The sequence below is a fragment of the Juglans regia genome, chromosome 7, assembly GCF_001411555.2.
Source record: "Juglans regia cultivar Chandler chromosome 7, Walnut 2.0, whole genome shotgun sequence".
Classification (NCBI taxonomy): Eukaryota; Viridiplantae; Streptophyta; class Magnoliopsida; order Fagales; family Juglandaceae; genus Juglans; species Juglans regia.
The window spans coordinates 52,061,930-52,132,996 of record NC_049907.1 but is presented as its reverse complement, the minus strand read 5'-3'; the positions used below and the strand labels follow the sequence as shown (position 1 = coordinate 52,132,996).

Sequence of the window (71,067 nt, the reverse complement as noted above, 5' to 3'; positions counted from 1 at the left end):
CAAAAAAATAAAAATAAAAATAAAAATAAAATAAACTAAACTACAAATTTATGGTACAATCGATTTGATTAGATTCTAATAAGTTTAGATTTTATGCATAGCTATAATAAGTTTTGTTTTTGTGCATAGTTCCTGTTCTCATAAACAGAATGTTACTTTGTGGTGTCTTTTAAGGTTCCTGCACATGTTTGGGATCCTGAAAACTATGGACAAAACTAATATACAAGCAGGAGGTTAGGTTGAGGAACATGTACATTTTTTGTATATGAAAAACTAATATATTGCACAAGCAGGAAACTATTAAAATTAATATACATGCAGAGGTAAGGTTCCTGCACATGTGCAGTGCAGGAGGAACATGTATATTTTTGTGCAATGCACATTTTTTCATGTACATATACATTTTTTTGTATATTAGTTTGCACAAGTAGGAGGTAAGGTTCTTGCACATTTTTTGTAGATGAAAAATAATAGGTTGAAGAAAAATAATAGTTGATAAACAAATAATTTAAGTAAAAATTAAATTATTAATTAACATATAGTCAGTGTATTTGTTAAATATGATCAAAAAAGTTAAAAAAATTATTATTAAAAAAATAATATTATATTATTATTATTTTAACTAATTCAATATAGAGTTATATCTTGAATGATTTTAATTTTAATGAAATCAATATCAGTACTCTTGCTTTTTTAACATTCACAATAATGAAATAGTTAAGTACAATCCATGTCCTTCGGTACAAGAGAAGCAACAAAGTTAGGTGCTTCTTCCATCCAAATAGTTTCTCCATTCATTTGAACACACTGTCCTGCTAAGGAATGAGCTGCCACATTGTTTTTCCTATATATAAACGATTATTAAAATAATATAATCTATAAATAAAAGATTGGTCGAGTGGTGATAGAACTTTTTTTTAATGTACAACGAGCCGAGGGGCACGCCGCTTCGGACTCAAATATCAGTATAAAAAATACGTCATTGGTTAAGGTGAAAGCAATAAGCATCCAACTCTCACATAATTTACATAACAGCTTTGTTATTTATCAACCAAATGCATCATATACCATATTTTCTTTCAATTTTTTTTATTCTTCTTAAATTTATTAAATTATTTAACTCATCATCCATATACCACACATTTAATAAATAAATAAAAATATATATGATATATAGCGTGTAAAGATGATGAGTAAATTTTTTTTTATATTATACCTAGTTGGCTCTTATTTGAGGTCTAGAAGTCAAATCCCCTTGCCAACTACAAAAAGATTAAGGTTCAGTTAACTCTTAGTCCGAATTTGAGGTTTTTTAAGTGAAAAAAAAAAGACATATTAGGACTTATTTGGATAAAGAAATGATATATCTCATCTCATTCCATTTTATCTCATTTTATCATTATAATTTTTTTAAATTTTTATATAAAATATAATAAATAATTTAATTTTTTTTAATTAAAAAATAATAATAATATTAAAAAATAATATTCTAATAATATTTAAACAAGTCAAAAAATAAATTTTTGCTTATTTATTGTTTGAAATATTTATACGAACAATAATAAATATTATAAAATTCACTTTATTATGATCTCTCCCCGCTTTGAAGTCCTCGAGTTCAAATAATAAAATTAAGAATGTATTTTTCGATCCAAATGCTTCATATAGATGGGTTTGCTTGCCTACATTGTCATCACAATAATAGAAAATAGACCAAATTAGGAACAACCAATAATAGATAGATATTTTTCATAATTAACATTTGTTTTCTGGGTGACACAATGTTACCAAAAAATCACATTTTTTATCTTAAATGTAGACATATGAAATTATTAAATTTTTTCATATCAATAAATATGATTAGAAATTAACAAATTTAAGATAAAAAGTAATATTACGCATAATAAATTATTTCTACTATACATAATAAATTAAAATTATTATCTTAACTAACAAGTGGTAGGATAACTTAACCCAACCGGATTGTGCAATAGTTGTATAAAAGTTATGCCAATATTATTACTTTCTATCAGATATAAAATGAGATTGAAGTTAGTTAATGGTGAGATAAAAAAATTAAAAATTTGAAATTGAAAAATATTACGTAGTTGAGTAATATTTAAAAAGAAAATATATAAGAATATCTGAAAATAATTTTGTTGTTGAACTAGCCAATGCATGCACCACTACTCAATAATATTATGGAAAATGATATTTGGCTTCATAAGTTTGCTCCTTTAAAGTTATTGTTTAGATATTTTATTTTATTTTATGATTAAAGAAATGATTGTTAATAAAGTGAAATATTTTTTATTTTTTAAAAATATTTAAAAAATAATTGAAATAAAAAGAAAAAGAAAATATAATTACACTAACGATAAGTTTACCGTTTGAGGGACAAACTCATAGTACTGAATAATTAGTATTATATTCTGACGTGTTATTTATTTTATTATAATTTGAAATAAGTAATATTAGGTAGAAGTCTTAAATAAATAAATTTTATATAAATCATTTATGAAGAAGTAGATCTCATTAATAAAAAATTAATTTTTTTACATTTTTTTTAAAAGTAAAATACACTTTTTTACGAGGATGTATATATAACTCGTGTAATTGGATATTCTAAAAATAATTTCTCGTTTGAAATTCGGTACAAAAGAAGTTACTATGCCAGATAAGTGGAAAGGAAAAGGTGCCGTCAGACCTGTGTCATAAGAGAAACGTCAGCATAGCTTTGTAAGCATCTGGGTGGAATTTTCTTCCCTGCATTCACATCAAGCGTCTTTCCTCTCATCTTCCATTAAATTACTTCACCCTTTCCTCGTCTCTTTCTTAAAGCCAGTATAAAATCTGAACCCTTCTTTCTCCTCCCCTAGCCAATCTGATAGGTAGCTCTGGAAAAATAAAACAAAAATTATTTGCAAAAACAAAACCCAGTAGATAAACATAATGGGAACTCCTAATTGGCCGGAGAAACTGTCAACCACCCGGAAAAAGGTGATCAGAGAGCTGGTTGAAGGTCAGGATTATGCAACCCAGCTTAAGAGCCTCCTCCACAGACCCACTGAAGATCACGAGTCTCTCTCGACTGAGGAGCTTGTCTCGAAAATTTTAAGATCTTTCTCCGAGACTCTTTCGGTACTGAGTTCTTGTGAGCCGGGCGAGGTTAGTCAGAGTCAGGCGGTTTCCCATGCTGATTCACATTGCGATGTCCGAAGGTCTGAAGACTCCGGCGAGAGTAGAAAGAGGCTCGCTGCCAAAGATCGGAGAGGTTGTTACAAGAGAAGGTAAAATCATCTACGATCTGCTAGAAATTTAGGGGAAAAAAAAAATTGTCTTCTACGGTGTCATAACTCTTTCAAGTACTTTTGAGTGAGAATATAAATGCTTATCCTGTCAAATCTTGGTCTGTAGGTCACATATATAAAATTTAAGGTAATAGAGGCATATTCATCCTTTAATTGACTTGTATATCCCTCACTTTAGCTGAATATGGTGCATTATATTGATCAATTTCAAGGATTTGGATTCAGTCGCATATAAATATATAAATAGTTCAATTTATATGTGCTTCATGTATTACGAGACATATAAAATTATAAATAGTTGATAAGATTGAGAAACTTCACTCTGAAAGTGGCATTTTCTTGTCAGCAGGAAGACTTCTCACACATGGGCAATAGTCTCTCACACAACAGATGATGATCACGAATGGAGGAAGTATGGCCAAAAGGAGATCCTCAACGCTAAATACCCAAGGTCTTTAGTTATGATCTTTTGCTAGCCAGCTCGTAGTTAATTATTTTAATTTTGTTTAGAATACTATATATATATATTAATTGTAACAGAACGATCAATTAAGCGATCATCATATTAGTTTGAAGCGATCATCATATTAGTTTGAAGAGAGCTGATTGGATTAATGGTGAATTGTGATGAACAGAAGCTACTTCAGATGTACACGCAAGTACGACCAGGGTTGCGGAGCAACCAAGCAGGTCCAGAGAATGGAGGACGATCCACAAATGTTCCAGACAACATACATTGGCCATCACACATGCAGAGATATACTAAAGGCACCGCAAATCATCACAGACTCTGACCCTTGGGAAACTTTCTTGGTCAATTCCGACACGATGATGATGAATATCCCTGCAGGTAAACAAGATCGTGCCCTCAGCTCCTCGACCACAACTATAAAACAGGAATCTTTAGAGTCACTGAGTGACCTGACCGATAGCATTTCCTCGTTCGGTACTAATTTGTGGTCGGAATTGAAGGCTTTCGAATTTTTGGAGCCTGCGGTCATGTCTCCGAAGACGGGGTCCGATAACGGAGATGTGGGATCTACCATGTACTCCTGTACGGATACCTGTTCTCTTAGTTTGGACATGGATTTTGAGGGTGGTTTCGATTTTGATGGTAGTGAGTTCCTATAGCTAGCTAAAACGCGTCAATTGCAAAAGGTTAAAGACTATTTTTCCGTGTACCACGTGACGTAAGAGATTCCCACTTGCTCAAAGAAATTAATAATGCGATGTTTTATATGTATATATATATATATATATATGTATATATATGTATACGTGGTTGCTTTTGATGCGGTAGAGGCCGGGCCCAGGAAGATGATCGAATTTCCAAAGATGAATGGAAAATCTGCAGAAACGGTTAAATTTGTGGGTTCACATTACAGGTAGCAAAGGGCTGAATCGATCGAATGGAAAAGCTTTGTATGTTTGATCCTGATATATTCTCTTGAAATGGCCTGAAACATACGCTGCATACACACGTTTGATCTCTAAATTAAATTCTAAAAATAAGACGAAAGGTGACCAAGCGAGTGGGACCGTGATGTCGAAGTGCAGTTCGAGGACGATGCGTATTAAATTAGGGGGAATTGGATACAGGGTGGAAAGTTGTAGATTGGTGGAAGAATGAAAGAACAGTTCTTTCACGTACAAGCGTTTTTTATGACATGGCGTGCTGCCATTTTAGGACTTTTTTTTTTTAACAAAAAAAAAGAAGAAGAAAGAAAAATACGAAGAGAAGAAGAACCAGTCTCCTTCGTCTCCCCTGTTCTGAACAGCTTATCATCCATATCGTTTGGAGTTGTTTTACTTCGTCTTCCGATTACAGAATAGAATAATGTTCTTCCAATGCCTTAATTTTATACCTATGATGCATTAAATTAAATATCTGGCAAGCCTCGTCAAGGAGTCCAGCTTGATCACAGATAGACAGAATCACTCTAAAAGTGAAATCGTTTGTAGTAGAATCGCCCGATCTCATCTCATCAAAAAGATCCATTGCATCTCGAAACCGATCATTATGTGCATCAGTGCATGTGCCTCTATAATTGCAGTCCATAGCATCGAACCCTTAACAGGGATTGTATTGAAAGCCAACTTTGCACTATCAATTTCTCCACAACAGCCATACATTTTCACAACCGCAGCAGAAACCAAATGGACAGACTCAAAGTTCTTCTTTACGACTTGCCCATGAGCCTCCTTACCAAGCTTCAACGTTTTTGCTTCTCCGCAAACACTCAAGATCTTTGCCATTGTAACTGAATCTGGCTTGTGCTTTGACAACTAAATTGACCGAAACACACCAAGTGCTTCATTTAGATACCCATGTTCTCTATATGTATCAATCATGGCTATCCACAAGATCACATTCCTCCGTTTCTTGCCATCGAACAATTTTGCAGAATATTCCAAGATACCACACTTCAAGTAGAAGAAACAATAGCCACATTAGGTAGGAACCAATTCTTCAGAGCAAAAGCATGAACCTCCTTCCCTTTTTTCAGAGCCCTCAACTCTGCACAAATTGGAAGAACAGTGGCAATCATCACAACATCAAGCCTAAACCCTTCCTGCTGCATCCAAACAATTGATCTCACAGCCTGCTTAAGCCTCCCATTCGTGGCATAACCTAACATTAAAGCGGTCCAACAAATAGTATTCCTCCCTGTTGAGCCATAAAAGACCCGTCTCCCAGACCCCAAGTCCCTAGAATTCAATTTTGGGGAGACGAAAGAGTGTATTTTTTTCCTGTCCAAAACTCAATTCACCCCCCCAAAAAAAAAAAAAAAAAAGGCACCATTTCATTAAGGAAAATTTTATACACCATACTACCATCCCACTTTTATCCCAATATGTAAGATGTGACACATTTATCACTATTAAATAATCATTTATTGCATGCTTCTTTTTTATCTAATAGTGATGAATGTGTCACATACTACTTAGTATGATCAAAATAAGATGAGAGTGTGGTATATATCATTATTCAAAATTATATTAAAAAATTATATTTTAACAATATTTTAAATTTATAATATTTTTATTCAACTTGCTCCCTCTCATTTCACAAAATTCCATAAACGATAAAACATTTTAATCCAAACTATTTATAATTATTCATCTCATCTCAACTCAAATATCTCACTAATATTCATAAACCATCTCAATTAATCTCATCTCAACTCCCAAACTAGGCCTAAATTATATGTGAATCATGTCCATGAGATTATATATGAGTTAAGTAAGGCCTCGTTTGGATTTTAACATTCTCAGTTAAGTAATACAATTAAGTTTCCGTTTGGATGTTGAAATCAGATGAAAAATTTATGAATTGTAACGAAATAATTTGTGAATAGTAGTGAAATAGTTTGAATTAAGATATTTTATGGAGTTTTGAGAAAGTAAAGAAAAAATGTTGAATAAAAATATTATAAAGTTAAAATATTGTACTTAGAATATAAATTTTTAATGTTACTTTTGTTTTAAAGTTTGAAAATATTAAATTGTTTTTTGTGTTTTATTTGAAAGTTTGAAAAAATTGTAATGATTAAGTAATAATTAGATTAAAAAATTTAATATTTAAAATTAAAAAATATTTGTATTTGAGTAATATACATGCATGCATGCTCTTCCAATCTCCTGTGTATCGCGTACCGGTGTCCTTGAGGTCGACAAACATGTACATGCTGCATGTGAAAGCGCCCTTGGCTATTTTAATTAGACTAGCTTGCCTTAATTTATTTACAGCCATATTAGATAAGAAGAACTGGATTAATGTATACAGTTTATAATGTGAAAGAATTTACGTTTGGTTGCTCGAAAAAGAAAAAATACAAATGTGCAAGTGTGTGTGTGTGTGTTTATATATATATATATATATATATATATATTTACTTGAAATTGCCACAAGAGTAATCATGCATGCTTATTTATAATTTGAATGAAGATCAAGTGCTCACGGTGCAAATTATAGGCTAAGTTTGGATGTTCATAAAGTGATCTTAGATTATTTATGAATAGTAGGAAAAAAGTGACAAAAAAATAATAAATGATAGTAAAACAATAATGAATAATAATAACTAATGATGAGGCAGTATGAGATAACCTTATTAACTAAACACACCCTTAAACTTAGCAGTACCCGATAATTACATTATCATCAAGAAGAAGTTGCCGCGACCCTCCTGGCAGGTGTTGCATATATGAAGCATACCGTTTCCACGTCTTCCTATCAATTAGGTGCGAATCACCTCACCAAGTACGATATTTAACAAATACACTTACAACTTACAAAATTTGATCGGCACATGCATAAATTAATGAAATTGACAATTAATGGCCGATGATGTTTCAAAATTATTATATCTCTGTCTCTTTTTTACAAAAAAACACGTCCCGTCAGTCGACTGTGTTATTTCCATTGTCCCCTTGCTGCCCTCTGTTTAATTCGTTGGAATGGAAGAGAAAATCGATGCTGTTGCTGCTACTACTGCCAGAATTAAACATTGCATCGGCAAGATCTGTAACCGGGTATTCAACGGCAACTAATTCTTTACCACTTCGCGTGGTAGATGGACCCGCACCACCACCTACAATCGTCCCTCCTCCGGTTCTTAGGCTGAAGTACTCCGTTGAGAGCCATGATCTGCTTGAAGGAACTGAACTGGAATCTTGAGGAGGTTGGATATTTATAATTTGGGCCATCTCATGATCATTATGATCAGTAATGTCAACCGGTGGTGGTGGTGGAAGTGATGGCGCGGTGGACGACATGTGGCAAGTGTGATCACCTCGGTATATAACTTCATACGTGTAGGGATCATCATCGAACCTCTGGACTTGCTTCTTCGCTGGACACTGGTATAGCTTTTGGTGGGTGCACCTATAGTAACTCCTGATGAAGATTGTCTTTGTTAGAGATTATAAGATATATATATATATATATATAAAATTAACGATCGCATCGGTTAAAAAATTAATATATATATATATATGGAAAATAAGATTTTACTCAAATATCAAGTAGTCGATCAAATCCTTAAACAAAAAACTAGGTTTTTTACCTTTAAAATTTCCTGTTAAAAAAAAAAAAAAAAACTTGAGGTGTCGACATAATATCAACGTACATATTATAAGTATGTCGCTAATTATAATTAAAAGGCAATATGCATGATGTGATCAGATCAGGAAATTAACAAAAACATATATAGGAATTAATTAACTCGTATATATATTTAACAATATGCAAGAGTAGTACATTAATTATATAACTAACAAAATATATAATATATTAGGAAATTAATGACGCGACTTTGATATTTTGCGGATCATTTCATAGATCATACGGTACGTTTGCCAATATTGAATCAAAATATATCGTTTTCACTACGTACACAGACCTCGTCAATGTTTTGTTGCAATCGCATTAATTATACGTTCGATTAAAGTCTAAAAGACTAGTAATACAAGTAAGAGTTTGAACAATTTTAGGGACAGTTACGGATTTTGATCAGAAGACCTTTGATTTCTATGACATTGCAGACCGATCGTGTGCTTAATTGCTTTGAATTGAAAGTCTCAAATAACTTATATTACTTATCATACGCATTCTAGGGTATGCGTTGATCTGGTCAAAGTCCGAGAGAGAGAGAGAGAGAGAGAGATTGATACATGAAGATCGAGAAGTCTTATAATCAAAGAGAGAGAAATAATTAAAAGCTACCAAGAAATTAAGAATTGACTCTGTACGTAGTAATCTTGATCAAATCGACAGATTAGCTAGGCAACGAACCAATTAAGGGTGTATAATTAACTAAGTACGTACTGATGAAAAACTGTCAAATAAGACTATATAATATAAATATATATATATATATATATATTCTTGAATCTGGCTAGCTAGTTAATTAACCTGATTTTCCTGTCACTTGCTTAGAGTGGGAGAAGTCATGATTTCAGACATACCTTGGGAATCTTGACCCAAGTATCTCTTTCTGGCCGTATTTTCTCCAAGTGAAGTCATCCTCAGGTGGAATCTCGGTATTTCCAACCCGAGGTGCAGCCACCTTGATCACCGTCCGTCTCTCCCCATCATCCTTCCTGGTTATTAACAAACAAATATAGCTTCAATGGACGAGATCAACAAAACATAATTAACAGTACTGGACATGATCCGGCGGTTCAGGCCGGGCTAGGAGAATGATGATTCCGAGCTAGTGAATTAAACACAAGTCACCCACAAATTAAGTTCAAAAGGAAATGTAACATTACTGACCTAGCTAGCTACGTTTCAATACTGTATATGAGTGAAATCAAATAATTCGTCAAATACGCGGTAAACTCTACCGAATTTAAATTTCTCAGTACCTCCTCCGCTGTCTTTGCGAGGATGAAGCGATGCCAGACTCTGAAGCGTGAAGGGGGTGAAGCTCCCCTCCTATGCTCCTAGATGGTGCAGAGCCTTCGACCCGATCTGATCCTCCAGTACACAAACCAGCAACATTAATGACTTTGGAACCGGAGTCCTGCATATCGACGCTGGGGCTTATCCTTTGATGATCAGCTTGAAGTAGTTGCATCTGAATAATATTGTCCATTGCTTGGGTGCAACTAGACCTTAGCCATTGCTGCAAACTTGCAAATTCGATCCTCGGCTGCTGTACTAGTGAATCCTGTGGCTCATGGAATAACGTCATCATGTGCCCGGGATGTGCAGAAGTACTAGTACTGCCTTGTGTCTTGTATAGGCGCTCCTTTGCGGTTCGGAAAACCTTTATGACCTCATCACAGGACTTTGAGAGCAGGTTGGGCTGGTCGGCCAAGTTTGGTAGGTTTGATTCAAGTTCTCTAGCCAGCTTACACCCAAGAAGGATTAGAGATACTATCTCCTCCATGGACGTTTCTCGATTTGCAGCTAATTTTAGTTAGCTAAATTTGCCTCTAATTAGGATATTTGGACACACAGAAGCACATACATAAATATATATATATATATGTATGTGGTCTTTGGAAATTTAATTAATTAAAAGCATGCATGGAGTACTTGATGTAGCCTTTTGGTGGGCCGGCTTCTATGCTAGCTAGTTAGCTGGTCCTTCTACACGGTAGAAAGGAAGGTTTGGTAAAGATCGATGACCTAGTCATGGTCAGCATGCACAGGATTTCAAACTATTCCCCTCGAGTCCAAAGGAAGACCGCGCTCCCATTGAATCCAAATTACTTTCCTAGCAGCTCAATCCTGGAAGAATTTTCTGTGGTTGAATAATTAAATTAATTACCAGATCATGATCATTGATGCATGACAACTTGTAGGCGAGGACGTACGTTCCATTGAAGGATTATAAGTCAGATTATTTCCATGTATATTACCACAGCAAACATGTTAATCAACCCTTTACCCTACGTCATGGGTCATGACCAGTCCTTTGGACACAAGAAAGATTATACCGGCTATGGTCACGATTCAAAGGATCCCACGCCCGGGGCACGTAAACCGTACGTCTTGCACTTAATTTGTAGGACTAGTTGTATGATCGCTATGATCTGTTTTTACTGGAGATACCAATTTTGCCAACTTTGTCTTGCATGTCTTACCAAGAATTTCTACAGAGCGCGCGTGATCTTTATATGTAAAAAATATATACAGATCAATGTAATTAACCATGCATTTTTATGAAGTTAATTATATAATTTGAAGATATCAAACAACTTGGTCATGAATTTTTTGTTGTGAAAATTAATAGCACGGGTCAAACGAGTTGACCCGTTAAGATATGATTGCGTAACAGGTTGATAATGGGTTAACCCGTCATGATCCGTTAATAAAATTAAAATTATATTAATACCCTTATACCTAAAAACTAAAAAAATACCTAACACTAAAAACTCATGCCGCACTCTCAGTCACTTAACTCACTCCCTCACATTCATCTCATAAATTTTTTATCTCATCTCGCTTTTTAAGCTTGTCAAATAATCCTAAATGGTCCACTCATACCCAAATGACCCAATTCATTCACTTTAATTTAAGATAGAAACTTCAAAACTCATATTCGAACGCAGTGTGTTTGAAATAAGACGACCAATTCAAGCCCAAAACAGAAACATCACAAATTTTGCGTATAGGCCATTGGTCATTACCCGTGTGTAGCAGGCCTTAAAAGGAGTCCCGAACGAAGGATATCCATCAGAAATTTGCACCATTGGACGTTGGGGCTTCACTGAGCAAGGCAAGTCCAATATCAGTGAAAGGGTCCAAAACATGAACTAGAGATGTGATTACGGAAATACATGCAGTTATTTCGAAAAATATTTATTATTTATTAAGTAATCATGATTAGGGCTAAAAGTTAGTAGGTCTGGACCGAAGAAACCGATCGGACCGAATTGAGATTGAGACCGGTCAGTCTCAATCCATGAAATAGAAGACCGAACGCTTTCGGTCCAATCCCAGGGTGGGATTTTTCCATCCCAGACCGACCAAATAGTAAAATAAAAAATATATATTTTATATATATATTATTTATAGAATAATTGTATAATTAATTATGTAACTTTTATCTAACCTATCACTATTTATAATATAAAATTTTAAATATGTAAATTATAATTACAAATTAATATTAATGTAATTAACTAATCCACATTAATAATTCACTTAATTTTAATTTAGTAATTTAAATAATTTTTTTATTATTAATTAATCTAAAAAAAAAGATAAAGATAAAAGATAAAAAAAAAAAAACTAGGCCGGACTAACAGAAATGGAGCGGATCGATAGCTACCAGTCCGATCTGTTCCCTATGAGTGTTTGATTTGGTCCGGTTCAAGGAAAATGATGGACCGAACACCCCCCCAGATCGGACCGACCAATTTACACCCCTAACCATGATCTATCCTTCACAGTCAGTCCCCTCTTATCGAGCAAGGCCTGTCATTAAAAAGTGTATGTTTGTTCGATGTTTTAGTTTTCGATTTACTATAGTGTTAGAGTTTGTGTGGAGTAACCTACGCAAAGCGATTAGAAGGCCCGTCGACCCCCTGGGTCCATCTTATGTGGTTGCCAATCCCTTCGGCCCGTTCCCAAAGGTAACCCGCGCAAGGCGGTTTTAGAGCTCAGAGGCTCGTTAACTCCGAAGGCTTGTTCCCAGAGGTAACTTGCTGACAGCAGTTATGCATTGTGGCAAGTCTAAAGACTCGGCTTGTAACACGAAAGTCGACAAATCAATGGACTTGTGTCCAACTAGCTGTCGATGGGGTAGAGCTTGGAAGGCCCTAGCCCTAGCCAATGCATCATAGCAAATCCACAGACTCGGCTTGTAGCACGAAGGTCAGAAATTCAAGGGACTTGTGTCTGACTGACTGTCGATGGGGTAGAGTTCGGAAGGCCCTGGCCTTAGTCAATGCATCGTGGCAAGTCCAGAGACTCGACTTGTAACACGAAGGTCGGCAAGTCAAGGGACTTGTGTTCGACTGGCTGTTGATCGGGTAGAGCTCGGAATGCCCTGGCTCTAGCCAATGCATCGTGGTGAATCCAGAGACTCGGCTTGTAGCACGAAAATCGGTAAGTCAAGGACTTGTGTCCAACTGGCTGTCGATGGGCAGAGCTCGAAAGGCCCTGACCCTAGCTAATGCATCGTGGCGAATCTAGAGACTAGCCTTGTAGCGCGAGGGTCGACAAGTCGAGGGACTTGTTTTTGACCGTTGTGTTTACAGCGAGTCTAGGGACTCAGCTTTGCTGGCGCGAGGGTCGACAAATCTAAGGATTTGTGTTCGACCTTTGTATCACAGAGAGTCTAGGGACTTGGCCTTGCTAATGTGTGGCACTTGTCCTTGCTGAATTGTTTTGCCGGAGTGCGGCGAAGGTTGGAGATGTGCCATTGTTAAGCCTTACGGGTTGACATGTTTCAGTGATGAATATTTGGGTGCTTGTGATGCCAGGCAACTTGTCCGGGGAGTAAGGTTGCTATAGTCGATTATTACTTGACTGAAATCGGTCGAACAGACTTGGGCCAGCAAGTTGGTGGAGCACATTGCATGGGCCATGCAACGTGCAGTAAGGGCAGCGTTGTTCCTTGTTCTCCACTATGTGTACCGTGCATGGCTCATGCATGGTGCACGTTCCACATGTATGGCACACGCTTAAAGCACTGGTTGTTAGTTGTAGGGAAGTCGCTTGTCGAGTGAGGTGATCATGCCCGCATGCGCGTTAGTGCCAAACAATTTGTCACAGTGGATTTATAACGGATGTTTGGGCCGCACCCTTGCCTGGCTATGTGGTTGGTGTTTCACATCACAGGAAGCAGTTTTGTCAGTAAAAATAAATTCACACAAATTTTAAGAGAGACAAACCAGAGAGTTTTTCTTCACTTTAGTCAATTTTTGCTTGACCGAAAATTCCCCACAGCTAGTTGCAATTTCTTGGCCTTATTCTCTCTTTATTTTTTTTAAATTGTGCAGCGTGGTATAACTGAGTAGAGAAGAGCCCCCCCTTGGCGTGCTTTTGAGGTGTTGCTTGCCATGGGGTAGCCGAGGAGGGTTGTGAGCAAAGGAGGGCCCCGTGGCGCTTCTCGGGTGCACGTTGTCGTGCACTCGTTAGGCACACCATGCTCAATCCCTGGTGGCAGGGATGAGCAAGTCCGAGATAGAAACTGCCGGCAGACCACATGGTGGTCGTCGGTAGGTTCGCTGGACCCGCGATTGCTCTCTAAGCACCTTAGCTCTCGTGTTGCGGCTAGCACAACACATCATTGTGCTCGACATGCTCCATGTTCACAAGAGATGTCCGGTAGGGAACAAAAACCTCTAGTGGCCCAAGTGGTGGCCTCTTGAGGGTCAGACGGGCTCACGACTATTCGTTGTGAGCCTCTCGGTTACTTTGGGCAACGTCCAGCCGCTACCTACTGTGCATGATGTGCATGGACTTCATTGTCAATGACCATTGCGGTTGTGGCAAAGAATGTTGGTGGCCCAAGTGGTGGCCGCCGGCTAGGACTCCGGGCTAGTGGTGGCCAGCGGAGAGCCTCTCGTTTCCAGTCGAGTTGAGCACATCGTAATACCGTGCTCGGAGTGCTCCTCCTTTATGGGGATGTCCCGTTGGGAACAGAAACCTCTGACGGCACAAGTGGTGGCCGCCGAAAGGTCAGACGGGCTCACGGTTGGCCGCTGTGAGCCTCTCGGGGTGCACGTGGCGTGCACCAGTTTAGGCGCATCACGCTTGATTCCCGATGGCAGGGTGACCTAGTCAGAGGCAAAACCACCCGATGACCCAAGTGGTGGCTGCGGTGGGTTCTTGGGCTCGAGGCGGCGTGCCGCGAGCCTTCAGTGTTCACCACGTGACGTCCCATTCTATGCATGGCATTGTGTACACCATGCACAGTTAGGACGTGCATGGGCAGCTGGTACTGTGCACGTGTCTTGTACTGTGCTTGTAAGTGTATGGATATTGTGTACTTAAGTACACAATGTTCTCCTTCCTATTTGTGCCCGCGCACTATGTATTTTGTTGGTCATTGGCATTGTGCACTTAAGTAGTGCACAATGCTCGCCTTCTTATTTGGGCCCGTGTACTAGAAATGCATGAGCCAGTGTGCACATACAATTCGAGTGTCTCAGGATTTTGGATTCTCGGGCCTTCACACTAACGGTAATATTTTTAATAAAAATAAAAGTCGAAAGTTCAAGAACGCTTATCTGGGATAAATTTTCTCTGTTCGCTTGGCGATTACTTAGCATATCGGGAAATCTTCATTCTCCCACCTCTGATTTAAAAAGTGAAGCGAATCTCACATACGACATCACTGTTGATGTGAGAAAAAATGCATAACAGACCGAAAGGAAATAAAGAGTCATTTCCAGCCCACTGGTCGACCTTGACCTTGATGGATGTTGTTTTGAACCCCTGATAGTGTTCTGGTGCGGCTATACAGTGTTATTGCGCACACCCATGACGGTAAATGAAAAACAAGTGCAGAGAAAATAAGAGAAATGAACACACAAATTTACGTGGTTCGGCATGTTGTCTACGTCCATGGGCGTTTGGGAGAGAAAATCCACTATAATATATTTGTTTGCAGTCTTTCATTGCCTCTCATTTCTCATTGGACAAAGAAAGTTTGAGTTCTTCCTCCAAAGGTTGAATAAGAAGAAGAAGAGAGAGTTCGTTGGTCCTCTGGCCCTTTGCTTTTATCTGACCCTCCATTGTGCGTGCTTGCCTATCAAGAGGTGACTGGTCCCTTTGCGTGTCTAAGCAAGCCTCCTTTTTCCCATTTTTTTCTGACACTCTTCTCTTACACTCCTGACCCATGGTCCTCTCTTATCTCTCACTCTCCTCCTCCACTTAAGAATTAGGCTTATTTAGAACTCATCCCAAAATTCTTATCTCATCCCATCTCCTTCCCAAACATCACTCAAATACAAATATTTTTAAACTAATCATTACAATTTTTTCAAACTAACTATTACAACTTTCTCAAACTTTCAAAAAAATAAACATCAACTTTTTCAAATTACCAAACAAAAATAATATTAAAAAAATATATTTTAATAATATTTTAATTTATAATATTTTTTATTCAATTTTTTTTCTTTCATTTCCCAAAATTTTATAAAATATCTGTTTGGATAGTGAAATAAGATGTAATGGTTTTAGATAAAAGTTAAAAGTTGAATAAAATATTTATATAATAATATTTTTTAATATTATTATTATTTTAAGATTTGAAAAAGTTGAATTATTTATTTTATTTTTTGTGAGAAATTGTGAAAGTTGTAATGATGAAATAAGATAAGATGAGATCAAACCGTTTCTATATCCAAACGGGGTAACCCAAACTATCTCACTATTATTCACAAACTTTATTATTATTATTCACAAACTATCTTATTATTATTCATAATAATTTTATCTCATATTACTCTCAAGCTTGTCGGGGTAATTCCTAAATGGTCCACTCAAATCCAAATGATCCAATTCATGAAATTTAATTTAAGATAGAAACTTCAAAACTTATATTGGAATGCAGTGTGTTTGAAATAAGACGACCGATTGAAGCCCAAAACAAAAACATCATAAATTTTGCGTATAGGCCATTGGTCATTACCAATTTACCCGTGTGTAGCAGGCCTTAAAAGGAGTCCCGAACGAAGGATATCCATCAGAAATTTGCACCATTGGATGTTGGTGCTTCACTGATCATGGCAAGTCCAATATCAATGAAAGGGTCCAAAACATGGACTAGAGATGTGATTATGGAAAGAAAAATTCTATTCATTATTTTTATACATCTTATATTGTATATTTTTTTAATTTCTTTCTCTTACTAAATGATAGTATATATATTATAGATAATGAGTAAAATAATTTAATAAATTTAAAAAGAATAAAATAAAAAAAAATCTTAAAAAATTTAAAAATAAAGAATAAAAAAAATAAAATATATGATACATGAAAATGATAAATAGTAAAATTTTTACAGAAATACATGCAGTTATTTCGAAAAGTATTATTATTTATTAAGAAACCATGATCTATCCGTCCCAGTCAGTCCCCACTTATCCGGTAGTGTAAAGAAGAGAATTTGGGCGAAACTGTGCAAATGCTCGATCTCGGGCGCAACACGGCTAAAAACAAAGCACGCATGGAAGGCCGTGTCGTTTTATTGTCTGTATTTATTCCACCTTCGGGAGTAGAGAACAAAAGTAAACCAAACAATTGTTTTTATTTTTTATTTTTAAATGAGTGAATATTAGAATTTGGGAGCCAATAGTCGCACCTGTCTGTCTGTCAGGGATTCCCTTTCCCTTTCTTTCTTTGGAATTCGCAACTGTTTAACCAACATATGCGTATCAAATATTTTATACTATATATTATGATCGTATTTTTATCTTATTAAATAAGATGTAATATATTTATTATTAATAAATAATTATTTATTAAATAATTTATTATTATTAAGTAATAATGATAAATATGACATATTTATATAATAAAATAAAACTAAAATGAGAATATAAAATATAGCATTACTATGTGCCCCTACCTATACTTTTGAGTCTTTGACGACTTTGAGCTCCTCGGCTTCACAACGTACGTACAGTGCTAATTTGACTTCCAGTCGGGCAGTTTCGGTACTTTGCTGTTAGCCTTAGGCCCTTAATATGCCACTGTTTGTTGGCTGTAAAACTCGAGTTTGATTGATTTACAAACCGTTTAATTAATATAAGAGTCCGTTATACATCAGTCAGCACTTTTTATATACTGTAATATATATATATATATATTTTTTAACTTAACATACTAAATGTGTTGAGATGTAACAAACAGTAAATTGATATAATTAATTTCTCTTGATATAAAGTCCTAGAGTTGAGTTGACCTAAACTCAAATATTTGTATTAATTAGCTTGCCTTCAGGTGGCAGGTGATATATATATATATATATATATATATAATACAAACTTGATCGTACGTCCAAAATGCTGTAATTAAGAAAGATTCCTCTGGATGTGCAGTAAGTCCCAAATTTGCCATAAAATGTCAAACCATGCAGCACCATTAATTAAGACAAAAAAGAATATTTTATTTACGGGCTCCGGCCAGTCCCGCATGCAGCCATATTATTAATAACTGGGTATCTATAAACATGCAGGTTTTGCTAAATTCTTATATATGGTATGTCGATCAGAAAACCAAAACGAGTTGGCTTATAATAAATAATATTCATTGTCTTAGTCGTTCTATATATATGAACTATGGAAGGGCACGCACTCGAACTCGCACTCGCACTGGCACTCGTCGGATGGAAAATTTAACTTTAACAAAACTTGATTCATTATGAAACAAGAAGATAGGAACACATTGTTTTGTTTGTGTACCGGCTGCTCAGTAACGCTGTTTAACGGGCAAGAATTTGAAGGTAGTGTTTTTAGAAATGGAAGCTCGACTCTATATATTCACATTCCACAGCTCCTGCTGTAAGTGTTGAGTGTATATATATATATATATATATATATATATATATGACAAAATGGAGAGAGAGAGAGAGAGAATTAATTACAGACAGCCCGCCCAGGTTGGAGAATGTAAAAGGGTCTAATTATATGAGAAGCAAGCATTTAAGAAAGAAAGCGTTGAGTGAATGGGCGAGAATTCAGATCCTACAAAGGAATTTAAGAAAGAAAAGGTATAGCTAATAAGAGCAAAAGGTCTGAGTTATGCCAAGTGCCCACACCCTCTGGCATTCTGCACCGTCGATCATATATGGCATTCATCCATCCATCACCTGCGCCCTCTTGACCTTTACTTTTATTACACTTACCTACCCTGCAGCTAGCCTGCCCACCTACTTTCCATCCTTTATTACTTTTGCTTTTAGATCTCTTCCTTTATCAACACTAACATATAGAGAGTATCCATCCCAACCACCTTCACTCTGCTTGCCATTCCTAATTCCCATTCCTTCTTCATAATCTTGCTTATTCAACCAGCAACCAGTTTTCTTTACAACGTCATTGAGCTACTTACGCTTTAATTCGCTGCTTGGGATACTTTTTTCCAAAACATTCCTATTTCCTGGCCCTGCCTCGGAACAAATCTCGATGAACCTTTTTCCTTCTTTTATATATTTCTTACTGTAGTAAATGTCATAATCGCAATTTCCAGCGATATCAAAGTTCGCTACACTGTCACGTGGATTACCAAAAAGCAGGGCACCAGCTATAGCTAGGCCTAGACCATGCCATCCACCTAAACTAAAGAAATTACTTCTTAAAAGCAATTATACATTTATAATTATACTATGTTTTAAAAATAAAGTTATAAATTATAAATTAATTATAAATATATATTTTGAAAAAAATTACTATGCCGGTTAAAACAATTCGTTCTATTTGATCGTTCAGTAATTTTGCTTTTTCTTACTTAATGATAAATAAAATAATTTTAAATATATTAATATATATTTTTATTTTTTAAAAATATTTAAAAATATTAAAAAAATATGAATAAAAAATAAAAATAAAAAATTACGAAAACAACTAACTATATAAACAAACAACACAAATCAAACGATAGAATAGTACCGCTCATATATTTTTTAAAAAGAGCTTTCATCGGTAACAACCACAGCCCACGACTTAGGGCTCGTTTGTTTTTATAGATGAGATGAAATGAGTTGAGATTAAAATTAAAAAGTTAAAAAAAATATTATTATAATATATTTTTTAATATTATTTTTATTTTTAGATTTGAAAAAGTTGAATTGTTTATTTTATTTTATGTAAAAATTTAAAAAAATTGTAATGATGAGGTGATATGAGATAATATGAGATGAAATATTTTTTAAAAATAAACGAGACCTTAATAACTTCATTACATGCCACGAGTTTCATTATTGCGTTGTATTGTTTTAAAGTGATATTTTATATTAATTTTTAAATTTATTTATTTTAAAAAAATTAATAACTAATGAATATTATTAAATTAATATAAAATAATAAAAATGAGATGAAAGCTTGTATCTTAAAGTTGCTGTATGAGCTAACACTGTTAATTATACTAATGATTTTTTTATTTAAACGAACAAATATAAATGATTCGAGAGAAAAATACATTACTTTACTGTATCATAAACAGCTTATTACAGCCACTCGGGCTCAGCTTCATTCAAAAAAAAAAAAACAGAGAGGGAGAGCCACTCAGCTACCTCCGGACCTCCAGGCTCCCTCGCTGCGCTTTCGCCTTTAATCGAAGACCAACTATTAACTCTCTCTCCTCTCCCTGCTCGCACTCAATACACTGCACGAAAGACCAACTCTCCCTTCCCCTTGAACAGTCGACACCCAGGTACCTGTTTCGCCCCCAGGTAAGTGTTCGTCGGTACACCATTTCCCGACGGATTTACCATAGAATCTTCACTCCATCTTCACTCAAGTCCCTGTCCGAGTTTTCGCCCAACCTCTCCATTCTCCGGCCCAACTTTGCAGTGGGTTCTCATATTGAAACCTCCCGGCGTCTCTGTTTGATTAAATCTCTGTTTTTTCAAAGCTCAAGAATTCTTGCTTTGAGAACAAATTTCTAGGGTTTTGCACTCTACCTTCTCAGCTATCTTGCCTATTATTTCGGTTACTTTTGCGTCATAGGTATTTCCCATTTTGCCAATGCCGCTGGTTTCTGGTATCTCTTTGTTTATTCTTGATCCTTCTTGTTTTTCCTGAGCGCTAAATCTAGCCGTTGGAAAGTGTTGATCTTTCTGTCTTATTCTTTTTCTGTTTGTTCCGAGTATATATGAGGGTTTGAAAGCTCGCTGTCAACGATTTCTGGCTCTTCCGCGTCAGTGTTCTGCGGCGTCGGCACCAGTTTCACCTGGCTTTCTTGGGTCTCCGAGTATGCTAAAGTAGCGGGCACAATGCGAGCTTTATTGAAAATGAAAAGCCAGCTAATCGGAATGTTTGTGTTGGTGCTGGTGACTATCGGCCCAGTTCGCGTGAGATCCCTTAATCCGTCTCTGAACGACGATGTGCTGGGGCTGATTGTGTTCAAGGCCGATATCCTAGACCCAAAGGGAAAGCTTGTATCTTGGAACGAAGATGACGATAGCCCTTGTAACTGGTTTGGCATCAAATGCAACCCCAGATCCAACAGGGTCTCCGAGCTCAACCTCGATGGCTTCTCCCTTTCGGGTCGGATGGGCCGAGGTCTTCTCCAGCTGCAATTTCTCCGCAAGCTATCGTTGGCGAGGAACAATCTAACCGGAAGCATAAGCTCCAGTATTGCACGGGTTGACAACCTTCGAGTGCTCGACTTAAGTGACAACAGTCTCTCAGGAGCTATACCAGAGGATTTCTTTCGGCAATGTGGGTCTCTGAGAGTAATATCTTTGGCCAAGAACAAGTTTTCAGGGAAGATATCGGATAGTTTGAGCTCATGTTCCACTCTTGCGTCGGTTAATTTGTCGTCTAATCAGTTTTCGGGGTCGTTACCGCCCGGGATTTGGTCTTTAAATGGGCTTCGATCCCTTGATTTGTCGGATAATTCTCTTGTAGGTGAGATCCCAGAGGTGATCCAAGGCTTGAATAACTTGAGAGCCATTAACTTGAGCAAGAATCGGTTTTCTGGGATGCTCCCAACTGGCATTGGAAGTTGTTTGCTGCTGAGGTCCATTGATCTTAGCGAAAATTTGCTTTCTGGGGGCCTTCCAGATACATTGCGGAAGCTTTCTTTGTGTAACTATCTTAATCTGTGCAAGAACTCATTTGCTGGTGAGGTTCCGGACAGTATTGGTGAAATGAAAAGCCTTGAAATTTTGGACCTTTCTGCCAATGGATTTTCTGGCCAACTTCCAAGTTCAATAGGAAACCTCCAGTCATTGAAAGTCTTGAACTTGTCGGCTAATCGATTTACCGGAAGCTTGCCAGGGTCAATGGCTGATTGTGCAAACCTTGTGGCGTTAGATCTCAGCCGTAATTCGTTGACGGGTGATCTTCCCGCGTGGATCTTCAAATCGGAGTTGCAAGAAGTTTCGATTTCAAAGAACGAATTAGGTGGGAGCATGAGCAGTCATTTATCTTCTTCATTGGGGAGCTCACCTGGACGGCTTGAAATCTTGGATTTGTCCCACAATGCTTTTTCTGGGGGAATAGCGTCTTCATTAGGCGTTTTGAGCCGCTTGCAGTTCCTGAACCTATCTAAGAACCTTCTTGTTGGTCCTATTCCAGCGACGATTGGGGAGTTGAAGACCCTGGATGTTCTCGATTTGAGCAATAATCGGCTGAATGGAAGCATCCCTCTGGAAATTGGAGGAGTTGTTTCTTTGTATGAACTAAGACTGGACAAGAACTTTATATCGGGGAAAATTCCAGCTTCAATCGAGAACTGTTCTTCTCTTACAACCTTGTAAGTTGTCTTTGCGGTTTTCTGCGTTTCATTTATGATTTCTCCTTGTTCTTTTTGTGGGTGTGGTTATGACATGGACTTTGCTTGTATAAGAGTTTAGATATATATCCGATTATTCTTAGAAAGAAGTTGTAATTGCAAGTGCCATACTTTAGATTCAGTAACCCTTTTGCAGTGGAAAATGGTGTCCTCAGTGATAGCTGAACTAGCTTTCTGTTCTGCTTTTAAACCTTCAATGGTGTCCTCCCACTCCTGTTCAGTTTATTCTAATGTTTTAAGAGTATTTGTGATACACTTGAACCCCTATGGCGTAGTCAGATTTTGATGCTGTTTTCTGAAACATCAGAGCGAAGATTATGAAAGTTATTTATTTTTTTAGAGTTCCTCAGATAGTGGCATACGCCAAAATTTTTAAGGCAATCCTCTATTTGGAGGGGCCTTCGCCTTTAAATCCGAAAAAAATGTCCGTGGGCTGATATAGATAATGCTTATTTCGTAATGATTTTTTATATCATTCTATTTCTAATTTCTTGTTTATGTTCTTCCATTTTGGTTGAATCGTGCAGCATTGTATCTTATAACAGACTCAGTGGCCTTATACCTGCAGCGATAGCCCAACTTACCAACCTAAGAAACGTGGACTTGTCTTTTAACAACCTTTCTGGAGGCCTGCCCAGGCAGTTGGCCAATCTTCCTCACCTTCTTTCCTTCAATATTTCTCACAATAATCTCCAAGGTGAACTACCTGCTGGTGGCTTTTTCAACACCATCTCCCCTTTGTCTGTCACTGGAAATCCATCTCTTTGTGGATCTGTGGCGAATAAGTCTTGCCCTACAGTCCTTCCAAAACCCATTGTCCTCAATCCTAACTCTTCTTCTGATTCTTCTTCTGGTTCATTGCCTCCAACTCTTCGTCACAAAAGAATTATCCTCAGTGTTTCTGCACTCATAGCCATTGGAGCTGCTGCAGTCATCATCATTGGTGTTATTTCAATCACTGTACTTAATCTTCATGTTAGGTCATCCACATCTAGATCTGCAGCAGCCCTCACATTATCTGCTGGTGATGATTTCAGCCATTCTCCCACTACAGATGCCAATTCTGGCAAGCTTGTCATGTTTTCTGGTGACCCGGACTTCAGCACTGGAGCACATGCTTTGCTCAACAAGGACTGTGAGCTTGGTCGTGGTGGGTTTGGAGCAGTCTACCGGACTGTTATTCGAGATGGGCACGCAGTTGCAATCAAGAAGCTCACTGTCTCAAGTCTTGTCAAGTCTCAAGACGACTTTGAACGAGAGGTTAAGAAACTGGGGAAAGTGCGGCACCCTAATCTTGTTGCACTTGAAGGTTATTACTGGACTCCATCATTACAGCTCCTCATATATGAATTCATCTCTGGTGGTAATTTATATAAACATCTCCATGAAGGAGTAGGTGGAAACTTCCTCTCATGGAACGAGAGGTTCAACATTATACTTGGGACAGCGAAAAGCTTGGCTTACTTGCACCAATTGAACATAATTCATTACAACATAAAATCAAGCAATGTCCTTATTGACAGCACAGGTGAACCTAAAGTCGGTGATTTTGGCCTGGCAAGATTGTTACCAATGCTTGACCGTTATGTTTTGAGCAGCAAGATTCAGAGTGCTCTAGGGTACATGGCACCAGAATTTGCCTGTAGAACTGTAAAGATAACTGAAAAGTGTGATGTGTATGGGTTTGGAGTTTTAGTTCTAGAGGTGGTAACTGGCAAGAGGCCTGTGGAGTACATGGAAGATGATGTTGTGGTGCTCTGTGACATGGTCAGAGGAGCATTGGAAGAAGGCAGAGTGGAGGAATGTGTTGATGAGAGGCTCCGGGGTAACTTCCCAGCTGAGGAGGCAATTCCTGTAATGAAGCTAGCATTGATATGCACATCGCAAGTGCCATCAAACCGGCCAGACATGGCCGAGGTAGTGAATATATTGGAGTTGATCATATGCCCTTCAGAAGGTCAAGAGGAGTTGGAATGAGTTTGGCTGATCTTGGGAGAGATGATTGGAAGAAGAGATTAAAAAATGGGTTATCTGGCGAAGAAGAATCCGGTTTTGTTCATTTAACAGAGAAGAAATATTTGAGTAGTGAAGATTTCTTTCTCCCCCACCTTTTTTTTTATTATTTGGATTTCATGTTTGTCTCCTGTTAATGTTTTGGTAGTTTATCGTCAATGTAATAGCCAGGTTACCGGATTCCTTTTCACCGGGCCCCGATTTGGTTTCCTAATGAATGTTGTAGCCCCGTTATTAATCTTTTGTCATCTTGAATGCTTGTCGATTAGTTATGAGCACTGATTTTAGCAGCAGGGCATTAGTGTTTCAATTCAGTTTTATTAGGCAGAGAAAGAATGGAACTCATAATTCATAATGGGTGCGGCTACAATGCCGCCCCATTTTATTTCTTAATTACGAAATAAAATAAAGAAAATATTTTTTAATAATATTATGATTTTTTTTAAATATTTAAAATGGACATGCTACAGTCTTGCTGTGGCTTCCGTTGGGTTTAATATGTATTTTTTTATGTATATTTTTTTAATTTATTTTTTATATAGATTTTTTTTACACTTTTAAAAAATAAAATAAATTTAAAATATTATTAAAAAATACTTCGAAAGTAAAAAAATATTAAAAAATACTTCTTTAATCACAAAGTAGAATAAATATTATTTTTTATTCTATTTTGTGATTAAAAAAATATTTTTTAATAATATTATAATTTTTATTTTATTTTTTAAAATATTTAAAATTATTAAAAAATATTTATATAAAAAAAATGAAAAAAATATAGATAAAAAAATGCTACATGCCCAGCGGGGCATGTAGCATTTTCCAACCATATATTGTTGGCGGATATGTCGATCATTGGGGCTGCGAGTGGTGCGCGGACTGATGTGACAATTTTACGAGGAAATTGAACATTTGGTTGAGGAACAATACTCATACAAGTTACAACCCTTGTGCTGCGGTTATGGTTTGCTGGATTAAATCGAGAACGGTGCTGAGCGCAGTTTCACTGGTAATGGGCTTCATGATAAGGGTCAAATAAAGAATGAAGAATGGTCCGACACACTACCTAAGTTATAGTATTTCCAATGTTATATAGCAAATGATGATGTTTTAAAACAAGTCAAAAAGTGACTTATGAGGACTTGAAGATTCATGGCACCCACTTTGAAGCAAATGATCTATAAAGTACCAATAGAATAATGAAGAAGGGCACGATGGGAAAAGAGAAAGGCAAATAAAGAGCCAATGCCCCAAATAGTGATGGTGAAGTCATGGAGAACGAATATATGACATGCCATTATGCTGTCGGAATAGAAGTAGTCTCCGTCTTCCTTCTATATATTTGGTGAGCCGCGTCCTCACTTGTTCTAAATCTCAAACTTTCTTTTGAAGTGCGTTCTTTGTTTATTTCCTTTTTAATGTATTGGATTACTCTCATTTTGTCATTTTTGTTAGTTCTGCTGCTATATACAGTTATTTTTTTATATTTATTATCCATTTAACTAATGTGATTGGTCAAAAAAAATTATTTTATATTAAAAAAATAATACAATCGATCACAATAAAAAAAAAATATACAAAAAATATATAAAAATAATTACACATCAAATTTTTTATTTTTTATTTTTAATGTGTTGGCGTAGTCTGATTTTGTCCTGCTTGTGGCGCACCTCGAGAGAAAACAAAACTTCTCTATGCATTAAAAACACCCTTTTTATGACAAGGTGATGTGGGGGAAATCGAAGAATAAAAATTATGGTAGCCATGTGCATAAGATTATTATAAGCAATGAGTTGTCCGTAGGGCAGTTAGCTATTTAGTCACATAAATGGTGTTGGGCCCCAATGGAACCTAATAGATTGGAATTGCAATCATCATCAACCAGCACATGGTTCCTTTGATATTAATACACAAAGAAATACCTACTCTTTTGTATTGTTTGTCAAGTGCTGCAATATACTAATCTTATTATGTCGATCACAGTGCCTAGAAGTAGAAGAGGCATGGTGTAGCACCCAGCCCAACAAACTTATGACAGTTTATTGTTATTAATTTGGACTATTCAGCTACTGCATAAAGTGCCATGATGCTGTTATTAAAAAGAAAGAAAAAAAAAAGGGGCGTATTGGGCATTGAAGACTCGAACTTTGAAAGCGAAAATATGTGCTTTACATTTGAACTAATTTAGAAAAAAAGGTATTGAAGGGTGTGTGTGTGTGTGTGGGTTCATTGAGATTATCATAAGAGAGAGAAAGAAAGTAAGTATGGGAGACAAAAGGGAAAGTGATGGGAATTATGTAGTGGACAGCAGATTGTTTATGTGTTGGGTGGTTGCTTTTATGATACCTCCATGACTTTTTTTTTTTTTTTTTTATGCGCATTGGCGATTCGAGATCTGAGAGCAATATATATTTTATTTTTGTTAAGAGTTGAAATGCAAATTAACTTCAACTTCTTCACTTACTCATCTGATCTAATTATACTATCAACTATGTATGTTTAATTTTTATCTATTAATTTCTTACCCTAATCATTCCAATCATTTTCCTCTCTCTCTTTTTAGATCGTATGCGTGTTCCTGTCCGTGTCCCGTGTCCGTCCTATAATGGTAGTAGTTTTCCTAATAATAAGAGCAATAATAATAAAATAAAGAGAAACTCGAGAGGTTCCCTTTTGAGTTGGGTTGGGGTTATGCTTCGGGCCGCAACATTGTCTCTTTTTTAGTTGATTGGGGTTTTGTTTGGGCCGCAGCATACTTTCAAACTGAACACCCAGAAGCCCATACAAAACTTTCTTTCATTTTATATTTTCTTCGATCAAAAATCAAATCAAATAACATATAAAAATTTATGTTCGGAGCCATCCGATTCCAATCAATCTCCAAACAAACAAGTCAATCTTATAATAACATAGGCATGTTTTTTTTTTTATTTTTTAAATCGGCATGCTTTTCAAACAAACTGAAACAGTATGTAATCCCAAGGAATAGAATGTAAGATGGGATCAAATCCCGCCCGCATGATGCAAAATGTAAAAACCCCAGGAGGAGGAGGAGGACCCTTTACCCTCGCAAATGCCCATATTTCCATTTCCAATTCCCCAAATCAGCAAACGGTTTTTCATTACAATTTCATCGCAAATGTCCTCTGAAGATATAGGGATGGGCCCCTCCCACCCTCACCACCTGGTCTTCCAAGACGAAGCTTTGCCCCTGCGCTTCAAGACACAAAACCTCACCGGCTTCGTCGACGACAAGCTTTTCTTTTCGCCTAACCAAGGTGCCCACTTCCGCCGCAGCGACTGGAATGCCAATGGCACCGCCACCACGCCCAGCACCGACGAATCCGACGACGAAGACGAAGAAGATGGCAACGTTGAACTTGAAAGACTTGTCGGTGGTCACGAAGAAAGCGGCACCAACAACAACAGCACTGGCAAAAATATCGATAGAAATATCCATGCGAATACCTCCAATGGCCGTGGCAGTGTGCACGGTGGAACGGACAAGATGGAAAATGGGAAAGCCAAGAACCACCATTCCACTTTTGGTAATATTTCTCGGAAATTCAATCTTTTTCTTTCCAAATTCGGAACCTTTCTTTTTCTTTTTTCGTCGGGTTTGTTTTCAGACTGTAATTTGGGTTTCCTAGTAGGGTCGACTAGTAGTAGAGCGGTGTTGTTGAAGGACGGTAGCGTGAGTCAGTCGGTTAATGACGCGACGAGCGAGGATCATCACCATCAGCTGGGAAGCCTCAGGCTCGGGGGTTACCAGGACGCGGTAACGATTGCGGAACCTGATCATGGGGAGTTATATTACTCTCAGTATTTGCAGGCTACGGAGGGGTCTACTGCTGTTGCTGCTGGGCACAAGGACACAGTTGTAGTTGTGGACAACAGTGGCGGGTTTAGTGGGAGAAAGGATGTTTTCATGTCAACCGAGTCCGGAGAGTCTCTAAGGGAAATCCTCTCGGATCCCATAACGTAAGCTCGTTTGTTTGAGCAATCATGTGCTGCTTTTTGGTGCTTCTCTATATTTTATCTTATAGGCTATTTTCTGGAATGTCAGTTTTAGCTGATATTCGATTAGTGTTTATGAATGTGGTGGAGCAATGGCATTCATGATTCTTGACTTAAGGTACTGCTTAACCATCAGTTAATGTGGCTCACGCCTAGAGATGTTGGCTTTCTTTGTGACTTGACTGTCAAGCTAAATTGTCTTCATATGGAAAAATCTTTTGTAAATGTTATTTTGCGTTCATCCGTAGGAAATGCCATTATGTATGATTTTAAACAAGAGATTATTTTGGTGGTAGCTGGTGTTGAACACTGGTGTATCAATCATCTATTGAGGCATGTTCAATTGGGTACTCAAAACTATTCCCAGGGATTAAATTATTGTCATTATATGCTCAAAAGTGTAATGGTAGGCACATGGCTAAATAGTAAATTCTATGCGCATTTGAATTCAGCTATGTCCCTGTGTGTGAGAGTGTGCATGCGTTTTTCTTTTTCTTTTTTCGTCAACATATCTTTTGCCCAGTTTTGAAGTGACCTGTAAAGGATTGTAATTGTAACTGATACTTCAAACTTACTTTTTCACACTCAGAGGAGCTCTCATGGATGATGCAATGATATTACCTTGTGGACATTCCTTTGGTGGTGGTGGAATGAAGCATGTTACCAGAACGGTGAGTTCTTAGAAAATTCCTTTTGGAATTATCATTTCTATAACATTATTGAAAGTTTACATAATTTCTGGCATTAATTAAAATTCACCTGAACGGTAGTTTTGGCTCTGAAATTCATTTGAGTGTGACTGCACATCATGTTAGTGTTTCATTAATCGCTTATTTGCTTGCAAAATCATTGAGCTGAGAGATCTACACGTGAGAAAATGCATATTACTTCCTCAGAGCATACTATGATACCGTGCAAGGTTGGCTTATTTTATTATCCAATCATTTATCCACTTTGCATCTTGACCACTTCGAGCCATGTTTCCTGGGTACTTTTTCTTATGGTGTTTCTGAAAAAGAAATAAATATCTTCATATTCTACCTATCAAGGTACAGGCTAGTGGTCAAAGGGCGGACTTGGGATGAGCTGTAAGTAGGGGTGATCTCGGTCTGGTCCGGTCCGGTCCAGTTTTGGGCCATTTTATGGACCGGACCAGACCTATTCGGTCTAAGCATTCTCCACCCTGGACCGGACCGAGTCACATATAGGTCTGGTCTGGTCCGGTCCCGTCCGGTCCAGGGTCGGTCCAGTCGGTCTGGACATGCCTAAGATGGGTCATTCAACCCATCTAAATTTGAATTTTTTTTTGCCCAATTTCAATTATTTTCAGCTCATTTCAAATTTTGTACATTTTTTTAACTAAAACTACTAAAAAAACTTGATCTTGAAAAATACAATGATAAAAAAAAAACTAATCTATATAAAAAAAAAAAAATAATAATAATAATAATAATACAAAAGTTATTACAAATTACAAATTATAATCTAAAACTTAACAACTCAAGTACTTAACATATAACGGGACCAAAATTCTACTTGCTACATCCAACTTAGTAATCTTCAACTCAGTTAGTCAGGATTGGCCCATAATTTTCTGTCTGAAATTAAGACACTGCAGTATATCAAGTAGGGCTGTGACAAAAAAAAAGAAAAAAAAAAGTATCAAGTAGGGACCAAAATTCTAATTGCTACATCCAAACTAGCATAATCAATGACATCGGTAGAATTTAGATATTATAATATTCTCACATCTTGAGTCTTTAATCATCATTGGGTGTAGGGCCAGTAGGCATTGAATTTGACCCCTCCACAGAATCAACAAAGTTCGGGTCCCCAACAAGTTCTATCCATAAAAATTTAAAACAAAACAAATTAAATAAAGTTACATAACATAGAAGATAAAACAAAATAAAACACAAAATATATCAAAGGTAATTTATTACATACCCATATCCAACTGCTTTTCAAATTCCTCCACTTCATCCATTAAAGTCCTAAGGCTTATTGGAGTAGAAGAAGAACAAAGCCAGTTTTGTGCACATATGAGACCCTCAACACTCATTGGATTTAAACTACTTCGGAAAGGGTCAAGTACACGATCCACAGTGTTAAATGTAGATTCAGAGGCCACAGTAGATACCGGTATTGCAAGAACATTGCGTGCAACCTTTGAAAGTACGTGATATCTAACTGAATTCACATTCCACCAAATTAGAAGGTCAAAACTATCATTTTCATCCTCACATCTTTCAGCTAGATATCTATCAACCTCTGACTTATTTTTCAAACTATCTTCTGACTGCAACTGTTATTTAAATTCAGCCATCATTTTTGCCTTTCTACTAGCCACCTTGTCAGCTGAAGGAGCTACATCTTCACGTTGGGAACTTGTGCGCTGAGGAGAATGCCCTTCTTCATTTTCCATGTATGCCTCATATATGCGGATAAATGCATTTTTCACCTTCCAACTGAAATCAAGTTTTTTTGCATGATCATGTGCGTACATTTTTCCCAATCCAACCCAATCCAAAATCAAGATATCACATCTTGTAGCGAAGATCAAGAAGAACACCAACATAGAGCAACATATTCTGATTTTTTAAGTTTTCCCAATACTTGCCAAACTTTCTCTTCATATTTGTGACCATTAATCCCACCACGGGGTTTCGTTCTTCACACTCCATATTAATGGCATTTTTAATAATAACCAATTCTGAAAAAAAAAAACATTACAAGTTATATATTCACTCCCCGAGAATTTTAAAGTTACATCATGAAATAATGCAAGGAACCTCACAAACAACTATACCTTTGCCCAATCGGATGCATTGGGAGGCCCTAACTTCTTTGACTTTCTTGTGTTCACCATATGGTCTACATTTTCATCATTGAAATCGTTGTCATCATCATCTCTAATACTACTAAGGAAGCACGAATCTTCTTCCTCCAACCGATCAAAAGCCATTTTAAATTTTGAAGTCCTCTCCAACATAAGATAGATGGAGTTCCACCTAGTCGGTACATCTAGGCAAACTTGACTTTTAAATTGAATATCTTCCAACCCCACACATTTCTGAAATGTACTTCACCTTTGAGTGGAGGATTTAACATACTTCACAACACCCCTCACATTTGCAATAGACTCATCATATTCTTTTAACCCCTCACGAACAATTAAGTTTAAAATGTGGGCACAACATCGAACATGCAAGAATTCATGTTCCAAGATCGTGTTTCTCCTATACTTTATTTTTTTTTTTTTCAAATAAGAAACAACCGCATTATTAGAACTTGCATTATCAAGTGTGAGTGTAAGTATTTTTGGTCGCCCCCAATCATACAAACACATCTCTATACCCTTACCAAGGGTATCACCCTTGTGATTTTCAACCAAATAAAAGGAAAGAATCCTCGTGTAACTTCCAGTCATCATCAATAAGGTGTTGTGAGACACATATAGTTTAGGTTTTGCACGGATGTCCATGTATCCGTGGTGAGAGAAACTCGCTGCGCTCGAAGAGCATTTTTCAACTTTTGTTTTTCTTTTAAAAACAAATTAAAGCAATCATTGGCCACCGTCATACGGGATGGAATCCCTACCCACTTAGGACAAACTACAAACATAAACTTCTTGAAATTCTCCCCTTCAGCATGCCTAAAGGGCAACTCATCAAGAATAATCATATCTGCTAAGGCTTGTTGGCAACCCTCAACACTAAATGCAATAGGCACAAGTCCCCCACTACCACTACCACTTCCTCCCTCCACCTTCCAACCTAGAGTCGTCTGAGATTTGTCCGTCTTCTTAAACGGACATTTCTTATATTAGTGCTCAATGTGATACTTCATGTTTTTCGTACCATTAGTCTTCGTATCACGTGCATACAAAGCACCACAATAATTACATGCAGCCCTAGGTTTACTTGAATCACCTTTTGAAATTTTTGTAAAGTGATCCCAAACAAAAGACCTAACTCTACCTCTTTATGATCCACCAACTGATTGATCACTTACATTAGGTGGGGGTGGGGGTGGGGGTGGAGGCATATTTGGTGTTGACTCTTGCACATCATTTGTAGTAGACTCCATCTATAAAAAGGAGTCAGGACAAACAAGACAAAAAGACAAAAGAACAAAAGAATTAGAAAACAAACATTAATATATAGTGTTAAAGCGTTGTAAATTCACAGCAAGACCATAATGATTAATGACTAGACAAATTCATCTGGGTTTTTTTATTTTCTACAAATTAATGCATCTCAACTATATATATATATATATAATATTATATATAATATATATGAGCATATATATATGTATGTATATATATATGAGTTATATTTTCTATGTGTGTAAAAAATATACCGTGTGTTTGTGTATAAAAAATTAAACTATCGATTCTCAATACATACGCATCTAAACATCAAAAAATATCCCTTAATTTTGGGTGAGTGGCAAAGTGCTTAGATAAACCAATTCAAATTAAGATTTTGTCAGATTCATTCCAAGAAAGCCTAAAATCCAAGAGTGCCAAAGCAAAACTAGGTTTTGACAAATGAAGCTTTACGAAATAAAACAAATGAGACCTGAATAATTTCTTCAATCCCTCCCAAGCCATTACTTTTTCAGACAAAGACCACTACTTCTATTGTGCTTCGACCAACAAAAAAAAAATGTAGGTGACTCGTAAGTTTTCTGCAGGGTTGTTGGTCTTCCATTGTGCTTCTAAATTTCTAATGCTACTTCTGTAAATTACTTATAAAAAAAAAATGCTACTTCTGTAAATTTATTTTTTGCCACACAAGTTCACAACAAGACTTAAGACTCAAGATTATACAATATCACCGAATTACACTGGGCCACATCCCAATTTCAAAATACATCAGAAACCAGTAAGTAACTAAGTTAGTAACCACAAACTGAGTCACTGACAAATTGACAATCGGCGATAAAAACCAAAATCAACACTCAACAAGTCAACACCATTAAAATTGAAAAGATTAAATACCAGAGAGAGAGAGAGAGAGAGAGAGAGAGTACCAAAATACGCGACGGAGCGAGGAGTCCGAGGGGCTGGAGGAGGGGGGGATGCGACGGAGAGGGGCTAGGGTTTTCCGTTTTGCAAAATTCCCTTTCGGGGGAGAGGGGAGGCGAACTGGGGAAGGGGGGGGAACTAATGTTGAAACGGCGCTGTTTGGATTGAAATTGGACGCCGTTTCAACAGACGGTTTATTAAAAAAAAATTGAGTTGCATGAAACGACGCAAATTCTGCCCCTCCTGGACTTAAACGGCGCTGTTTAGGTCTTGTTTTATACTAAACGGCGCCGTTTTGGCTTATTGGCAGATGAGGTATCGCCCCCTCATTAATAATTTAATACACTAATATTAATAATACTAATTTAATACTATAGACTTGTACATTAATATTAATAATACATTAATAATACTCAAGATTCATACTAATACATTAATATTAATAATACATTAATAATTTAATACTATAGACTTATAGTGATTAGTTATTATCAATCATGATTAATATAAGTTATAACTATATAATAGATTAATAGTATTAGTATTAGACTATTAGTATATATATTTTTTAATACCATATTAGAATCTATTAGTATACTATTACTATATAGACTTATAGTGTGTGTATATAATATATATATATATTATAAATATAATGATATAGTGATACTAATACTATATATTATATAATACTATATTAATACTATAGAAGTATTAGTATTAGACTATTAGTAATATAGTATAGCTATATGTTAGTAATATACTAATATTAGTTATAGTGATTTAGTATAAGTTATAACTATATTACTATAACTATTAACTATAGTCTTAGTCTATATTAGACTTAGTATATATTTTTTTTTAATACCATATTAGAGTCTAGAAGTAGAGTCTAGACTATTAATATAATACTTGTATTAGTATAAATATTAGTATTACTATAAAATTATAAATATTACTATTAGTATAAAATTATAAATATTACTATTAGTTAATAATTACTTAATGGTGAGTTAGTGATAGGATTAGGTTAATTGGTCAAATGAAAATTATATACTTAATATATATAAATTATTAAATTATATATATTTAATTCGGTTCAGTCCGGTCCGGAAAACCATTGGACCGTGGACCGGACTGAATTCATTCGGTCCTTTGAATTTCGGACCAGACCGGACCTGAACCACTCCTGGTCCAGTCAGTTTTTCCGGTCTAGACCGACTGCCCGATTCTCACCCCTAGCTGTAAGCTCGGATATCTGTTGTTCAATCTGCGCTAGGAGTTTCCTAGGGTTACTTGGTACATGGTACTGGTTGGTGGGGCCGTGTATTTGGGGTTTATTCCCCAGGGGTGAGTCTACCTTGGTGAGATTCCACGTCAATAAAGAAAAAAAAAAAAAGAACTGCTTCATCTTTGGTATATGTGATGTTCAAGCATCCTTTTTTGTTTGCTGTTTCATACTTTATTTTTGTGGTTAATTAATTTTGGGGGTTCGTAATTTGCAATTGTTCGATAAGGCTTTGTTGGGGAAATAGTTGTGGAGATATCAATCGGAAGGGGAGTCGTTATGGAGGGAGGTGATTGATCGAAAATATGGGTGTGACTGGGGGGGTTGGTGCTCTAAGGAGGTTAGGGGGGCTTATGGTGTGGGGAACTTGATGATGTTTCAGATTTTTTCTGTTTCTTATATTCCCTGGGAACAAGGGGTATTGAGAGAGATAAGATGTTGTGGAAGCCTATGGGAAGTAAAAAGTTCATGGTTCATTCATATTATAAGGTGTTGACTGTTCTGCATAGCCCCTCTTTTCCTTGGAAGTGCATTTGGAAGACTCACTTGTCTTCCAAAGTCGCTTTTTTTTTTATAGGCACCCTCACTTGAGAGCCTTTTGATGATGGATAATTTGAGGAAGCGTGGCCTTATTGTTATGGAGTGGTTTTTCATGTGCAAGAAGCAGGAATCTGTGGATCACTTACTGTTGCATTGTGAGGTCACTAAGGCCTCGTGGGATGGAGTTTTTAGCAGAGTTGGGTTGGCTTGGGTGATGCCTTTGAGAGTGGTTGATCTTCTTGCGTGTTGGAACGGGTTATATGGTAGCTCTCAAGTGGTTGCAGTGTGGAAGATGGTTCCTTTGTATCTTATGTGGTGCATTTGGTTGGAAAAGATCGAGAGATGTTTTAATGATAAGGAGCGCACCTTTGTGGAAATCTGGAATTTTTTTGTGTACTCTTTACTGCAATGGTTTTCTGCTTTAGAGCTTAATGGAGCTTCCACTCACGACTTTTTGTTGTCATTTTCTGTTTTCTAGAATGTGTTTAGGTGTTTTCTTTTGTATACGTCCTGTGTACATGGGCTTCGCCTATTTCGTTCGTATTAATAAAATTTTCTTCTTTCTTATAAAAAAAAAATAAAAATTGGGCAACTAGTTCCTTGATTTGGATTTTTTTTCACTAGTATTAAGGGCCATTTCTTCTAGTTATGGTTATCAAATAGTATTTTGATTATTTCTTATGATGTATCTTCAGAAGGCTTGCTCCACTTGTTCTCAGTCAATTTCAGGAGACTCAATAGCTCCAAATCTTTGTGAGTATAAATTCCATCATAGAAGATTACACAATCTATTTCTTAAGATTTTTTAGTGATCTGTAGCTATTTGTCTTGTGCGTGAACTTGAAGCATTGTTACAAACCCTCAAACAGAGCATTTTTCGTGCTGTTGGGACTTAATTATGCATGTCTGACTTAAATGCAAGGGCAACATCTGTTTCATGCTTCCAAGGTTATCATGCTGGACACCTTTATCTGCCCAACAAGAACAACTATCTTTGTCGTGGTACAACGTGCAAATTTTGTTGTAGATGTCACTTTAGATGTCTGGACTTGCTGCTAGAACCTCCAGAGGAGAGGTGCTTGATGTTTCTGGAATTTTTTTTTTTTTTATATGTAAGAGTTTCTGGAATTTACAATGTAATATGAAATATGACAGAAGATGATGTATGATGAACTGAAAAGGAAGGAAAAAAGGATTCCAAACTCAGGAGGCCACCATCTCCTAATGAATTGGATATTGACAGGCTTACTGTTTGTAGGGTACAAAAATGGAGATTTGGAGCAGTAACAGTTACAGCTCAAACCAAGGATATAAAAAGAACAATATTTTAAGCCAAGTTCTGAGTGCTAATATCTTTCCTTTTCTGATTATTTTTATTCCTTTGTTTGCATTGGCTTTACATGTTCAGCTCTGCGAGCTGCTGTGCAGGCATTCCTTCAGGAAGAAGAATTGCAGTTTTATCGCTCATCGAAAAGAAGAAGAGAAAGTTTTGACCAGGTTAGTTTTTTTAAGCCTCAAGCTTTGTAACATCCCATGCTTCTTGAAGACATTAGTGATAGTGTATGTGTGATTTTGAGAGAGAGAGAGGGAGAGTGTGTGTGTGTGTACGGCCTGGCCACTTACAATTTGAAATATCCTTTCAAGCCTGTGTTATTTCTTTATTTATTGTAGGACAAGGGTGGTTATGGTGATTCAACTCTCAAGTATACTCCAAGGGGTAGAGGTGTTCAGTTTCCATTTGCAGTGACAGACAGGGTCATCATAAAGGTGATTTCTTATGAAAAGAAAAGGATGAAGCTTTTCTGTAATTCTTGTTCAATAATTTCGTGAAACTAATAATTGGAGGGAAGATGGATCAGGGGAACAAGAGGACGCCTCTGCGGTTTGTTGGATGTGAGGCTATTGTAACAACACAATGCTTGAATGGATGGTTAGGCATTTTTCTACTTCTCTGTCACTTTCCTTCGTTGCATTTTTTAGGGCTTGAAATATTAGTTAAAATATATATGTTGGTGCAACATTTGTATGAATCTTAATACCAAGGGTTTGAAACGGAGGGGGAGGGGGGGTTGTTACGGCTCTATATAGAGCCATATAACAGGAAAGAATCATGTATTGACCTCAAGTAGTTGGGATTGATACATTGCTCAGCTGTGAGTTTGATTCTTCATTATTTACTTGGACTGGTCACTATTAAGCTGATACATACTCTGATAATGCATTCTTGGAATGCGGGAAGAATGTTGAGTTGGTATCACAGCAGTTCTAGTTAGAGGCTCTGACTGATGTGCTATAGGCATTTTAATGTTGGAGATAATTTGGTTCAGATTAATAGCTTCGATATGATATCTTTCATTACATAGGATATCCTTCTTTTTACCTGTCAAGGAATCCTCGGTACATTCAGTAGCTTCGATCATAAAGGCTTTAGTGAACACAGGCAAAGATGCATCATTAATGTCATTTGATTGATATATTCTAAGATAGAAACAAGAGCGGGACAAAGTGTACTTACTAGAAGACTGCTTGTGTTGTACTTCTTTGTCGGGATAAAAAATACAGAGACTAGTTTCCTTTTATTGCTGACGCAAAACTCATCCATAGGTATGTTGTGAAGACATTGGACAATGCAGAGAGTGTAAAATTGCAGTATCGTTCACTTGCCAAGGTTTCAGATGATGCATCCTCGAAGTCAATGCCAAGCAAGATGGCACCAAACTGGCTCTAGAACTGCAGCATGCCAAATGGCCAAAGTTGGACTGTAAAACATGGTTACTAATATGCGACTTTGAAATAATTTCACTCTATCCTGGAAGTGGGTTCTTGTTTGTTTACAGGCGACTCACTCGTGATATTTTGGCCTTGTAAGTTAGGGTGCCTTGTCATTGCTGGTTGGAGAAAACCCGAATGAGAGTTGAGTTGGGAACACAATATGTAATAGTCATCTTCGCTTTACTCATGCGAACAGATGTCTCTATATTTAAGTAAAGCCCGTCTTTGAAAGGAAAATGAATGTTATGGAATCTTTTTATAGTATCCAATAGTCATCTTCGCTTTACTAATATGAACTGTTGTCTCTGTATTTAAGTAAAAGCGGCAAAGCCCGTCTTTGAAAGGAAAATGAATGTTGTGGAATCGATTTCTTATTTGTTATAATATCCAGTGGCTGCTTGAGTTTGTTGGTCTGCGTGCTCGCACATATACACACTCTCTCTCTCTCTCCCTCCCCAAAACATTGTTTTGATCAGTTTGCGACCCCTAAAATAAGATTTGCTTTCACCAAACACTCAATTTTTACCGGGGATAGAGTTACTAGTCGGGTCCTAAGACTTCAATAAAGGAGAGATTGAAGACTTTGGACGGAGGGACCGTACCTGACCAGGGACAACCTTTTTTATCACAATCCTAAAAGGTCTAGTTTTAGTCAGCTGGCCGAATGAATCCGGGGGGCAAGTTACCTGTTCGATCATTTGCATTAATGACCATGAAAAGGACATAAAATTCAACTAGGAACCATGCATCAAAGGAATCTCTCCTTCTGATTGTTTGCAAGACTGTGTTGGCTGCCCCGATAGTGTTATCCTACAGATTTTAATGTGGTCTATTCGATTTGCCAAGGATTTCCTCGCTCAAGTTATTATTTTGGCGACAGCTACTTTGAGGAGCTCAAATTTGCTGCACGGGGTGACATGGAGCCTACATGTAACATAATGCCATCATCAACATAAGTAACTTGAACTTTGATAAGATGGTTGTTTGCCACCCAGGCCTAGAGTCAAGTACCGATATTTTTGTTTTCCAGCATATTTTTCAAGGAACACTCTGCAATGGTGAATTAAAATGTTTGCCACCAAACAAACCGATAAAAAGCTAGCAAGGGCCAAGGATCAAGTGAAATCCTCGTAACAGAAACCCATTATCATGAGGAGGAATTTACAATACAAAAAGATTGCCAAGAGAAAGGGCATCAAAAACCCGAGATTCACCAACTCACTGCTGTCCTATGTCTAGAACTGAGGGAGAAAAAAATATTCTCACAACCGTTTTAATTCATCAATTAGAGTTGAACAAGTATCAGATACATAAGGTATAGCAAGTAAGTAGTCTGTCCAAAAAGATTAAAAAAAGAAAAGAAAATGGATGTCCGCTTATAACGTTACAGGTTAATAACTCAGCAGAACTGAGTGCCCCCAATCACTACTTAAATGCACATGGAGGTTTATCAAGGCCAGGGGGAGAAGGGACTAGTTAAAATCAGAAACAGGATACATTCTCTGACAACAGGAAATTGGATGTCGAGTAAATGGAAGCTGCAGCAGCCATAACAGCTAGTTCCCTGTCTGAGCCATCCAGTTGTCTTGATCTACAAAGGACAAGAAAACTAATTATTGTAATCTCAGAGGGGCTAAAAAGCTTCACAACCAGACACGAACCAGATCCACCTGTTTTATTTATTTGTTTTTCCTTTTTGCTTGGCAAAAAATCACTCACAACTGTTGTGATCTCAGGGCATTAAGTTTAGTATGTTAGTGGGGTCTCTGAGGCCAATATCTCTTCCAATGCTTGTTCTTAGAAATCATATAATAGAAGGATACGAGCAAGCAATTGTATGGGGGATCTACGCGAGACCGGGGTGGGTTCCATGAGAGGTCCACATGCATGAATGCTCGAAACTTATTAACTTTGAGAAACCAATGCAGGGAATTTGTAGACATTCAGAAAAAAGTAGTAGCCTGGAGTAGTGTACCAGGAGGCACACCTTTGCCAGGACTCAGGAGCTATGACTGAAAAGTGGGATGCATACCTAATTTCCCTTGTTATATCAATCCCTATTTTTGCTAAATGTGCACTTCTTTATGAAACCATAGCTTTTATACCTAAAAGGACGTCAAAATGCAAGAGTTGATCATGCACAAAGTTTTAGTAATTCTCACACATCCATACAGTAAATTAATCCATTGACAGTATAATTTACATCTTGACGCACTAACACCTTCTAGATGCACAAATCACTATTATGCCAATATGCTGTCCATGGACAACAATCGAAGGCACGAAAAACCTGCTAGAGAGAAAGCTTACAGCATCCTGATGACAAATATGTGGAAACCCTGTCTAGAATGTTACTAGAGATAACAATAAAGAGATCTTGTTCATTGAAGCAAAAGAAAAAATGCAATTGACTAAAGAATTTCAACAATGTTTTTACCTGAGGGCCTTTCAAAAGCTCAGACAAATTGTAGTAATAATATTTGAAGGGAGCTCTTATGCAAAACCAAAATTGCATCAGGACAAGAAAGCCATAACTACACTTTTTAACACCAATTGGAAACATATTTTGACTGGCATAGCGTAAGGTGAACTCTTACTCCTTAGGTTTGGTTTAATTAGCGACTCAAAATGTTTTCAGTGAAAAAAGAAATTTGAAATCCCACCGGACACTGGAACCATGGGGTTCAAAGTGAAATTTGCAGGAAACAATGTGAAGGTAAACTGATAATAAGTGGATCTCATAATCTTGACTTTCACAGGCAAGTAAAGCGCCATCTACTCTTTCTCCAGGCAAAAAAACAAAAACAATTTTTTCTCAATTGCCCCGCTCTTACTGTTTGAAATGCAACTTCATAATTTATGCGATGGCAGAAAACAAAATTTGCTGAGTCTAAATTTACAGATCCATCTAAAGGTGCATGTTTCTTCCAACTGGTGTAGGAATATTATGTTTGTCACCTTTCTAACTTCAGAACATAAAGGTATTACAAACCCAGATAATTTCTTTCGTAGACTGGATTCTCTTTCTCCTTTTCCCTCGTTCCCAAAAATGCTCATGAGAATAAGTAACCTAACTGAATTAGAACAGCTACTTTTCTTAGAGAACACATGGCAGTAGCACACATTGACTGTAATTATAAATAATATGACAACCTGTTTACCGCCAGGATTTATCCATGATTATAGTAGGTTGATGATGGCAGCAGCAACTACGACAAGTTTTTACCTGGAGTCATTTTCTGATGTTCCCAACTGTTTTAGACCAAATGCTGCATTCCAGTTGACATGTTGCAGCCCCTGTTCACAATGCAGCTGCATTTCTTTTACTTGGTTCAACCAACTTTCCTGAAATTCATGATCGATCCCATAACTCCAAGCCTTATAGAACCTTCTACAGAGAAATTTAAATGTAATAAACGAGACAAGTTTCTAGTCTATCACGAAGTCCAGATGAATTATAAGCACTTAATAAGCCAGAAATCTAGTTTTTAATTTTTGCTTAACGGTGCACACGCACCCAAGTGCAAAATAAATCGTGATGAAGGACACAATAGGTAAAAATATGCTAAAGTATTCCTTATCGTTAATTGGGGAAAAGAATCACTTTGGTCAGGTTTTGTGTCTCGTGTTTGTTGGCAGTGCATATGCACCATGTCTACATCACACATAATAGGGCCAGGATTTTCATCATTTCACATACAGTCAGAATATCTTTAAATTGCAAGTGCAACGGAAAAATTTCTTTGATGTACTCACAAGCTGTTTCTCTTCTTCAGAAAGAGCTTTATCCATCTGATCAAAAAGCGTGTTCCATCTTGCTCGATGCATGTCTGCAGTTGCACTATTCGAAAATTCATCAATGGAATTTCTCATTACATAAGGAGTAACCACCTGACTAGATGAGAATTCTTTTGATATCAAAAATGGCAACTCTGTACTAATTACAGCTCGAACTCTCTTCCTACTACGTCGCAATGCTGCATGTACAGAACAACATACATTACCAAATAAATGTGCGGAAAACGGCCAACAACCTCGCTAAATAACGTAAATGAAATAGCATACCCGAAAGACGTCCTTGAATGTCTTGATGAAGAAGTTCCAACCATTGGGAAGCAACACTAGCAGCTGAAAAAAAAAAAAAAATTCATATAAGCTCAGGTTCTCTTTCTTTCTCGTTGTTCTATTAAACCCATTTTAATGATGCTTATTTGTGAGTGTATCACCTTGTCTTCAGTCCTACTTCCAGAACTATCACCATTTTCTTCTTCTACAATGTGCTAAGAATGTAAATTCTCTTACCTCCATCAGACAACTACCATGCGCCCAACAACATACAAGGTTTTTTTTCTTGACCGTTCTACCTTTTCCAATAAAATTGTGTGATAACGGAATAAAGAGGGTAGTAAACATTTGAAGCAACCAAAGAAGCAAAAGGAATCAAAGAAATAGTATGATAACCTTTTACAGTGCTGGCAAAGTTTGCCGAATCCTCGTTAGATGAGGAGCTAGCATTCTCAGATGCCTGAGATGAAGATGACACTTTAAGCTCTGGTGTATTATCTTCACTGAGAGGGGTGAAGTGTGAGATATGACTTTTACCACACACCCTCTCTACCATGCTTAGCTCATTACGTCCACATTTACCCTCTACAATCGACTGAGAATATTTATTCATTGGCATGGTGTATACTCCTGTCTGCCTGATCCCAGATAAAGTATTTAAATGTCCATCTTTATGAGAAAAAGTGACTGGATGTATTCTTGAATCATTAATGTTTTCTGGGTCCATTCTGTTGCCAGATTCTGTAGTGCCACTTCTCTGATGAGCTGTTTGTTTGCTTCTAATGTTTCCATTTTCGAGTTGCTCAGACCTTACGAGGGCCTCTATAATTGAGTGGACCTGTTTTCTGTTTCTCACGTGGTTTATAATCCCAGGGTTCAATTCGTTGAGCAGCCCACTTGGCGCGGCAATCTTAGTAAACCGGTCAACTTGTTCTCTCTTTGCAAGCTCCATCCTTTTCTTGATCATGTCATTTTTACTTTTCTTCACACGTTGCTTTGGCATTGGTATGCCTCCGTAAGAAGATGAGAGAAAACCATTTTGCTTCATCTCCTCCCAACGTCGCTTTGGATCTTTCTCTCTCAACTGTCCCAAAGAACTCTCACACTCAGAAACATCTCTCGACTTCAACTGGCCATGAATTTTGGAAGGATAACATGATGTCTCCGGACTCACTGAACTAGAGACATCTTCTGCATTAAGATCGAACCCAATGCCCCTTGAGGTTAGGCATTTACCATCGTGCACTCTCTCACGCTTCCTGTACAAAGACGGTGGATTAGAATTCTCAGCACATTGACCATCACCACAGGCCGAATCTTCAGCAACACAAACTTCAGTATTGAGATCCAGTGGTCTAGGAGCAAGATTAACCGCTAATGGAAATGAGTTCCTTCCAGTTTTCTCCGCCTGAGAAGCATCCAAATCCAAAGTTACAGGCACCTCGGTAACTTGAGACATCTCTTCTTCACCAAATTGAAATTGATCACTGGATTCTTTGTTTTTCAATGATTTCTTATAATGGGTTTTGATTCCTGTGGCATAAATGTAGATATTAACAACTATTGAAGTTAAAACCAGTTTCAAATGGGAGGTTTTTACTTAAAAGGGGAAAAAAAGAAGCTTTCACAAAGTTTGAGAGAGATAAATTGACGGGTACATGCATTGAGAAATTATAATGCGTTCAAAAACCAGACCAAGTGTGCAACCCTTGTGAGGTGCCTAAATTATTATCTGCGATTTATTCTCGTTTTTTATTTCAACTCCATTGTAGTTACATGATGCTTAGTTGGACGAGTGCTTCATCAGGACTCCATGACAATAAGTATTAATGCATAATCAGAAGAAAAGAAAACGATAAAGCATTAGCCAAAAATGGAGCCAGAGGAAATTGTCAATGAACCAACCGCGATCAAAATTACACGCCATACTCAATCCTAACCATTCAAAACCTCAGTTTCTCCTTTAACATCCAACAGCAACGATAAAACTCAAAGGCTTTAATGATACCTCGCCTTCAGATTACCAATAAAAAAAAATGCCTCACCTTCAGACCGACACACGGATTCAAGATCTCGCATTTTGACCCGCCCACGAGAAGAATCATCTTTATCTCTCAATCCAGCACTACTCCGCTTCTCACCCATAATCTTAAAATAAAAAAATAAATTTAAAGAAAAAAAACCCAGACGCGCACACAATATATAGAGTATAGAAATATGTATAGATAAGGACAAATTGCTTTCAAAAGAAACCAAGAGAAATGCAGCCAACCTTTGAATCCGATCTGGGTATCAAAAACGAATGGCGTTGGTCCTCCATTGTATCTTTGGATATGAGATGTATGGCGCTTACCCTTTTACCAGAACCAACAAATGTAACTCATGGGTCTGAGAATTCGACAAGAAATGTCAAATTAATAAAGAGAAACTGTGAATCTTTGGCGTTGTTGTACTGGGGTACGAGCATGAACTGAAAGAATTTAATTGGTGTATTAGGGTTTTTAAGGGGTAGGAGAATAGATCTCCTTTGGGATTTTGAGAGTTAAGTCTAAACAATAGGATTTGAATTTGCAGAGGGAGTGGATCGCGCGTGCAAGTTTTGCTAAGGCAAAGGAACAAGGTTCTCTCTTTTGGGTATAGGAAAGCTGTCTTGCTACAAGGTTCTCGCATCGCATGTAAAGACTATCGAATGTACCATTAACAACGTTGACGCGTTTTCAAATTCAAATACCAGGGTTTTGGAGGGACTTCCCACACATGCCGCACGTATGCATTCTCTTGCTCTTTTTTTTTTCTTTGAAACATCTTGCTCTTTAGTATAGTTTGAAAAAAAAAAAATCTGCACAACCTCTTATCCTCCACACACTATATATTTTTTAAATTTTATTATTTTTTTCTTTCATCAAATTTTTAATATATGAATAATGAATAAAAAAAAAATTATTTTAAAAAGAATAAACTCAAAAAAAAAAAAATTAAATATTAAAAAATATAAAGATTTAAAAAAAAGGTAGTGTGTGGAGGTTGGAGAGGTTGTGTAGCATTGCTTTTTAATTTTTGCTTTTATTTCGATTTGACGATTTAAATTAGGAGTGACAATATGTGATACGACCTATTGACTCAATACGAATACAACATGAAATTAACAAATTTGTATTTGATGTTAACTCGTTCAAATTAAAATGGGTTGACTCGTTAAAACACGATTCATTAACGGATCACTAATGAGTCAACCCGCTTAAAATCCACTTAACCTGTTAGTGACCCGTTAAATTTTTTACTCAAATTTCAATTATATCATTTTTAACATAAAAATAAAAATACATTAATCATATTTCATATTTCCCAACTCTCTTGTAGACCCTCACTATCTCAGTTCTCAGTTGAATCAATTATCACGAGTTACGACCATCTCTCACACTTCCTATAGATCGTAATTTTGGTGTTTTTATTATTTGAATTGTAATTTTAGACTTATGTAGTTAGCTTTATATTTTTTGAAAATATTGTGATTTTAACTTTTATATAAAAATATTTTAATCAGGTCAAGTGAATTATTTGGGTCAATTCAATCCATTTACATTAAAAAAAGTATTGAAACAAGTTGAAATGCGGGTCAATATATTTTTAATTAATTTATAATGGGTCGTATGCATGAAACATGTTGACAAGATACCACCCATTATTTTAATGGGTTGTGTTAAGATTTGAAAATCTGACATGTTAAACTTAATGGGTCGTATTTGAATTGACCCATATTATATAATATACATAATTTGACACGACATGAACACGATCCGTTAATACAATTTACTTCCACTTTTAAGTATTATTAGTAAGAATCGTAAACATACTGTAATTCGGTTGCAATGCTATCACTGCTCGTATGTTTATGGCATGCTCCAAAGAAACGATGTTTACCTCAAAATTCCGCCGCCTATTTTCCTACTGCCTTACAAACTTGCAATTGTTTTTATTGAGAAACGAAAGAAATATGAATAATGTTATTTTCTCATCTAAAATTTATCATATAGATTGTCCACTTAACGTGGTATAGCAGAACTGACAATTGTGTTGAGAGGGTTAATTTTTTTATATTTATGTAAAAAGTAATGTTGGATACAGTTTTAATGTATGTAAGTTTTACGCATTCTTTTTAAAAAAAAGTAAGATTCACTATTAAAAATTAATTTTTCATGCGAGCCTTAGATTTACTTACTTTTTCAAAGGAAGTGAACGGAATTTGCATATCCTAAAACTACAAACGTCATTTATCTAATGTAAAATAAAAAGAATTCTAAAAACACAATTTAATATATGTTTTAGATTTATGAGGATAATATTCATGGAATAATATTCATCTATTATTATTTTTGTAATGAAATATTTAGAATTTATTTTTTTCATATAAACTATCGAGGGATTTTTTAGAATGTCATATTTTATTCTAGTATATAAGCTACTTTATTAGATTTCATGTAAAATCTAGATGTTTTCTTGTCATGTTAAATATATAATGCTATAATTGAGAGTTTAAATAATTTTTTTCTTGCTCGATGAAGTTTAGATGATAAAATCTCTCAATTATTTTTCATAAAAATCATCGACCTTAAATGATTTTTCTTATATTTTCATTTTGAATTCCATATTAAAAAACTAAATGTTGTATAACAAAAAACTTTGGAATCCATATTAATAATTTTATTATTTCTCCTAAACTTAAGTTGCGTTTGGATGTTAAATTGAGTTGAGTTGAGATGATAAAATATTGTTAGAATATTATTTTTGAATATTATTATTATTTTAGAATTTGAAAAAGTTAAATTATTTATTATATTTTATGTTGAGATTTGAAAAAATTATAATGATAAGTTGAGAGAGGTTTAGTAACTAAACGATGCCTTAGTTTTAATTTTAATTTTGGAGAGGCAACATCCTTGAAAATAGATCATATATAGAAATTAAACAATATTTTGAGATTATAAGAAAAAAAACTAGAGAGAGACATTTTTATGTATATTAAAATTTTAAAAAGATTTAAGTGAGCATATAGAAATTATAAATTTTTTAGGATGATCATTTTCTATATTTATAGAATTATGTATAATATCTAAGGGATATTTTGTGTTTTCAAAAAGTTTTGGGGAGTCATGCCCCCCTAAATTCAATGTGGGTCCGCCATTGGCACCACCATTTTTTACCGTATAGATGCTACGTGTTTTATTATAAAGAATTCAAACTACAAATACAAAGGAATTTAGAGTTTTAATTTTATTCTTTTATATTTTTGGATATCCTTTTTATTTGAATATAATTTTTTTAATAAATCAGTTGGCCACGTCAAAGGGACCATTTGAGCGATAAGTTTCAGATAGCTCAATAGCAATACTATATAATCTTTTTTACTATTTTGTTTAAAATGGATAATGATTTTATAAAAAATATTTTATAAATACTTTATAAGTTGTTTTATAAAAATAATTTATATTTGAAACAAAGTTGAAAAAATGATTGTCTCTTTATAATTCTTCACTTTTATTAGTTATTCGTAGATGAATGTTCAGAAATATTTGAAGTTCTTCATAACTGGATGGGTGCATATTATATTAGCAAGAAAATTATATTCAATATATATTGATCCACGTATCAATTGAAAGTAATAAAGCATTGAAAATCAAACAATGTTATGCATTATAACATGTAAAGATCTTTTTATATAAAATGACAAACAACAGGAGCAAATATAACAAGATTCTAATCATCATTAAGTACTACGATGGCATACATAATCTCATTCTTTTTCTCTTATTAAATAAAATCATTGGTGAAATACCTATGAAAAAAAATGGAAAGTATGCAAAATCAAAAACCAATAAAAACTGAGAATTGATAGGGATACAAAGGATCCCACAAAAGATATTGCCACGTCAGTTTTGTCCCCCCTTCCCTTCACTTCACTCTTCTCGCTGCCCACCCTCTGGATCTCTCTCCAGTCCTCCATTTCCATTCCATGAAAAAGAAATGAGTCCCTATCGTGCTTTGATTTTTTTTTTTTTTTTTAGGAATTGTTTCATCATTTGAAATGGGCTATTGCCTATGCCTATCTAAAAGTGGAAGAATACTCTTAAAGATGGGTTTAACAATCCCAAGTTATAAATATCCTGAAAAGTGTAATGATTAACTAAAGCAAATATAGATATTTTAGAATTTTTTCAACATGCACATATCAATTATATTCTTTTTTTCATATGGTCATCTCGTCTATACTTGCCGGCGAGGAGGACTCCAATGTTGGAGACTATAAATTCCAACGATGACAACAAGGACGAGGCTGACGACAACTGCAAATAGCAAAAAAAAAAAAACAAATTCTAAGTGGAAAAAATTGTAGGTGAATGGTATAATTATACGCGAATGACATCTTAGAGGAAGAAGCAATGGCAGAGTTTCTGAGTGGGTTGATAAATTTTGATAGGAAAAATGAACGATAATGACAGACTTTCTGAGAGATCAGAGAACAAAAAAAAGCATTGATACATACAATATATTTTCACGACACATTTCACAATAATGTTGTAAGAGGATGGTATTTTTGTAAAGTAATATTACTTTTATAAATAACACATTGTTGTGAAATGTATTGTGAAAAATGTTATGTATAAATCATTTTCTATAAAAAAAACTGATGCCAATGTGTGAGATTCCTTCGAGAATCTGGTGTGCCTGTAGCGGTACTCATAGAAAATAGGGTTAATTGCAAAATCAATATAAGTTTTTAGATTTTTATAACTTCAGACCTCAACGTTTAATTTTTACAAAATTGATATCTCGTTTATTTTTACAGATGAGATGAGATGAGTTGAGATTAAAGTTAAAAGTTGATTAAATATTGTTAAAAAAATATTTTTTAATATTAATTTTGTTTTAGAATTTGAAAAGGTTGAATTGTTTATTTTATTTTATGTGAAAATTTAAAAAAATTGTAATGATTAGATAAATTTAGAGGAGTTGTGAAAATAAACAAGTTAGAGTTTTGGAATTAGCTGAAGCAGCATATTGAGACAACATTTCAGCCGGAAAGATTAGCAAAAATATTGATTTTGTGAATGGTAATGATACATTTATACCTCATTTACTACTATTTTACTATTTATTTATTTATTTTTTTTGCTATTTGGATCTAGATTAAAAGATCTCAACATGATATTATTGCATAATTTATAAGAAAATTAATTCAATCAACCAATATAATCATATAATTTAATTAAAAATAAATTTAATTTTATAAAAATTGACATTCATTTACTCTTTGAATTTCAAAAACACTGTCAGAAGGAAATAGTCACCTTTTCGTAACGTTTAATTGTGATATACATATTGTAAATTGTAAGGAGAATAGCAAACTTATAATTTTTTTTATAATTTTATATTAAAATTGAATTTATTTTTAATTAAATTACATGATTACGTTGGTTAATTTAATTTTTTTTTCTAAATTATGCAAGAAGGTAATGTTATCATAACATTGTTATGATATTTTTAATTCAAATTCAAATTCAAAGAGCAAAAGAAAAAAAAATAGTTAAAAAAGAGTAATAAAATAGGTACAAGGATATTATTACGTGAAAGTTTCAAGTATTGATTCCTTAAAAACATAGTTTTTAAAGCAAATACTCAATGAGAAAGAGGAACGTGTGAGGCAAACACTTGATTCGTAAAATCAGGCATCCGATTGCTTAATTAAGGCTACACGGTGGTGGTAGGGGTAGTGTAATTGATCCAGTCACAGACAAAAAATTTTGATCTATCGTTTTTATTGGATCAGACCGTTAACTATCGGTCTATTCAATCCATAAACATTTTTTCTCTCATTTTTTTTAGACAAAAAATATTAATACAAAAAATTAATTAACTTAATAAAATTAAAATGAATTGATCTCTTTAATATTTTATATATGATTAATAAATATTAAATAATTTTATTGTATATATAATCAATTGTGATTCAAAATCATGCAATTAATTTATATAATTATTATATAAAAAAATATTTCAAAAAATATATATACGTTATTCGGTCGGTCGGTCTCGATTCTATCCGATCTAAAAAATCACACGTCAAGGCCAATTAATAAGACTATCAATCTGAAGAACCATTCGGTCAGGTGCTTTTTTCCGGTAGGACCGAACGTCTTTCACCCCAGCAAGGTGGCAGCGAGTTTTCTTTACAAAGTCATTATAACTCATGCTTAGCAGTATTATATGTCAGATTTTATTTATTAAATTAAATATATTTTTGGTATTTTAAATAAATATACTTATTTCTTTATAATGTGTATATTGAGGCATAATGTCGACTCTGACTATTTTGAAGGATTTGATGTCATTATGTTATAATTTATGGCCACCATTAACTATAGAGTGAAGGAGGAGGACAAAATATGTTTTATTTTCTACCTTCATAATTCCTTTATTTTCATTATATTCTCTTACGTTGTAACGTCGAGAACTTAATGTAAAGTAGAGGAAATGATCAAAATCAGGGGAACAAATAAATAGAGAAAGAAATAGATCGAAGAGACTATCACTAGTTGCACTTTGTATTAATTAAGTTGTACAAAAGTACAAGTCGCAAACTAATTAACAAGAGTCCAACACAGGCCCAGCGCATCAAATAATTTGGTGTACAAATTTACACACACACACATATATATATAGATTGCAATTGATGAACCCACGGATGGAACTCCCTTTCAAAATCAATAAATCAATTTATATATATATATAAAGTTCTCGATCGGCAGCCATGGAAATTCATGAGTTGGTAGACGAGAACGCAGGTTGCACCAACCAACAATTCTTGAGCTGTGACTCCGTCGTTTCCCTGAACCCCTTCACCTTCGCCAAACAAAAATGTGTGCAACACGTCGATCCCAATCCCTTCACCCTGCTCGTCTTCAACAAATAACACACGGGTCCACACTCTGCCCCCCTCCCCTGCACCACTATCCCCCATGCCTTCGTATTTGATTCTCTCTCCCTCTCCTCCTCCTCCTCCCCAAGCTCTTCCACGAATATTACCCCTTGTGGCAACGGAGTCTCTTCTCTCTCCCATCTACCCTTCACCATCGCCCACTTCTCCTTCACCGCCTTTTCCGTCTCCAACCTCGTCTCCGCCCCGCCTTTCTCACTCTCCTCATACACTTGCACCAGCAGCGGCGCTTGGCGTAGGTTCTTCACGATGTCCACCACCGATTCCCGCATCCACTGGTCTAGGTTTTCACCAGAGATCTTCGCGCCGATGCCGTGACCTCGAGTCTGCAGTTTGTTGAAATGAGTAATCTTGGCCGACGTCGTCATCGATATTATTCTTCCTTTTCCGGTTGCGGATTCCGTGCGATTAGGCATCATCAAGGAAGACGGAGGTCGAGCATTCTGATTCCGATGATTGTATTCATGGAGGAATGAACGACGGAAATTCCGATGGGAAACGGAACGAATGCTCGGAGAGGAGGAGGAAGCCATCGGAAGGGAAGGGAAGGGAAGGGATGGCCAAGGGGAAAAGAAAGGCTGGATTACTTGTTGCTGTCTTTCGTCTGGCTTGGTATTTAGAAAGGAACTCTTAAATGGAATTTTGTATTTGCGAAGAGCGCTTTAAAATAAGGATAAGATAAATGGTGAATTTTTAAGTTGCGAAGGTTGGAGTTTATTTTGGACGGTCAAGATTGGGTCAGAGAACAGAGCCCATCTTTGTTGAATTCCTAATCCTGATTGCTTCTTCGAAGTCCTTTTTTATGGGTTCCAGGACCACGTGGCCCATGTGTACTGGAACGTGTAAATACGTTTTTCCACGAGCTGCAGAAACTCTCTGTGTTTTATGAATGCCTTTGCATAGATAACGGTTGTAGGTGAGGCCGTGACAAGAACGTGGAAACTCGTGGAAAGTGCATGCAGTTCGGAGGTTGCCACACCCTATACGTCCGCCGCGTGCAAAGCCTGACCAATCCATTTAGGCCTCTCTTACACCTCAGCATACTCGACTTTACACCTCAGCACATTCACTATCTCTCTCTTTTTCTTTCCTCTATGATGATATTAAATTTTTTATAATATAAATTATATATATATATATAAAAATTCAGCGTCCTATTATTCTTTATTTATTTTAAATAAACATTTATTAAAATCTCAAATTGTTGACATTATCGTTTGGTTGATTAACTCATCTCAACTCATCTCAATTTATCATTATAATTTTTTTAAATTCTAATACAAAATATAATAAACAATTCAATTTTTTTAAATCTTAAAATAATAATAATATTAAAAAATAATATTCTAACAATATTTTATTATCTCAACTCAATTCAATTCAACTCAATTCAACTTACTTCAACATTCAAACACATCCTTAAGATAAGAGTTTTCTATGATACCCTTGCCATCTTTTCCCATATTTTCGCCCTTTCGCTCTTAATTGAATCCTAATATAAATACGAAACACCTTCGGTAATGCAGACATCACCCACCAACAACAATATGAACTAATGGACCAAACCGCTACAAAAAATAAAAAAATAAAAAAAATACTAATGATCCAAACCTACGTACCCAACCTCTACTTCCCCCTACTTTATTTTTAAAGAAAAATACTTTGATTCCAAAACGATGACATAAAACAAAACTTATTATAATTGTGCATTAGATATGACTGTTTATCCGAATTTTCTTCTTCTTCTTCTTCTTCTTTAGTTTGTATGTTTTGATATTTTCAGATGTTATATTATATACTGGAAGTACTGGAACTCTAATTTAAGAAGGATGAAGTTCTTTAGAGCATTCTCATTGGATTGGTCAAATTCATCTTTAAAATTTAGTTAATATCACATTTTTTTGTATTCACATATTCCATTTAAATTCAATATACACATTGGATTAGCCATTCACTCTCTATATAATAATAAAATATTATTAAATTAATAAATTTTTTATTTAATTTATTTGTATCACATTTTATAATTCTACTAATTTAATATTAATAATAATTATATTCTAATTAAATTAATATTAAAAAAATCATATTTTCAAATGTCATTTAATGCTAATAGAAAAAGTTGAAATTAAACTTAATTGAAGTGAGAAATTATTATTTTAATGTTTGGTGAATCAATTGTGATTCTCTATATTTAGTTAATCACTGTAGCAGAAATTTAAATTATTTTGAAGATGGCCAATCCAATATAGAATCTTTTTGATACAAATTATATAAATTTTAACTAATCTCCTCACTTAACCAAACCAATGAAAATGCTCTAACATGGATGAGATAATAGAGTTACGAGTACATGAAATGCTAAAGGATGCCGGAATTAGGAAATTAAATTATGGATCAGAACACAATAGTAATACAAGGTGTGCCTGAAGGGACGTTTGTTGGTGATGATTGATCGATCAATACCTTTCAATTTCCACTTGATATTAAAAAATAATAATAATAATAATAATCCGGGTTCATATCCAGATTCTCGGGTCGGAATCCAGACGAACGGTCTTAATATTAGATTATAAAATTAATTTTATTATAAAATAGATCTAATATATTATATTTAATTATATTAATTTAATAAGATATATTTTATAAAATCATTTTATAAATTTAATAGGACTCTTTAAAAATAAAGAATGGCAATTTGAACTGTGGCTTCAGTTTTTTTTTTTTTTTTTAAACATCAAAATATTTATTCTCATTTCATTCATCATATGAAAGTCAATTACAAGGCATCTCTTTCTCTACAATAAAACTGATCTCAATTAGACCCTCTTCAATCCAGCAAATCTCTTCATCCACATGTAGTGCCCTCTTAGCTAGCTCATGAGCTACACTATTCCCTTTTCTATTGGTAAATCTCAATTCACATTCTAGTCTTTGGGCCAAGCTGTGTATTATATCTTCCTTCAATTGTCTCATACATGCATATATAACCTCCATGCCTTTATCTCTTTTGCGCATCACCTTCGAAGATGACTTTCTTAATATTTAGCTCATTACATAACTCGATGTCCCTCCATAATGCATAAGTCAAGTTCTCCAATGAAATCCTTTGTAGCACACAAAACAATTAGAATCTCTCATCCGTGATCTATTGCCATTACTCCTATGCCCATTTTCTGATTTTACTTATTCATAGTAGTATCAAAGTTAATCTTTGTATAGCCTTCAGTTGGTGGTAACCATCTGACTTCATCCCTCTTCTAACCAGTTCTAACCTGCTACTCCTCATTCTCCCTTCACATTCTTGAACTGTGGCTTCATAATAACAATACTAATAATCCAAGATATTAAGATACTTAAAGCACGTTTATTTGATACTATAATAGTTTCAAGAAAATAGCGTATAAAAAAGTTTTAAGATAATAAATGGAAAAATACAAATAGAATGTTAATTTGAAGTAGTTATTATGTAGAGTCTTGCTAGGTACAAGCGGTTTAACACACCAAATTCTGTATCGACGTTGACATTTTATTTTTATTATTGGAAAGAAAAATAAAAAAAGAAAAATTTTGAGAGAAAAAAAAAGATTATCTATCTCACAAAAATCATTTATATCTTCAACTCGCAATCAGTGCGCGAACCCGCTTGTAAAGAAACTTTTCCTATTATGTATTATTGTTTTTCTTATTGGCAATTTGCAGTTATTGAAGATTGTATTGGATGCTAAATGCCAACGGGGCCGTTTATTCTGACGTTGGACAGCTCCATCCATGCCTAGGAGTCGTTTCCTGTTATAGAATGTTTGAACTATAGTTACTGCTCTTATATAACCTAAGTTAATTGATACAATTATGGTTATTTTTTGTTGAAAAGTACTACAGTCATAAATATATCACACAAAAGTAAATAAATAAATTGATATGTTTTCATATGATACGGTAGATATACTTTATATTGTGAGATTTTTTTGAGAGTAAAATATTTCTAAAGTATTATATGAAATTACGTTAATTTATAAATTTTATTTTGTGAATTTTTGTTGTGGGTAAAACATTTCTCCTTTTTTTTTCTTTTTTTTTTTAATCTCGATGAAGCTACTGCATTAGATTAAAATCAGAATACAGGAGGGTGTGCAAACAAGTAAACAGAAATGATGAATCCAAGAAAGTGAATTCAAACTCGTGCTTTGGATGAGTCAGAAAATCTAAAACTCGATTACGATCTACATCTCAAATCAACGCCATGGAATTAACTATTCAGTTGGAAGTAAACATCGCTGGAAGCCATCTGTTCTGGTCTCGAAATAAAGTTGGTTAGATGATAAACGCGATCCACCAAAACCATAAATGATCTCTAAAAAGGCCCAAGATTGCGTATGTCACAGGAACTGTGCTACTTGATGATGAGTATGACCCCCTTTTATATATATATATATATATATATTTATATTTAAAAAAAATGTTCCACTCGGCTCGAAGTGGGCACTGAAAATATTCTATTGGGCCTAGTTTACGATAAGGGTAGCCATCTACTATCAAGAATATTTCAAATTTTTTATTTATTATTTTTTAAAATATTTTTTTAACATCTTCAATTATTAAAAAAATATAAAATTTTATTAATACTCACTTTTTTAATTATTAAATAAAAAAATAATAAAAAGATAATAACTCTATTATTATTATTATTATTCTTGCGACAATGCGGTAGTCAGATTTGCAACGTCAAATGGGTGCAGTCCATCCATCCGTAACAAACTTATGTACTACAGTGGTACGGTGTTGTCACTGTAATACTGGTATGAGTCCTACACCTAGTCCTAGTGGCATGACAGCGTGTATAGTGGACGTATGGTTGGACCGAAATGCAATGGAAACAGCAAATCATCCCACCCAAATTTAAAAATAAAATTCTTCGCCGCAATCTTTAGAATCAAGGAAAAATCTCTTAATTGATATCTCAATCAATCACGTCCAATCAGCAATGATGCTCTTCCCTAAAAATAAAGAGAAATGTTCCAATCACATTACACTACTTATATTTTATTACCTTATAATTCTATTTGTAGTTCTGTTCATGCATTATTTTCTTTCTTGACTCTGAGTCTGGACCTCACACTCACAGTAATTTAATTATTATTTCTTCTCACCTTTATTGTACCAACTCATTCTCTCCCACTCCCAGTATGATTTAACACCCCGATATTTGCCTTTTCAATTGCAATTTGTTTCGGGTTCTTACACATTTACAGATATTTATATGGCTTAGAGCATTATTGTAAGTTTAAAGTTTAAAGTTGGGTTTGAATTGAATTGATTTGAAATAATAAAATATTATTATTATTTTAATATTTAAAAAAATTAAATTATTTATTATATTTTGTGTTAGAATTTAAAAAAATTATAATAACGAGTTGAGATGAGTTGAGATAGATTTGAGATCCAAAAGTCTAAATTTTAGTTTTTTTTTTAGTTAAAATTTCTGCATTAGACTAGCTAAAATAATATTTGTGAAACTTTGAGTTATAATTTAAGTCCCCTAGTCATATTTGGAGAATCACTGTAGAATGATCAAATCAATATTTTATTACTTTTTCATTCAACTACCTCTCTTTTAATATTAAAATTTAATATTAATACAAAAATATTATTAAAATATATAATATTATAATATTATTTTAAATTTAGGATTGCTAATCCAATGTGGATTAATCTCTCCAAAAATTTTACCTCAAATTCTAATAAAGAATTAGATTTGGCAATGTCTAGACCATTATCAATACTCTTAGAGCACTGACATGCCAAGCCAAATGTCAGTGACTAGTCAAAATCTGGCTAGCTAACTCAAAAGTGGACTGCATTGGACTAGGCAAACATCCAAAACTCTATTTTTGAGCTATAATATTTCTATATCTTTTTTCTAAATTTGACTAATCACTATTCATCTCTAAACTATTATTTTACTCTATAATTATTCCCAACAAATATTTTTCTTATCTCGTTTTTCAGCACTTTTCTTTTCTTTTTATCTCTATGTTTTCAATAGTGCTTTTTTTTTTGGCTTTTTGCTTTTTTTTTTTAATTATGAATATGAAAGTTAGAGTCTTACAAATTGTGCTGAAATAAAAAAGTCTAGTTAAAGAAGACTTGAATGCTTACAAATGCTTATGGACATGCTCATAAAAATTTGTAACTAAAGTTTTGAGATGTAATATAAATAATTTATTTTGTTAAAATTTATTTTATAAAATAAAAAATTATTAAAATATATAATATTATATTATTATTTTGATTTAAAAATAAATAATTTAATGTAAATTAATCTCTTCAAAAATTTTAATTTTAGTCAAAATTTTAAATTTTAAATAAAATTTAAACTTGACAATCATTAGGTCTTTGAGAATGTTGTTAGGACGTCCAAGTACTCCTCAGGCTCAGTCAGATAGTATTAATGGTTTTGTGTTGTCTGACCTTTTCCATGTGAAGGAGGAATGTGTGGAAGTGTTAAAACTTAAACTTAGAATGGTGTCAGCATGACAACATTATTTCGAGTCGCACGCAAGCTTAGGTGGATCAGCATCGTTTTTACTTTTTACACAACATGGGAATATTGGCACCAGTACTACTGTCCAAGTCTCAAGTTCCGAAATTGAAAAGGTCGATTATGCCTTTGTGCCCAATAACCTACTCTTTTTTAACTCAAAAATGAAGGAATCAACACCTTTCATCTGACTTTGGTTGGCAATGCAATTGCAAACCACTTTGAATAATAATTGACCAGAGAAAGGCACGTGCTATGCACGTGGAGATTCCTCATCGTTAGCACTTCGGAGGAGGAGTGATTGCAAACTGCAACCCAAAAAGAAAAAAAAATTAATTAATTCTGTCACTGCATGCCTGAGTTGAAGTGAGGTCTTATCTTGTTGAATTTTTAGGTTCATATTATGAAGAAGAGAAACTATTTATACAAATTCTATATTGATAAATCTCATGTAAGTCTTTGTAAAATGTAAATTTATAAAAGATTTGTATGAATCTTGTTTATTTGAGACTTGTATATATATCTAATTACTCATTAATTAAATATCCAAATCATCTCATGCCTACAATGGACTTCTTAATGCTTCCAGTTTAAAGTATGGAATATTTCCTATTTTGTGATTTAACCATATCTTTTTTGTGGGGTGCAAATGCTGGTTCTTGCATTCTACAAAACCAAGATCTGTCAATTCAACAAACCCACTCTAGTTTTCTGTAGAGAATATCATGATTCATCAAACGATGATGAACGGTACCCTCGGACAAATAAGCGGATAATTCAGATTAATAGAGAGCTGCTACCGCCGGCGGTGCTGCCGGGGAGGTGGAAGAGAGAGGCAAAAAAGAAATTTTCAGTACAAATTATTTTCTTTATCCCAAACATGAGATACAGTTTTGCCTCAGAAACCTTGATAGACATATTGAAGTTGCAAGTAAGAAGACGCCTCTCTATGCACAATATAATATATCATATATGACTAAACTAACAATATGTAAAAGAAAATATTACCAGCTACCATCTAAAACAAACAAAGAAAACCTACTATTAGTCTATTTCCTTCCGATTAATTGGTTGGGGGCAGAGGTGGAGGATCGCGAGATATATATATATATATATATATTTGCAATTCAAGATTCAACTTACCTCATCCACAGCTATTGGCACATCCCCTTGTCCTTCCGATGCATTTGTAATATGCCGACTTCCAGCCTCAGCATCAGCATCCCCACCCTCGGAACTTGCTGGCTGTTCTAGCAACGATTGCCGGCAAGTTGGACATGATGAGTGTGACATCAACCAAGTGTCTATACACCTTACATGGAAACCATGGTTACATTTTGGCAGCACTCTAACTTTCTCACCATCCGCAAATTCGCCAAGGCAAATTGGACAATCTGTGGCCGGAATATTGAGCCCTGACCCGTATACAGCTACGGGGATCTGACGCAATGCGCTCTTTTTAAGGCCCGTGGCAGCCAGACGTGCAGCAGTCTCATCCGGTGTTTCAAACGCAAACCTACGGCTACATCTTAGAGCGCAACGCACAATTGAATTTAGTCCCAGCGCGCATATTAATGCACAAAGCAAGGCTGCTAGGATAATCACCATGTTGGTATCGAAGTTTGCTTCGCTACCATAAGACCCACGGGTGCTTCTACTTCCATTAGATGGTGGCGTGCTTGATTCTGTATCGAGGAGGAGACGGTGTGAACGATGATGAAGTCTTATCACCATTGCTCAACAGTGTCACCGCTTTTTACCTGGACCGAAAACTAATAGGAGAACCCCGAGTTCTTGCTCCCTAGCTAGCTCTCTCTTGGTTCGGTTTCAGAAAAGGCCTTGTTGCGGTCTGCAGCTTGATGAAGTACTTATGCAAATAGGCTCGTGAGTTCGTTACTCCACCACTGTTCAGCAGCAAATCGGACTACAAAAGAGATGGAAAGAAGAGACATCATCTCACCCATGTGTGAACAAAGCTCTGATCGAGTTGTTGGTTTTCGGATCCTTCTGTTCTTGGACTGCTGTACAAGGCTGCTGCTGGAGAACTCCAGATAAGGCTTGGACTTTGTCCGTGATGATGCCAGTGAACGGAGGAAGGCAAAGGAAAAATTTAATAAAGTAGGGGCAGCTTGAGGTTTCTTTCTTTTGGGTTTGGGATCTCGTTGTTCTGCTTTCAACTAAAGTGATAGGTGGGCTTGCTTTTGAGTTAATTAGGACTCTTAACTACTAGATAAAGGACCTAAAAGGGGGGGTGAAGAGAAGTGGCAGTGTCAGAGCATTTGAAGGATAATTATCAATCAGCTTAATTACAAGAATACAAACAACCTGGATTTTTATTCACAAATGGTCCTCTCGAAACCATCAATGAAATCGTTTCTTCCTCAGACCAACGTACACCTCATAATTAATGACAACTACGATGAAGAAAGGTATAATATATTAATAGATCATCAGAACTACCTCCCGTTCCGCCTTACTATACGTGGCCATGACGTTCCTAAAGTTAATACAACACGAGAGGTTTGATTCATGATACAAGAGGATTATTCATTTGAGTGATAGGGGGAAGAGAGAGCTTAATGCGTTATTTGTAGATTGTGAGAGGTTGAGGTTGTATTTTAAGGGCTTTGTAGGCCAGGCCGCTTGGAATGTGGCATCGAGAACAGAGATCGATACAGATGGGGAGCTAGCTCGGCTATAATACTAAATGAAATTAAGTTAATCTATTGGCTTTCTTTTCATTTCATTGTCATCGTTGAGGTAATTACTGACAAACAAAGAGGGTTAAACTTCAGAATCATGTAGAAGGAAAAGTTGCTGGGAATTTTGATTATGGTACCTGATCCCACCTAATCCTTATTAGCTTATTTTTTTATAAAAAAAAAATGCTTATTCTCAGCACCAAATCCTTCTCCCACTCTTCCACTTTCCCTTTAATTTAAAGGTTAAGTAAAATGTTCGTTGGGTTTTTGGCCAATGTCCATCATTGGATCCCAACACTCGTGAGTAAAGCGAATCTCAGCATGCGTGTGTACAATTTAGTTTGGAATGGTAGGTTGATTATATATAATTGCGATTTATAATAATAATGATAGTAATAATTAAGAGAAATTATATTTACTGGAGTGAAGGATTGCGTGTGCAGTTCTATTAATAAATGAGGATAAAAGAGAAAAAAAAATTATTTTAAAAAATATATTATTGTAATTTTATTTTATTTTTTAAATATAACTGGATGAATTTGTATGAACAGTCTCTATTTTTATTTAGAGACTATATGTAGACTAACTCAATAATTAATAAAGTTTAACCACTCCAAGATAAAGTTTAACAATTCCAAGATAAGTTAGAATTGGGTAAAAGGCAAGCATACATGGGCCATAATTAATTATTAACATTGTCATTTGGGTACCATCTCAAGAGTCACATCCCTGACCAATCGCACAAGTCACAGTAAGATGATGCTAGCAAAACTGTCCTACAAGGGCCATTTACATTTCTTTTTTGGCTATATATCAGCCGCCCACTGCCGTAAGCTCTCCTTTTGCGCCTTCACCCGTATTAATTTTCATGAAATATTGGAGCACCTGCATCAACCGCGGTAGAAGTAGTAGTAGATGGACTTCAGATTAACATCACCAACCATTATCATCGCCTACTGGAATTAAATATGCATGGATTTTTGTTGCTTTGGCTGCATCAGCAGTTGGCCACAAATCATGAATAAATAAAAAATCATCAAACTCTTCCTCCACCTCTCTCTCTCTCTCTCTCTCTCTCTCTCTCTCTCTCTCTCTCTCTCCAGACTGCTAAAATCATGGAGATCATCACTTTGTTAATCAATTTCGACCTTGTGAATATATGAATTGTAATTTCTTAATAGATAGAGACATGTTTAACCGGGCTCTTGAGGAGATATGTGTGAGTCAATTTATTTGTGCAAGAAATAAAGACTGTATGGCGTGTGAAGAAAAGACTGGCAGGCATGCACATGGAGTGTGTGGCTCACGCAGATACTCCAAGGAGGCACCCGATAGGTCCACATTTGTCTGGCCTCTCTATCTGGATTGACTAACTCCATACAAGAAGTTCCATCACATCACACCCCACCCATAAATTCCACCATCTTCTTCTTTCACCTACTTTTGCTTCCTTCCCGATTAATCAACACACTTAATTTCCTAGGTGAAGAAACTGCACGATCAGTAACACACAACCAAGTCTTGAAAGATGGTAAGGTAATTCTGAGTTGCGTCAAGTACGTTCACTTGCACAAGTAGCTAGTTGCATGGGTTCAAGGCCGATGTTCTACAACAGCTAGCTAGCAGAGGCCACAACATTCTCATGTATCTTATATATATATATATATATATAGGATTAATTAGGAGCCACAGAATATACAACAACTACTTCACTCACATTTCATCTACTACTAATTTATATCGGCCTGGTGGAGTACTCGGATTCTGTCTGCAATTGCATGCATCAAACAAACCCCAGCAATATTACTTTAGTGCTATGGCAATTATCTCATTTCTAGATCTCCAATAATGTTCCCTAGTGTCCGTATCTCTTGTTAGTATTTCAAACATCATACTTTTAGCCACAATTACTTAATGTTAGAGACTTATCTCCATCAACAACCAGCGGCTTCTCACAAAGCAGTTACAAGAGGATTAGTTAAAATGTTGGAGACTTATCAGCGACAACCAGCGGCAGTTACACGAAGACTAGTTCAAATATTTCTCAGAATCCTTGATATGTTTGTTTAGATATGAAATCAATTTAAAATTCAAATATACTCCTCTGTTTTTATTTTTCATAATTTGGTTGTAACAAAATATATTTTATATCATTATAAATACATGCCTATACCTGCGTTTAAGGTAAGGCAGCAACTCTCCAAATATTTGAAATCTTTACATGGTATCAAGAGCCTAAGTGACAAATGTCTAAATCCTCATGGCCTCCTCAGTTCCCACTTCATCCTCTGTTCTTGTCCCAACCCCACCCAACTCTCTTACCCCTCATCCCTTCATCTCCATCAAATTGAGTCGTGATAATTACTTGCTCTGGTGTGCCCAAATTGTTCCATTTCTCAAAGGCACCCATTTATTCGGTTATGTTGATGGTTCCCTCCCGGAACCCTCTTCTCATATCTCTTCCACCGAAAATGACGGAACACATATCATCCCAAATCCTGCCTTCCACTCTTGGCATCTTCAAGATCAACTCATCTTGAGTGCTCTTACCTCCTCCCTCACGGAAATTTTTTTTTATCTCATGTCGTTAAGTGCACTACCTCGCGTGACATGTGGCTTGCACTAGAACAAATGTTTTCCTCCACCACTCATGCTCGGATCACCCATATCCATTTCCAGCTCGCCACACTCAAAAAAGAAAACCACTCAATTGCTGATTATTTCCAGCAATTTACTAATCTCACAGATACTCTTGCTGCCGTTGATCAACCTTTGAACAATTATGAACTTGTCTCCTTTCTTCTTGCAGGCCTCGAACCAGATTATGACTCCTTTGTCACATTTATTACCACTAGAGTTGAACCTCTATCAATTGAAGACCTTTTACGGCCATCTCCTTGCTCATGAAAAGCGATTGGAGCAATGTCAGGCCTCAGTTGATCTAACTGTTGTCAATGTTAGTTTCATATCCCGCAACACCACAAATCATGGTGGCCGTGGCAATCGTCGCGGCTCTCCAAGCCAAAATGGAAGAGGAAATTATCAGAAATCACCATGTCGGAACTATCGAGGCAGGGGCCGTAGTCGAAGTTCTCCATCCTCCTCCAATAACTCACGTCCTGTTTGCTAAGTTTGCAACAAAACGGGTCATGTGGTGTTGGATTGTTATTACAGGTATGATGAATCTTACTAGCGGGACTCCTCTCAAGGCCAAGCATATTTATCAGCCTCCCAAAAGTTGACTGATGCAAACTAGTACCCGAACTCGGGTGCTACACACCACCTCATTTCGGAACTTGCCAATCTGAATGTTAAAGCTGAAGAATACTCTAGATCCGACACAATTCGTGTCGGCAATTGTGAGATCCCTAAATTTTCGTATGTTTTAAATTCGTAGTTTTTATTCAGTTGTATTTGTATTATTTTATTTGTGTTATTTTAATTATTTTATCTTTGATATTTTATTTTGTGTGGATTTCTTATATTATTGTGTTTTTATTTTAATTGGGCTGTGTGTGTGTGTGTTTTAAATCAAGCCCAACCCTTGTGAGTGTTAACCCAGCCCGTGCGTTTTTTTTAAACCCTGCCCGTGTAGCATCAAGCCCAACCTTGTGATTAGAGGGCCCAGCTCGTGCGGAAGTTAGGAACCCAGCCCCTTATTGATTGAAACAGAGTCGTTTTGGTGCGAATTCCTTAGGGTTTCAAACTTTTCTTCTTGCGCCGTGCAGCAGCTCTTCTCCTTCCTTCTTCTGGTTTCTTCTACTTTACTCTTCTTCCTTCAAGCTTCTTCCTATACGCATCTGCTGCCGACACCGGTTGGATCTTAGTCATGCCTTTCAGCTGCAAGCCGCCACCTCCTTTTCCCACTTTTGTCTCAGTGTCGTTCAGCAAGGGACTTCGAAAAGCTCACTGTTGAGTTGCCGCTCCTCACGGCCACCACCACCTTCCACCTTTTTCACGAGCAGCTCCATGTTGACTGGTGGTGCACTCCGTGATGTGCTGTCAATTGCCGCGCCATTCGTCTGCACAAAATCACTTCTCCACGGCTTGCACTGCCGTTATTTTTCATCTTCTTTACCCGTGTGACACATAGCTCTTCAAACCGCCATAGTTGGTCTATTTATAGTCCACGGGTTCCTCAAATTAATTCTTCCAAGATCCTCATCCTTTTTCTCTCATTCAAGCCATTTTCATCTTTTGGTGTTTTTAGTTTTATTCTATGAATTTGTTGGTGAATCCGAGAGGTTGTGAAGTGTTTTGCCGTGTTTTTGCTTGGTTGTTTGACCATGAGTCACCCGTGTATTTTTAATTTGTAATTTGACCAAATCCGTGAGTTGAGAGCCCTTTTTGTCATTGCTCGTTGTGAGCTCTGACGCGTGCCGCCGTTGAGCCACCACCTTGAGCAACGCCCATTTCGCTTGATCTTCCAGATTTATTTCCCATTTTTGTATGTAATTTTTCATCGCGACTCAAGTGATTTAAATTGGCATTATAACTGTTTTTTAATTGTAAACTGTTGGTTTGTTGGAAATTGGGCCTTCGGCCGTTGAAGTGTTGGGTTGTAATTGTAGTTGATGTTGGTGTTGGGCTTTGGGCCGGATTAAAGGACTGGATTACGAATGTAATTGGTTGTAAATTATATTTTTGTAATTATTGTAAATTTGTAAATGAGATATTTAATATGTATTCTAATAAATTGTTGAAATGCATATTTATCGTCTTAATAAATTGTACTGTGAAGTCACGTTATCTGTTTGGAATTAAGACTGTTGTTATTAATTGTGATGGTGCGTGTGTATCACGACCCCAAGCCGAGATGTGGCATTATCTCGGTGGAACTCCTCTGGTCACTTGGGAGCTTAACAGATTGACGTGACGTCCCCTGAGTTGTCGCAGAACGACGATGGGAACGGACGAGACGGTAACGCTTTCATACCGATTCTGTGACCTTTTGGCTGGCGAGGTTAGATGATGCTTGGCCAGGTACGCGCTGGGCTCGGAACTGAGCATTGCTCGTTACGAAGTCTTATGCACAGACATTATCCGTGGTGTGACGATGAGAGTCAGGGTGTGCGAACGATCCATAGAGGAGACCATGGTGCATGCATAATTTCATAATAAAGATCATGATTGGGTCAAATGAGACTTTTGGAGTGAGTGATTAAAAGTGTATTTTTGGAAAAAAGAATGTGGTTTTGTTTTTCTATATATTTGTCCGTATGAGGATGCGTGATTACATTAATGTGTTTTAAATCTCTTGGATGTTATTTTTGTTAATTACTTGCTGAGATGTCATAATCACATTGTGGTGTTTTACCCTACGATTCAGTCTTATGGTGCCGTAGAGTCTGACGCAGAGCCCGAGTATGAACCCGAGGGATTAGCTCCATCGGAGGTTTGAGTTGCTGAGATATTGTTCAGTGTTATGGGATTTGTTTCCCTTATGTTATTTCTTGTTTTTAATTTATCTGCCGGATGACTGTATAATTCTTGTAAAGTTATTTTACTGTTTTTGAACAATTCTAGTACTTAAATAAAGAAAGACCTTATTATTTCTCCGCTGCGAATATTATTTTGTATACTTATTGCATGTTATACACACTCTGAACATTGGTCGTTGGGGTGCGTGATTCGTGTGGTCATCATTCCGGTGTGACGAACTCCACAAAAATAACACGTGGAGGTTGAGGGCACCACAACAATGGTAATGGTCTTCCTATTCACTATATTGGAACCACCCAAATTACTACTCCTTCATTTAAACTTCAACTCAACAATGTTTTACATGTTCTCCATATCTGCAAAAATTTGCTTTCTGTCCGACGCTTCACAAAAGATACTAACACATTCTTTGAATTCCATCCATCTTATTTTCTTTTAAAGGATCGAGCTATAGGGAAGCTGCTGTTCCAATGCTCGAGTAACAATGGACTCTTATAAAATTTCATCCACTCAAAATAAAAGGACTTTGTCTGGTTTCTCAAGTGAACACTCAACTCTCACCTTATGGCATGCTCGCATGGGTCATCCTTCGTTTCAAATTGTTCATTGAGTCCTTTGTCAAATACAAGTCCCAGTACATCGTCACTCCATCTCTAAAAAATGCTTTGCTGGCTTGAGTTCAAAGAGTTGGCAATTACCATTTTCCACTTCTTTAACTCAAGCTACAACACCTTTAGCATTAATCTATATTGATGTATGGGGCCCTGCTCCTATCTGTTCAAACACTGGCCATAAATATTATATTTCTTTTTTTGATGCATTTAGCAAATATTCATGGCTTTATCCCATTTCTCTAAAAAGTGATGTTAGTTGAATTTTTCTCAAATTTCAATCATACGTTGAACGGTATTTTAATACCAAAATCAAAGCAGTGCAATCTGATTGGGGCGGTGAATATCGCTCACTTCATAAAAAATTTCAAGATCAAGATATTGTTCATCGTATTTCTTGCTCTCATATGCATCAACAAAATTGTATTATTGAGTGCAAACATCGCCACATAGTGGAGAGAGGCCTTGCCTTATTATCTCAAGCAAACGTTCCTCAACAATTTTGGGACGATACTTTCCTCACATCCTGTTACTTAATTAATCATATGTCTACTCCCACACTTCAAAATCGTAATCCATATGAGGTTCTTTTCAAAACTCCACCTGATTACACTTTTCTAAAAATATTTGGTTGCACTTGTTGGCCTAATTTTCGGCCATACAATACCAACAAATTTCAACCTCGTTCCCTTCCACATGTCTTTCTCGGATATAGCCCTTTACACAAAGGATATAAGTGTCTCCATATTCCCACTCGCCGTGTATATATCTCCCGTGATGTGCAATTTTTTGAATTTACATTTCCTTTCAAAACCATCACAGCGTGTCATTCTACTCCATCTCAATTCCATAATGGTCATCTCCTGAGTCTATCGGATACAAGGGTCTCAACAGCAGCAACTTCTCCAAGCAGTCCCTCAATCGAATCTATAGATACTTCTCTCCACAACTAGCCCACAAGCGAACCAAATACACCTAGTCCAAACCCATCCAACTCACCACATATAAATGAACCTATTGAGCCTTCCCCTACCAACCCAACCACTTCTATTTCGAACCCACGACCTTCCCTACACTCAAAAAATTCTCGTCCTTCCAACTTTGAAACTCAAATCCCATCAGTGCACCCAATGATCACCCCCAAAAATAATATCTGAAAACCCAAACAACTTCCTAAAGGCATGATCCAACATCTAATCCCACAAGCTCTCCTTACTGAATTTTCCCAAAAGTCTACTGAGCCTACCTGCTATACCATAGCCATCAAAGATCCACTCTGGCATCAAACAATGAATATTGAGTTTGATGCATTGCTAAAACATCAGACATGGACCCTGATTCCTCCTAATTGACTTCTTGTTGCCAAAGACTATCATCAACAACTAGGTATTGATTTTGGTGAAACGTTTAGCCCTGTTGTTAAGCCTACAACGGTATGTACTGTTCTTTCCTTAGCTATCTCAACTGGTTGGCTCATTCATCAAATCAATATTTAAAATGTTTTCCTACATGAGAGTTTATCAGAGGAAGTATATATGTCTCAGCCATCTGGTTTTCTTCATCTACAGTACCTAAACCATGTCTGTAAATTACAAAAAGCTTTGTATGGTCTTAAACAAGCCCCAAGGGCTTGGTTCGAAAGACTCATCAACATACTTCTTGCTATTGGTTTTAAAGGTACTCTGTTTGACACTTCCTTGTTTGTTTATACATCTTCCACAGTCAAAATATTTATTCTTATATATGTGGACGATATTCTTATTACAAGTAATAAACAGACGGCTATCGATGATTTACTATTAGATTTACACAATGAATTTGCTGTTAAAAATCTGGGTCCTCTCAATTTTTTTCTTGGTGTTGAAATAATTCAAAATTTCAAGGGCTTCATTTTATCTCAACAATTATATGTCATGGACATCTTGAAACGCACCAATCTGCTAGAAGCAAAACCGGTTCATTCTCCTATGGCTACATCCACAAAACTTTCAGCTTATTAAAGTGAAACACTGTCGGATCCAACACTTAACAAAAGCACTATTGGTGCGCTTCAATATCTCTGCATCACCAGACCGGATATTGCATTCATGGTTAACAAGTTATCCCAGTTTCTTCACAAGCCGATGACACTCCATTGGCAGTCAACCAAGCGCTTGTTGCGCTATCTCAAGCAAACCGTGGATTTTGGCCTTCAATTTCACAAGTCACACTCACTTTCACTACAAGTCTATTTCGATGAGGATTGGGCTGGTAGTGGTGATGATAGATGCTCTATAGGTGACTCCTGTGTCTTTCTTGGGGACAATCTAATTGCTTAGAGTTGTAAGAAGCAAGCTACTGTCGCCCGATCTAGCACCGAAGCTAAATATAAAGCCTTAGCAAATTCTGCTGCTGAGATCACATGGTTATGCTCTCTTCTGACTGAATTTGAATCGCTTCCCTCTACAACTCTCATTCTTTGGTGTGACAATATTGGTGCAACATATTTATCCTCAAATCCAGTTTTTCATACTCGAACCAAATATATTGAGATAGATTTTCATTTTATTTGAGATATGGTTGCTCGTGGTACATTGGACATCCGTTTCATTTCTACTAAAGATCAGGTAGCTGACATCTTCACCAAGCCGCTATCCTCATCTCGTTTTTCTTTCCTTCATGACAAGCTGAACATTACCCTTGCACAATCCAGCTTGAGGGGGCATGTTAGAGACTTATCTCCATCGACAACCAGTGGCTCCTCACAAAGCAGTTACATGAAGATTAGTTCAAATGTTGGAGACTTATCAGCAACAACCAGCGGCAGTTACACAAAGACTAGTTCAAATATTTCTTAGCATCATTGATACGCTTGTTTAGATATGAAATCAATTTAAAACTCAAATATACTCTATTTTTGTCTTTCATAATTTGGTTGTAATAAAATATATTTTACACCATTATAAATACGTGCCTATACCTGCGTTTAAGGTAAGACAACAACTCTCCAAATATTTGAAATCTTTACACTTAATATCCATTGGTGGCCGGGTTTCTATTTCCTCTTGGGAGGACGATGCCATTTTAAATATAAAATTATTTTAATTTTCTAGTGATCATCACACCATTCATGAATATCAACTTTTTCGTTGAGGCAATTTGAATTTGGGCAAGAAAATAATATACTTCTCTCCTGCTTTACCTCAATCTATAAATGCGTCGAGCATTTTTAAGCATATAAAAATTACTTCCAAGTTTAGATTAAAAACCTTATATTTATATGAAAAACTATGTGTTCAGTCCATTTTGCGGACCTCTTTGGGCACGAAATCGAATGGAGCTATCATGCCACGGAGAAAATAAAACAGGGTGTGACGTTGAAGAGAAATGGGGTTGCATGCGTTCTGGGCGGGAAAGAAAAAATGGGTTCTACACAAGCGGAAATTCTCGTACTACCTCCATCTGCAACTGCAACTGCAACAATAGGAAAAAAAACTATTAGTGGGTCTGTGAAAGTAGATCTTCGAAATTCGAACTTGATCAGTAAGCTTTAGAGTGATGTCGTACGAGCAGCCATATGATCTACTCTCTTTACTGGATCCAGAGATGAAAGTTTGCATGCATGCCTGGAAATGCTCAACATGCATGTTGAAGAGGTGGAGAAGATTGGTTTAGATTATATTGATGTTGAAGCATTGAAAAAGCTTAACAAAAACAAGAAATTGGTTAAGAAGCTTGCCAAAGAAATACAATGCCAGGTGACGTTTGAATTTATTTTCCTCTTTTTCTCAAGTGTTTTTGTTTACATTTTTTTGTGTTTGCAGTACTGTTTTTATTTTCCTCCATTTTCATCTATTGTATGTATTTTCAATCTTTCCGTTGGAACACAGATTTATATTATTCAAAACTTCAGATTTAAACAATGTAAATCTGGACTTTTCCTTGCAACCAGTAAACTATATAATTAATGTCAATAACCCTAACCTCTATGATACTAGCGAGACTTCACTGTACATTATTCCCATGGTCATGGTGAGACTAGTGACGTATTCTTTCTTTCTTTCTTTGTTTTGGAAAAAAATATATATATATATATATTGACTCGGCTACATCAATTTCGTCCGCAATTGCATACACCAGTAATGATATACACACATCACATTATACAATATATTATATAACAAAATTATAAAATAAAGATATTTTTATAAAATAATGTTATTTTTATAAAATATTTTATAAAAATACTTTTCATTTAAAATATAATTATATAAAGTATTGCAAAAAAATTGTGTATAAATCATTTTTCTTTTTGAGTAAAATTACAACTTAAAAAAAAATGTGAAATATATATATATATATATAATATAAAAACTCCTAAAACGACACCGTTGACGTAACCCTCTCTTAAGCAAAAACCAATTCTGGTACCGAAAGGCAGAACGTGCGATGATGAGTGAAGACGACGAAGGAGAAGGAGAAGAAGAAGAAAGACGAAGATGAAGAAGAACAAACACACACTCTGATTACCACCGTTACATCGACGCACATTAATGGCTCCAATCCAAGATCTTTCTAATCCAAACCCCAATACCATGCTAAATCCTAGTTCTCGGCTCCCAACGGAACTGGCCTCCTCCTTCCCTATCCCTAACCCTCTTACTAGCTCCCTCCCTTTACGCGGGCCCCATCACCGGCGAGCCCACTCCGAGGTTCACTTCAGGATACCCGACGAGCTTGATCCGGTCTCCGATTCTTTATTGGACGAGTTTGGATCCGAGGACGACCTCTTCTGTTCTTACATGGACATCGAACAGCTCGGATCCCG

General features: G+C 35.9%; 8 protein-coding genes across 16 annotated transcripts in view; 4 read left to right on the top strand and 4 right to left on the bottom strand.

The window, feature by feature from the left end:
- Positions 1-2,861: 2,861 nt before the first annotated feature.
- LOC108991766 (probable WRKY transcription factor 70) lies at positions 2,862-5,235 on the top strand. 2 transcript variants are annotated; one of them, XM_018966151.2, is made up of 3 exons: positions 2,862-3,290; positions 3,658-3,762; positions 3,947-5,235. In XM_018966151.2, the coding sequence occupies exons 1-3, from the start codon at positions 2,953-2,955 to the stop codon at positions 4,440-4,442; spliced, it is 939 nt and encodes a 312-aa protein (XP_018821696.1). In that variant the 5' UTR covers positions 2,862-2,952; the 3' UTR covers positions 4,443-5,235. The 2 variants fall into 2 exon arrangements, with proteins under 2 accessions (XP_018821696.1, XP_018821697.1); XM_018966152.2 differs by having other exon boundaries at positions 2,864-3,290; positions 3,661-3,762.
- Positions 5,236-7,493: 2,258 nt separating this feature from the next.
- Positions 7,494-10,207, bottom strand: LOC108991814 (WRKY transcription factor 55-like). Its single transcript, XM_018966202.2, has 3 exons — positions 9,681-10,207; positions 9,279-9,413; positions 7,494-8,208 (listed from the first exon to the last, which is right to left on the bottom strand). The coding sequence occupies exons 1-3, from the start codon at positions 10,205-10,207 to the stop codon at positions 7,713-7,715; spliced, it is 1,158 nt and encodes a 385-aa protein (XP_018821747.1). The 3' UTR covers positions 7,494-7,712.
- Positions 10,208-19,976: 9,769 nt separating this feature from the next.
- LOC108991891 (probable LRR receptor-like serine/threonine-protein kinase IRK) lies at positions 19,977-24,498 on the top strand. Its single transcript, XM_018966295.2, has 2 exons — positions 19,977-22,206; positions 22,773-24,498. Exons 1-2 carry the CDS (start codon positions 20,720-20,722, stop codon positions 24,220-24,222), a joined length of 2,937 nt encoding a protein of 978 aa, XP_018821840.1. The 5' UTR covers positions 19,977-20,719; the 3' UTR covers positions 24,223-24,498.
- Positions 24,499-27,191: 2,693 nt separating this feature from the next.
- Positions 27,192-38,144, top strand: LOC108991911 (U-box domain-containing protein 62-like). Of its 7 annotated transcripts, none has more exons than XM_018966330.2 (8): positions 27,192-27,803; positions 27,906-28,236; positions 28,862-28,943; positions 35,831-35,888; positions 36,544-36,632; positions 36,807-36,902; positions 36,995-37,065; positions 37,740-38,144. In XM_018966330.2, exons 1-8 carry the CDS (start codon positions 27,329-27,331, stop codon positions 37,861-37,863), a joined length of 1,326 nt encoding a protein of 441 aa, XP_018821875.2. In that variant the 5' UTR covers positions 27,192-27,328; the 3' UTR covers positions 37,864-38,144. The 7 variants fall into 7 exon arrangements, with proteins under 7 accessions (XP_018821875.2, XP_035548347.1, XP_018821874.2 ...); XM_035692454.1 differs by having other exon boundaries at positions 27,208-27,803; positions 27,909-28,236; XM_018966329.2 differs by having other exon boundaries at positions 27,208-27,803; positions 27,909-28,236; positions 36,986-37,065.
- Positions 38,145-39,156: 1,012 nt separating this feature from the next.
- Positions 39,157-44,674, bottom strand: LOC108991772. Of its 2 annotated transcripts, XM_018966158.2 has the most exons (7): positions 44,245-44,672; positions 44,018-44,120; positions 42,369-43,505; positions 41,973-42,035; positions 41,664-41,884; positions 41,134-41,252; positions 39,157-39,498 (listed from the first exon to the last, which is right to left on the bottom strand). In XM_018966158.2, exons 1-7 carry the CDS (start codon positions 44,290-44,292, stop codon positions 39,390-39,392), a joined length of 1,800 nt encoding a protein of 599 aa, XP_018821703.1. In that variant the 5' UTR covers positions 44,293-44,672; the 3' UTR covers positions 39,157-39,389. The 2 variants fall into 2 exon arrangements, with proteins under 2 accessions (XP_018821703.1, XP_035547594.1); XM_035691701.1 differs by lacking the exon at positions 39,157-39,498 and having other exon boundaries at positions 41,140-41,252; positions 41,664-41,748; positions 44,245-44,674.
- A 5,866-nt stretch (positions 44,675-50,540) lies between these two features.
- Positions 50,541-51,732, bottom strand: LOC108991938. The gene has a single exon (XM_018966366.2). The coding sequence runs from the start codon at positions 51,495-51,497 to the stop codon at positions 50,787-50,789; it is 711 nt and encodes a 236-aa protein (XP_018821911.2). The 5' UTR covers positions 51,498-51,732; the 3' UTR covers positions 50,541-50,786.
- A 5,776-nt stretch (positions 51,733-57,508) lies between these two features.
- On the bottom strand, positions 57,509-60,057 carry LOC108991932 (RING-H2 finger protein ATL74-like). The gene is made up of 2 exons (XM_018966359.2): positions 58,649-60,057; positions 57,509-57,813 (listed from the first exon to the last, which is right to left on the bottom strand). Exons 1-2 carry the CDS (start codon positions 59,237-59,239, stop codon positions 57,784-57,786), a joined length of 621 nt encoding a protein of 206 aa, XP_018821904.1. The 5' UTR covers positions 59,240-60,057; the 3' UTR covers positions 57,509-57,783.
- A 10,588-nt stretch (positions 60,058-70,645) lies between these two features.
- LOC108991903 (bZIP transcription factor 18) overlaps positions 70,646-71,067 on the top strand; it is a 3,904-nt gene continuing 3,482 nt past the window's right edge. Inside the window, exon 1 of the mRNA XM_018966315.2 lies at positions 70,646-71,067. This exon is cut by the window's right edge and continues 186 nt beyond it. Within this exon, the coding sequence (XP_018821860.1) occupies positions 70,793-71,067 (275 nt within the window). The 5' untranslated portion in view covers positions 70,646-70,792.

Coding starts and splice junctions, on each gene's coding strand:
- LOC108991766 (XM_018966151.2), top strand. CDS start 2,953: ATGGGAACTCCTAATTGGCCGGAGAAACTGTCAACCACCCGGAAAAAG. Junction 3,291..3,657: donor AGAGGTTGTTACAAGAGAAG/GTAAAATCATCT, acceptor TTTTCTTGTCAG/CAGGAAGACTTCTCACACAT. Junction 3,763..3,946: donor CTCAACGCTAAATACCCAAG/GTCTTTAGTTAT, acceptor TGTGATGAACAG/AAGCTACTTCAGATGTACAC.
- LOC108991814 (XM_018966202.2), bottom strand. CDS start 10,207: ATGGAGGAGATAGTATCTCTAATCCTTCTTGGGTGTAAGCTGGCTAGA. Junction 9,414..9,680: donor TCGCAAAGACAGCGGAGGAG/GTACTGAGAAAT, acceptor GTTAATAACCAG/GAAGGATGATGGGGAGAGAC. Junction 8,209..9,278: donor CTTGGGTCAAGATTCCCAAG/GTATGTCTGAAA, acceptor AATCTTCATCAG/GAGTTACTATAGGTGCACCC.
- LOC108991891 (XM_018966295.2), top strand. CDS start 20,720: ATGCGAGCTTTATTGAAAATGAAAAGCCAGCTAATCGGAATGTTTGTG. Junction 22,207..22,772: donor TGTTCTTCTCTTACAACCTT/GTAAGTTGTCTT, acceptor TGAATCGTGCAG/CATTGTATCTTATAACAGAC.
- LOC108991911 (XM_018966328.2), top strand. CDS start 27,329: ATGCCCATATTTCCATTTCCAATTCCCCAAATCAGCAAACGGTTTTTC. Junction 28,944..35,830: donor TGAAGCATGTTACCAGAACG/GTGAGTTCTTAG, acceptor ATGTATCTTCAG/AAGGCTTGCTCCACTTGTTC. Junction 37,066..37,739: donor ACACAATGCTTGAATGGATG/GTTAGGCATTTT, acceptor ACTCATCCATAG/GTATGTTGTGAAGACATTGG.
- LOC108991772 (XM_018966158.2), bottom strand. CDS start 44,292: ATGGAGGACCAACGCCATTCGTTTTTGATACCCAGATCGGATTCAAAG. Junction 41,885..41,972: donor CATTCAAGGACGTCTTTCGG/GTATGCTATTTC, acceptor CTGTACATGCAG/CATTGCGACGTAGTAGGAAG. Junction 41,253..41,663: donor CTGAAGAAGAGAAACAGCTT/GTGAGTACATCA, acceptor CATGAATTTCAG/GAAAGTTGGTTGAACCAAGT.
- LOC108991938 (XM_018966366.2), bottom strand. CDS start 51,497: ATGGCTTCCTCCTCCTCTCCGAGCATTCGTTCCGTTTCCCATCGGAAT.
- LOC108991932 (XM_018966359.2), bottom strand. CDS start 59,239: ATGGTGATAAGACTTCATCATCGTTCACACCGTCTCCTCCTCGATACA. Junction 57,814..58,648: donor TGCCAATAGCTGTGGATGAG/GTAAGTTGAATC, acceptor TTTGGGTTGCAG/TTTGCAATCACTCCTCCTCC.